This window comes from Elgaria multicarinata, chromosome 11 (assembly GCF_023053635.1).
Source record: "Elgaria multicarinata webbii isolate HBS135686 ecotype San Diego chromosome 11, rElgMul1.1.pri, whole genome shotgun sequence".
Lineage (NCBI taxonomy): Eukaryota > Metazoa > Chordata > Lepidosauria > Squamata > Anguidae > Elgaria > Elgaria multicarinata.
The window spans coordinates 21,607,071-21,679,159 of NC_086181.1; the positions used below are offsets into that span (position 1 = coordinate 21,607,071).

The following is a 72,089-nucleotide window of genomic DNA, read 5'->3' on the forward strand; positions in this document are numbered from 1 at the left end:
TTTGTATTTGAACTTTGCATTGAAATGCCACTTGACCTTTTATAACACTTGCAAATATATTGCCTTTTAGCCACAATATCTACACCCCTCCCCTTTGAACCCGTGTGTGTGGGTGTTACTGCTGACTAAGAATAATACTGAGTTCCCTCTCATCCCAAGGTCTTTTGGTAGATTATCATTCCCTATTATCCCCTTAAACTGAATTTTATTACATTCATTTAACCTTCATCAGATATCTATAGTTATTGGTGGAGGTTTCTTTCCATCCCAATCATTGCATCAGTTCTTTTGTGAGGACAGTCTGTCCCTCCCTTTGGCAACTTATTTCTCTGGACAACCTTTTTCTTTAACACCTCACTCCATGGTTCATTTCCATAAATGCAATGGCACATTAATAACTAAAATACGTTCATGATCCAGATAAAGCTAACGTCTTTTAAATCTGAGAAAGTTAAGCAAACTCTTAAACTGGCTTCAGTCAATATTGCCAGCATGCCCTGCACATCTAAAGTTCCCATTATGCATCTTGAGTAAATGATCTGCCTAATTTGTCAAAGCCATATTTCCTGGAACTATTCATATTAAAAATAATACAAGGCATCTTCATATGAATCTGATTCATATAATGCCTTTCGCACCAGGGTGGACCTCTTTTGTCTATTTATACAACTTAAATTGAAAGAATTTTTCAGAAATATAACCCCTGCTTCTTCTTCATTCCATCCTCATTCATTATTTACTCCCACTACCGCTAACCCAAATATTAGGGTGTTTGAATATTTGTTTGAAAAGGATTTAGTTAAGCTAGAACTCTTGGCATCAAAGACATGGCATAATTTACCTAAAATTGACCAGAATATTGCCCATAAATTATCCAAGGATAGATCTATAGTGATCAAGGAGGCTGATAAAGGGGGAGCCATTGTGCTGTTGAATAAGGTTGATTACCTTCAGGAGGTCCATAGACAACTCAATAACCTTTCCTGTTATAAACCTATCCCCTCAGACCCCACAAAACACATTTCATCTATAATCAGAAGAACCACTTTAGTTGAAGCTATGTTACTGGAACGAATTGATGAATCAACATCTAACTTTTTACAGAATTCTTTTCGTTGAGTACCTATTTTCTACATACTTCTGAAGATACATAAACCTGGTTTCCCACCACCGGGTTGCCCGATGATTTCTGGGTCCAATTCCATACTGGAACGTCTGCCCCAGTATGTGGACCATTTCTTATGACCCTTCATTCACCAGATTCCTTCATATCTTAAGGATACTAAAGACTTCATCAATAAAGTGGAGGGCTTGTCAATTCTATCTCAATCTACCTTGGTCACCATGGACGTAAATTCATTATATACCAACAACCCTCATGAGGAAGTGTGCACAGTTATGGAATTATTTCTTGATAAGAGGGAGGATCCTCACCCTCTGACTTTCTTTCTTCTGAGTCTGATGGAGATTATTTTAGAAAAAAAAATACTTCAGGTTCTCCGACCAATTTTACTTTCAAACCAAAGGAGTGGCTATGGGCAGTGCTTTTGCCCCGAGTGTGGCAAATTTATTTATGGCCCATTTGAAAGAAACTATTATTTGTAATCATGCGAACAATCCCTTTTATGAGGATTTTTTTTCTTTTACAAGCATTTCGTAGATGACATCTTTTTAATTTTCTCTGACGAAATTAGGATTCATGAGTTTTTCAGCTTTCATTAACACTATCCACGACAATATTAAATTTTCCTTTCATACGGACAAAATTCAGATTCCATTTTTGGACACCATGATATATCGTGAGCAAGATAGACTATTCATTAAATCGTATACCAAGCCTACGGATGGGAATTCACTGTTACATTTTTCATCTCACCATTCACCGCAGCTACGAACAAATCTACCCTATGGGCAGTATCTTCGCCTCAAAAGAAATTCTTCTCAGCCAGAGGAACATACCACAACAAAATTGACTATGAGGCAGAAACTCAGTGAGAAGGAATATCCAAGTGCCATCATCAATCAGGCAGAGATTGGTGTCACAGTCGACATTGCTACAGAATCAGGAGTCCATGCCTGATAGTACGATTACATGCGCTCTTACTTGCACCCATCTGGCCCACAACATCAGGAAAATTATAAAGAAACACTGGCACATTGTGGAGGTTTTACCAGGGTGCAGCACTATACCCCAAATTGGCTTTAAAAGCACTAGTAACTTGTGAGACTTGCTGGTGTATTTGGATATTGATCCACCCACTGTCACAGCCAGCATGGTTCATGGGCATTTTAGATGTGGAGGATGCTCCATGTGTGCACTAGCCCTGCAAACTAAGACATTTGAACACCCTAGAGACCATAGCCTCTTCCAATTGCATCATTTTTCAAATTGCGCTACCAAGTGGGTGATCTACATAATTATTTGCCATTGAAGACTTCTTTCAATTGGCAAGACTTCATGGAGTATAATTTTCTATACTATTATTTGGTCAGAACTGGGAAGAGTTGTTGACCATTGCTTCCTAATAATGTTGTTAACTGTTTAAGTGACGGTCCACTCTAGTGTTCACCTGAAACTGAAATTCAAAGAAGAAAAAAATTAGCACTTCTTTTGAGGCCCCCCCTCAGGTGGAATAAGAGGAATTTTGAGAGAAGCCAAAAGAAACCTTGTGCTCTAACAGCAATGTTTTCAATCCGAGGCCCCATTCTTGTTGATCTGCCCAATAGAAATAAAAGTACAGCTGCCATAGCAGAGCAAAACAACAGTGAGAAAAGGCTTTCTTTTTGTCATGATGGCCATGATGTCAAAATTGTTGGAAGAAACTTCTATGGATGTGGATCATTGGGTTCCAGCTTTCCAAAGAGTCTATTACCAACACACACACACACACACACACACACACACACACTTCTACAAATGCATATCTTGAGCATAGGCATGTGCACATTTACCTAAATGTAAGTGTAATAAATAATTTCCCAGAGCCACCTCCACTTTCCCACACACCCCGCTGCTTGAAATTGGGCCTTTTAAAGAGGACAGGGAACTGTGCCCACCATTAGCATCTCCGAGGGAACTATGCACTTTCCGGAGGCCTCAGAAAGCATGCTTTCTTGCCCACACTGCTCCAACTGGGGCCTGTGGGGGTGAGAAAGCATGTTTTCCCCTTCTCTGTTCCAATCATGACCTTTGAGGTACACACCCTAATGAAATGACCTGTGCATGCCTATGATCTTGAGAATTTGTGTGAGTTCATACATGTATCTGGAGAAGCACATTAACAGTTCAGATAGAGATTCTCTAGAAGTAGAAATTACACAGGAATAAATTAACTACACAGCAAGACATTAATGTAGCAGTAATACAAGAGCTGGCAAGGAAGAAATCTCCATCTTGGTTTTGGTAGAATTCATTTATTTATTGTTTTCCGTACATACATAGTCTACATACTTGGAGTTTTAGAAAGTAATGTGAGCAGAAATGGTAGGTATCTTATGACATATCCCAGTTGGGGATTCCCAATATACACATCATTATACATATTTTGGGATTGGAGTACTGCATTGCAATATTCGAAGAAGTGTGAATTTTGAATGATAACTGGCTTTTGGGCCACATATTCATTAGAAAGTGTGTGTGGGGTGGGTGGGTGGGGGTAAATATGCATGAAACAGTGAACCAAGCAAATTTCACCCTCATCCCTAATATGAATCAGGGAACATAACTGGAATCTTTAAATTTTAGGCGCCATATGACTATATGAATTTTTGGGAAACACTTGAGCCTTTTGGGCATCAGCAGAATAGCTAGAATCCCTAGGCCCATAAACACAATGGGCCCACTCTGAAGACACCTGAAACCATGGCAGGCCGTGTTCAGAAAACACCTTAAACCACAGCTTTAATCATGATGAATAAGGCTTTTTGCTTTATTTACCATAGTTAAAGCCATGGCATAAGGTGCCTTCTGAACACTGCCTGGCTTTCTGGTTTAATCACCATGGTTAAAGTGATAGTTTAAGGTGTCTTCTGAATGGGGCCACTGTTTTGAATCACAGAACCCATTCTTTGCAATATTAAAGAGTAAAATCAAGGATTTCCTATCATGTATGTTTGCTGCCTTTTTCAGGATGACAATTTCTTCACCATGAACTTTTGCAGGGCCTTCTTCACATCCTTGTTTCTGAGGGTGTAGATCAGTGGGTTTAACATAGGGCAGAGGATGTTGTTAAGTACAGCAGTCATCCTGTCCTTGTTGAGTGAGTAGCTGGAGATGGGGCGGACATAAGTAAAAATCGAGCTGCCAAAGAAGAGCAAGACAACACTGAGGTGAGAGGCACAGGTAGAAAAGGCTTTCTTCATCCCAGCTGAGGATTTCATTTTCAGAACGCTCCAGATGATGTGAATGTAGGAAATTATGATGCACAGGGCAGGTCCAAAGCCCATTATAGGGCTCGTGGCTAATATTGCCTGAATACTGCCAGATATGTCCCCACAGGAGTTAGCGAGAAGAGGAGGGATATCACAATAGAAGTAGTTGATCTCATTGACACCACAAAAGGACAACTGGAATGTGAAAAATGTGTGCAAAGAGGCATTAGATGCACTTGTCAACCAAGAGGCAGACACCAGCTGGGCACATTTTTTTTTATTCATCACCACATGATACCGGAGTGGGTTGCAGATGGCAACATAGCGATCATAAGCCATGACAGCCAACAGAATTGTTTCAGTGCCAAGGGAAAAAACAAAGAAAAAGAGTTGTATCTTGCATCTTGCATCAGAAATGGTGTTTCTTCCTGAGATCAGGTAGGCTATGATCTGAGGAATGGTAGTTGTAGTCTGGCAGATATCCAGGAGGGAAAGATTCCCCAGGAAGAAGTACATGGGGGTTTGAAGGTTTGGTTCCAGGAAGATAAGGAAGATGATGAGAAGATTCCCCATCAGAATGAATAGATAGGTGAAGAGCATAAATCCAACAAGAAGGAAGCACCATTTTCTAAGATCTGAAAATGCCAGAAAGATGAATTCTGATGGAGCAGTTTCATTGCTGATGTCCATGTTATTAGCTCCACAGATTTATTTTTCTCTGTAGACCAAAGTGCATTATTAGTAAATAATTTGCAACAAAATAAATGAGAAATGAATGAAAACAAATTAATGAAAAGAAAAATAATAGGAGAAACTAATGAACACTGGAAAAGAGTTAAAATCACATGCTTGTAATGTAGTATCTAGTTACTTTTTTATTTTTCAAACATATGTATAATAAAGTTGCCTTCATTTCTCATACACATGTTATACAAAATTGCCCCAAGTGAATTTCTAGGCAAAGAACAACTAATTTTACAGCAGTAATGCCTCAAAGGCCTTACCTAGACCTACATTGAAATCCATGCCTGATGAGGGGAGAGCCTGCGATGCAAGTATCGCGGAATCTTGCCCTTGTCTACACGCAAGGTGTGACAGGCTAAAGGAAAGGCCCATTGCATCGACCATTTTTTTTAAAAAAATTAAAGGGTCTGTATGCGCACAAACGCTCGTGCGCTCGGGTAAGTATTCTTTTAAAAAAATCATTCTCCCCACTTCCCCCACCCTGCCCTCAATCCCCCCCTGCCCCCAATCCCCCCACCTTGTCCCCAATGGGCACAGTGCTCCTGGGGAGCTCTGCACCCCATGCCAGGCTTGTCCCGGCTACGCGTGAGTAATCGCGTATAGCCGGGGAAAGCGGTGGAACGGGCTACACGCTCACGGTCTCGGGCTCAGCCCGAGACTGCAAGAAAAACTGGGCCAAAAGTGATGCCCATTATCCTGGGGCAAGGGAGGGTTGATCACTTCCTGAGCCCGGGATCCCCTGTGCATCATCTGGATGCACAGGGGTGATCCCAGGTATCAGCCCGGGATAACCCCTCGTCTAGCTACGGCCAAAGTGCAATTGTCTTACATGTTCCTTCTGCATTCACTTACTCCAAAATGTGGTAAGGCAGATTTGATGTATCTGGGGACCGTGCTTCTCGCTCTGCTGAGGGTGTAGGGAGGGGGTTCTGACCTAAAATGCTGACTTGATAGCTGGGCTGGATTTGGGGCAGGGGAAGAGTCATTTGTTGTTACTATACCTAATATAAGGGGAGACAGAAATCATCCAGAAATCTGCCAGTAAATCCAGGTACACCTTCTGGGCCAGCTAACTCTGATTTGGACATGACTTTGTTTCTGTGAAATACTGGGCATGTCTAGATGGGGTGATATCCCGGGGATCATCCCAGGATCGTCCCTGTGCATCCACATGATGCACAGGGGATCCTGGGAGCAGGCATGGAAGATCCCTGCATTTCCCCAGAATATTGCCCTACACTTTTGTCCCAGTTTTCCCCATGTTCCTGGGATGATCCTGAGACTGCAGGATGTGTGGGCAGCTGTCCCGGTTTATCCCGGCTCCTTGTGAGCGGGGTCGGAGTGGGGTGAGGGAAGTGGGAGGTTTTGTTTGTTTGTTTTAAAAAGGACCTTTATCGTTGGAGTGCTCCTGTGCTCATTTTCGATAAACAAAAAACAAAATGGCGGGTGCAATGTCCTCTTCCTCCTGGGTCGTCGCATGCCACGTGTAGACAGAGGGGGAGGATCTCGCGATCAGCATATCGTGGGATCCTCCCCCTCCACTTCCCTGGTCTAGACATGCCCATTGTGTCAGCACATTGTTTAATGAAAAGATGTGGAGCATTGGATCTCTACCCTAGGAAAGGACAAATCTGTTTTAGGTTCATGTAATGTTTGCATGCATTTAGTCAAAGATCCTTTTCATTCCTTATCTGACTCCGGACTGTAGAGGAACAACTCTGATCTTCACTCACTCTTCACATTATGAAGTCATTTACTAAGGTCCAAATGACCCATCAGATTCAGCATGGATTATAGGTGTGCATAGCACTGGCTACTTTCTCTTTTCAGAAAAAAGTAGTCATGCAAGCCTCCAAAGCAAATCAGAACCATCGAAAGTGAATAGTTCAAGTTTAATCCTTCTGTCTCTTTGCCTAATAATAAGTGCTCTGACTAAAAATTCTCTCTCGAAAATTTTGACCATTCTCATTCAATATGATAGAAAATAAATTGCTTTTGAAAAGAAATACAAAGGAGAAGAAATTTCAGGGAAATTCTCATGGGTTTGTTTTAATAACAATAACAATAACAACAACAATAATTATTTATTTGTTACCTGCCTCTCCCTCTGGATTGAGGCAGGGTACAGCACAAATAAAAACACCATATAATACATACAACTAATTCAAACCTTTAAAACCAGTGCATCATTAAAAGCAGCACACCATTTAAAAAGGCATCTTAAAATTCAACTGCGTAGGCTTGCCGGAAGAGATCAGTCTTTATGGGTTTCTTAAATTCTGGAAGACTGTTAAGTTGATGAATCTCTCCCGGCAAGCCATTCCACAAACTGGGAGTGGCAGAAGAAAAGGTCCTCTGGGTAAGAGTTGTCAGCCATGTCTTTGTTAGCTGGAGTAAATTCTTCCCAGAGGACCTGAGTGTGCGGGGCGGATTGTATGGGAGAAGGCGATCCCGCAGGTAGCCTGGACCCAAACCATGTAGGGGTTTAAAGGTGATAACCAAGGCCACAGCTAGACCTAAGGTTTATCCCTGGATTGTCCAGGGGTTAATCCTGTTCATCTAGGTGACACACAGGGGATCCAGTGCTCAGGCAAGGATGAACCCTGGATGATCCCAGGATAAACCTTAGGTCTAGCTGTGGCCCTACACTTTATACTTCATCTGGAAACTAATTGGCAGCCAGTGAAGAGATTTTAAGACTGGTGTAATGTGGTCACCCCTAGGTGTACCGGTTAAGGATTCTTGTGCTTACCATACCTATGAGATGGCGAGAAGTGTGTGTGAGTGTCCTGCCTTTCATTATACTGTCATCTCTCTGAAAGCCTGTAGCCTTTTTTTGGCTTCCTGCACTTCCTGCCCAGGGAAAGACAACATTTATTTTATTTCTCCCATTGGGCCCTTTCAGATCAAGAAGTGCATGCAGCCTGAGAGAGTGTAGAGCAGCGGTTCTCAACCTGTGGGTCGGGACCCCTTTGGGGGTCGAACGACCCTTTCACAGGGGTCGCCTAAGACCATCGGAAAACACATATTTCCGATGGTCTTAGGAAACTGTATTGACTGAACTATGTCCTGTATCATCTTTTGTATTATTAAAGCTATTGTTATGTATTATTTTCATTAGCAAACCATCCCATGACAATGGATCATGTAGAGAAGAACGAAAATAATTTTATTGTTGAGGGTCACCACAACACGAGGAACTGTATTAAAGGGTCGCGGCATTAGGAAGGTTGAGAACCACTGGTGTAGAGCAATGGCAAGACGTGTAATATAAAGAAAAATATAAACAGTACCTTCAGTCACCTCACAGTGATTAGTTAAGGTAAAAACACAGCACACATTCAAAATAACTTATAAAATGCCCTTAGAATGAAGCAGAAAAATGGAAGCCCCTTCTGTGGGGAACTAAATCGTTCATTTTTCTTTTCAGATACTTTTCAGAATTTCCTCCATATTTTCTTCGCCATTATCTTTTTGTGATGGCTGCATTCCCTCCTTTTAATGGCCCAGAGTGTTTTTAGGTATATGAGGAATTGTGGAGGATGCAAAATGGGGGGGGGGGCAGGCTGCCAACACAGTTGATGCTGTAGCACCTTGCAGTGGCAGTTCAAAAAAAAACCCCAAACCTTTAGGAAAAAAGAAAGAAAGAAAGAAAGAAAGAAGCTGTTCTACAACCCTTGCCAATGGTGAAGCCTACCTGTGAAAAATTGTTGGGACAATTTCTCCTCTCCCTAGAGAAATTCAGTGAAATCCCCCCTCCAATTTCTCTATTATTATTATTATTATTATTATTATTATTATTATTATTATTATTATTTATATAGCACCATCAATGTACATGGTGCTGTACAGAGTAAAACAGTAAATAGCAAGACCCTGCCACATAGGCTTACAATCTAATACACACAAATAGGGTGGAGAATTTTGAGAGGCCACTTGTGCACAGCTCTACTAATAATCGCTGCTACTGCCATTTGCCCTGGCTGTTTTCTGTATGGGTAGGAGGACCAGGGATGCTCAAACTCACTGAAATTCTCTGAAATTTATTTCAGAGCTTGGCTCAGCTTGTTCCCATCCTCAGTTGCAGCCTCTGTTGTTATTTTCCCCAGTTCATTCAATCAGGAAAAAAACATTCACCTTTAAAAACATACACAACTATAAAATGCACAACTTAAATTGTGGTGTGTTTTTTTTAAAAAAAAGAGTGTGCTTTTTTTTTTTAAAAAAATGAACATTTTACAAATTAAAATGTATGTTTGGGAATTTGCAAAGATGTTGGGGTGGGAGAATGCACTCCAGTTTGCATTCACATTGTGAATCGAGCATTTTCTAGTGTTTTGTGAACCCAAACACAATTCTCATACATCCCTTGTTTGCTACGAATCGAACATTTAGGGATATATGACTGTGAGAACAATAAAGGTGTTTTTTTTTTTTCATAATGAGGAAATGGGTTGAGCTCTTTGCCCTGTGCATCATGGCCTTGATCCAAATCCGGTGCCCATACACCTGCTTTTTAAAATATATATATATATGCAGCAGTAGGTGCTAAGCATGCTGTTTAAAAGCTGCACTTAACGTAAAGTATAGCTCAAACTTAAGAAGACATGTTTTTAATAAGAGCAGTGCCTCTTAACGTGAACATTATGCTTCTGATTTTATTGACCCCAACAGAGCTTGCCCTACCATTAAGTAGGTAGTAAGGCAATCACTTCAGATAGCAGATACCAGGGGGCCAGAAGTGATAGTGAATGTTGGAAAACATAGCAGTGTGTGTGCCACACCCTGTAACCCTTAAGGGCTCATCTACACCAAGCAGGATATTCCACTATGAAAGTGGTATGACAGAGCCACACTACTGCTTTATAGTGGTAGTGAAGTGCACTGAGAACTTTGTGGGGGCATGATACATACCATACGCCACTTTCATACCACTTTCATAGTGTTATATCCTCCTTGGTGTAGATGTGTCATGGGCCCCAACAGTTGTCAGTGCACTTCAATAACACTATAAAGCAGTCATGTAGAACCTGCAGTGCACTTCAGTACTGCTACAAAGCAGTAGTGTGGCCCCTGCCTCTTATATACTGCTTTCATAGTTCTTTCATTAGTGGAATATCTTACTTGGTGTAGATGAGCCCCAAGTTAGCTTGCTGCTTTCAGAAAGAGTGGATGGCACTCCCATTTTCCAGTGTTGAAGGAACTTCTAGTCTGGCTGGCTACTGTGTATGGAAGTTCAGGTGGAAGACAGAAAAATATCTTGCATTGTCCTGGTTCCTATCAAAATGATAAATAAATAAAAAATCTAGAAGTTGTTACCCTCTCTCTTTGTTTCTGATTATTTCAGGCTTTGAGGCAAATTCATTAAGTTTTGACTCAGCCAAACTTTGAGACAGCAGCATTTTTATGAACACGAGTAGCGTGTAATTTGTCCATTCAGTTCAAGTGTAATTAATGTTTACACTCGGTGGAATTTATCTAAGACTTTAAGGCACTGAAACTAAAATCCTTAAAAAAAAACAACTGAGTTTAAATCTATGGAACCCAAGTATGGAGAGTGAGAGTACTCACCTAAAATGTTCTGTTGGAGACAGTTCATTGTCGTAAACCAAAGGATGAGATGTGCTTTATCTTCTTTCAAGCTGATACATACTTCATGGTGCTTTTATATATTTGTGAGAATGTTAGCTAGGCATCCCTAGTGTATTGGTATGTACTTCTGTGTTTGCTGTTTGTGCACATGCATGCAGCTAGGGAGAAAAAGAGAGTCATAAATCCTATTAGTAATAAATGTAATTGATGACATGTGTTTATTACTTGCCATTGAAAGGAAACCTGCTTACGGGCTCATCTACACCAAGCAGGCTATTCCACCAAGCAGGCTATTCCGCAATGAAAGAGGTATGAAAGCAGTATATAAAAGGCAGGAGTGTTATATCCTGCTTGGTGTAGATGTGTCATGGGCCCCAACAGTTGTCAGTGCACTTCAACACCACTATAAAGCAGTAGTGTGGTTCCTGCCTAAGAAATATTGTAAAGGCGCTCAAAAACCTGAAGGAATAAATTATCAAATATAGTTTTAAACATCATTTTCAGGCTAAGCTAAGTTTTTCACTTCTGTAAGTTGCCTTGGGAATGCTTTCCCCCCTAAAGAAAACAGCCAAAAATGTTTTAAATAAATATATAAGTAAATCAATAAATGATTTTGTTTTGTCATACTAGATGTTAGTTGTGATCCTAAACTACATTATAACCCACAACAAACTCTAGATAGAAGGGGTCAGGGTCAGAGCTCAATAGTTGACTTCAACCTTTCTAAATCCTAGTTTTCCCTATTGTGAACCTAGCTGATCTGTGTGGGATGGAGGGCTTGTACTGGCTGGCTGAGTGAAGATGTTAACACTGCCAAATTACTAAGCATAGTAAGGCAACTGGGAGAACACAGGGGGCCTGCATGCCACATTCTGAGCAGTGGGTATTCCTCATTTTTAAAGCTTAGTTTATGTTTTCTGAACCCTTGTTTTCACATTAGCCATACTTAGGGCATGTCTATACCAGTGTTTATCCTGTGGATTGGCCCGGGATCATCCCTGTGCATACACATGATGCATGGGGAATCTTGGAGGCAGGGAGGGATGATCCCTCTCTTTCCCCTGGATAACCGGGATGGCTTTAATCCTGACTTTTCCCATGGTCTTAGGATCACCCTGAGACTGTGGGATGTGTGGGCAGTCGTCCCAGCTTCGTCCCAGAACCTTGCAAGTAAACATGAGGAGCCAGAGGTGGGAGTGGGAGCATGGGATCTTTTTTTTAAAAAAAAATGAAAACCTTTTTGATGGAGCGCTTGTGCACTCAGCTTCAATAATAATAATAAAAAACCAAAACGGCAGGCGTGACATCCTCCTTCCTCTCGGGATATCGCACACTGCATGTGGACTGAGGGGGAGGATCTCACAAGCAGAATACTGGGAGATCCTCCCCCTCCCTCCCAGAACGCTGGAAGGTGTAGACATGCCCTTAGACCCAAATCATTGTGTGCAACCATGTTTAGAAGCACGCAGTTGTATGAACACTTGACCAATGAGTCAATCAATTTCTGCAATTATAGCTATAGTTCAGTCACTCTCTGCAAGGTATCTGTGAATATAAAGAGTTGCTGTATGTTCTCTCCTTCGAACTAATGCATGGAGACAAATACTACTTCAGAAATATTTTAATGTTATTTTAAAGTATTGTGTTTGGGTCAGAACTGGTAGGAGTTGTTGATCATTGCTTCCTATTTGTGTGGTTAGTTGTTTAAGTGATAGCCTAGCCTAGTGTTGCCACCAAAATGTTACCTATACTGCAATTCAAAGAATGACAGTTCCTCCTGAAGTGGGGGACGGACGGACGGACGGACACAACAGGAGTTTTGAGGGAAGCCAAGGATTTTTGTAAGGATTTCTCAGGCTAGGTTGCACTCATCCATTCTGTCACAAAATGTTTTGGTGATCCTTTCAGAGATCTGTGTTGCCCATCTTGAGGAGCGCTGCGCCCTGTGTGCAGCTCCTGGCTCCGTGTGAGGAATCAAGCAGAGCCAGGTCAAACCGTGGCAACAGGCCACATGTTCTGCGGTCTCAGGCTAAGCCCAAGACTGTAGAAAAAGTGGGCCCAAAGGGGAGGGCTATATCCCAGGGCAAGGGAGGGATGATCCCTACCTGATCCCGGGATCCCTGTGGATGCACAGGGATGATCCTGGGGTTCGCCCCAGGATAAAGCCCCACCTAGCTAAGGCCTCAGTTTAATAAAGCCTCACTGCACTGCACTAAAGTACACTATGAAGAAATTAAGAATTCAGGCCCTTCCTTGCATTGTGTATTTGGATGCCTCTCTTTTGCTGACCAATCATTTCTTTTGGAGGCACCAGGAAATTCCCCTCACATGACAGAATTTCCCTGAGTTCCCCTGTTCCCTGGAATCCCCAGCATTTCTTCTCTCCTTCTCCCATGCCTGACCTCCATATGGCTCCCTATTCATACAAATCAATTATAACCTGCTGTTAACTTTCTTATGGCATTACTTCCCCCACCCCGCTCCTTTAAAAAACAACAAAATGGCAGGTGTCATTTTGGCAGCCTAGCTTCTGCAGACAACTGCACTAATGTTATAAAGCCCTGAGGAAGAGCGCAACCACGTTTGAAACATGTAGGCACCTGGCACTTTAATAAACCTTTTACTAATGATAGTATTGTAGAAGATTCCTTGGTTCCACACTTGCCTTTGGCTTATTTTTTACTCCCCTATGGGGTTTTCCTTCTTTTCGCACAACTTCCTGTACGATGCCAGAATGAAATGAGAAGATATCAACAAGAAATTTGGAGGCTATTATTCTAAGTTGTATATCTCAAGCAACTCTAGAAGGGAATGAGCAGAGTAAATGCTTCATAATGTCTCAGTTTAAAAGAACCAGGACAGCAATTCTCTTGAAATAGAAGTTAAACAGGAATTAATAAATTACAGAGAAATAAATTAAAATAGTAATAGAAGATTTGGCAAAGACTAAGGGTTCATCTACACCAAGCAGGATATTCCACTATGGAAGTGATATGAAAGTGGTATATAAAAAGCAGGAGTCACACTACTGCTTTATAGCAGCATTGAAGTTCACTGCAGGGTCTACACTACTGCTTTATAGTGGTACTGAAGTGCACTGATAACTGCTGGGGCCCATGACACATCTACACCAAGCACGTGTTGGAAGTTAAACTCTCTTCCGAGATAAGCAGAGTTAGAAGCGTCTCTCAACAGGAATGCAGCAAAGACTCAAAATAAGGCTAAGAATACTTTGTTTAAGTTAAAACAAAGCCTTTACTGGCATAGGAGTTCAGTTAGTTAAATCAGTTACAGCTTCACAAGTATACTCACAACGATCATATCAGTTACACAGCAGCAGCATTACAGATAGGCTAAAGATGGAGTAAGTAAGCATACACAAAACACAGTCATATATATGGCAAAAACTGTACAGTCATCCCAGCCACAAATTGACTAATTGAAAAATCATCTCATGCCAATAATTCAATAATTGTCCAGCTGTGGCCTTGACATTTAGAAAGCATTTCTTCATATTTCTTCATGCCATTAGGCACTTCTAAAACAATGGAATAAAGTAAAACCAGATCCATTCCAGGATCCAACAGCACGATCTAACACTATGAAAGTGGTATGAAACTGGTATATGGTATGTGTCAATGGACCCCAACAATTGTCAGTGCACTTCAATACCACTATAAAGCAGTGGTGTGGCTCCTGCCTTTTATATACCACTTTCATACCACTTTCATAGTGGGATATCCTGCTTGGTGTAGATGAGCCCTGGGTGTCCTTCTTGGTTTTGATAGGTTACCATCTAAAATGCATTTCTTTATGTATTGCATTGTACCTATTTTTTGAGTTTTTGAAAGTACTGAGAGCAGAAAAGTTAGGTCTAATCATAAGTATCATAAACCAGGGATTATAGCTTGGGTGACACGACATAATGAAAATTTGGAATACCCCTCAGCTGTTTCAATATCAAACCAAAAACTTTTAGCCATAAATACAACATTTTGAATCACATGTGCTATTTTATTGCACTGTTATAGAATAAAATCAAAGGTCTCTTCACATCTATGTTTCCTGCCTTTTTCAGGATGTCAATTTCTTCATCATGACCTTTTGCAGGGCCTCTTTCACATCTTTGTTCCTGAGGGTGTAGATCAGTGGGTTTAACATAGGGGAGAGAATGTTGTTAAATAGGGCAATCATTACATCATTGTTGAGTGAGTGGCTGGAGATGGGCCTGATGATATAAATAAAAATGCAGCTACCAAAGAAGAGCAAGACAACAGTGAGATGAGAAGCACAAGTAGAAAAGGCTTTCTTCATCACAGCTGATGAGTTCATTTTCAGAACCCTCCAGATGATGTGAATGTAGGAAATTATGATGCATAAGACTGGTCCAAATCCCATGACAGGACTAACGGCCATGATTGCAATAATATTGCTGGAGGTGTCCCCACAGGAGATAGCTACAAGAGGAGGAATGTCACAGTAGAAGTAATTGATCACATTGATACCACAAAGGGGCAGTTTGAATGTCAAAAGAGTGTGCAAAGTAGCATTGAGTGAACTTGTGATCCAAGATGCTGAAACCAGCCGGGCACAGATTTTCTGATTCATGATCACATAGTAGCGGAGAGGGTTGCAGATGGCAACGTAGCGATCATAAGCCATGACAGCCAACAAGAGTGTCTCAGTGCCAAGGAATGAGAGGAAGAAAAAGAGTTGCATCTTGCATCTTTTATACGAGATGTTGTTTCTTCCTGAGATCAGGTATGCTATTATCTGAGGAATGGTTGTCGTAGTTTGACAGATGTCCAGGAGGGAAAGGTTGCTCAGGAAGAAGTACATAGGGGTATGAAGGCTTGGTTCCAAGGAGATAAGGAAGATGATCAGAAGATTCCCCATCAGTGTAAAGAGATAGGTGATAAGCATAAATGGAAGGAGCAGGAAATGCCATTCATTAAGGTTTGAAATTGCCAGAAAGATGAATTCTGATGGAGCAGTTTCATTGCTGACATCCATCTTATTAGCTTCACAGATTTATTTTTTCTCCGCTAACTAAAATATGTAACCAGTGAAAAATATATGGACAAAGGAAAAACAGTGGCACAAGCCAATGATCATTGAAAAATCATTAAAGGTATACTCTTTCTAAGTGGCTTCAAATTATTGTTTCCTGTTTCAACATTTACATAATAACACAGACTGTTCCTTCGTTATTTACACACATATAACCAAATTATGTAGTTGGACTGGATGGGTGTTGTGGTGGAGAAAAATAGTAATCATAAGCAGAGGGGTGGAAATCAAAGCATGAAAATATTAGGTAATGCTGAAAACAAAATTGACACCAGTTTTGGTCTTCTCAACGCCTGGGTAGACAGAAATCTTCTACATACCCCTGTTGCCCTGGGGCTAAGACTGATCCAAAGATTAATGTGGTCACCTGTTTTGTGCTGATTCAGTCCTCTAGCAGAAAAAAAGAAAAGTGTAGAAAGGGAATAATCATGTGCTGGCTCACAGTTTCGTAACAACAGTTTGTCCTTTGGAAAGGCTTGCAACAAATATCCCTCCATTTTGCTTCCTTAAGCAAAAACAACAACAACAACAACAACAACAACAACAACAACAACAACAACAACAACAACAACGTAACAATGACATATTTGATGGCAGTGGAAAATATCCTGTAACATCAAATTCAATTGTTATGCAAGATCTTGCATACTTCAGAAGATGTAAATGTGTGTTTTACTTGATTGTGATCCTGTGCAGCATGAAGCCAACACAGTGCTAGGTGAAAGAAACTGGAACATTAACCCCCCTCAACTAGAAATAGAGGAACCTGTCTTTTTAGAGTTTATGACATTTCTTCTTGTTCATCCATAAGCTCATTCTATCCTATTTCTCCATCAATCTGCAATAATGAAATTAAATGTTGGATGGAAATTTGCATTTTTATGTATAGTTGAATATTATATTTAAACATGTTTTTTCTCTCACATGTGCACTCCTAAATATATATTTCCCCTCAAAATATGTATTTCTGATACAACTTTGAAACTGAGAATGGTGCTGAAAGCATTTTGGGAAAATGCAAAAGCGAGTGACTGACTGGGTTTTGAACTGCTCGTTACTCTAAGAGGTGCAGCTTCATATCATTTCATAGGAGAATTCATGAAGATCAAATTCCTCAAGTGTCTATTCCCCTCTCTCTGTGAGCAGTAAGTCAGTCCCCACACTATGCAGGGCAGCCTTCCCCAACTTAGTGCCATCCAGATATTTGTTCAACTTCAACTCCCATCAGCCCCAGTCAGGATGTCCAATGGTCAGGATGTCCAATGGTTTGGACTTGTAGTCCAAAACATCTGGAGGGTATTATGTTGGGGAAAGCTGGTAGAGGGGACTAACTCCAAGCTCAAACTAGCTTTTCACATCATGGAGCTTTTAACATTGTGGATACAGAGAAAAGTTCACTAACCGCACAATCCTATACATTTCTGCTCAGAAGTACATCCTAATAAGCTCCATGAGAGTTACTCCCATTTAAGTGTGCATGGGATTTCAGCATAAGCACACACTTCTGAAACTTATTGTATAGATTAACCCTAAGGGAAGATGGTTTTAATAAGAGCAGCACCTCTTTATGTGACAGGCAATTTATCTGGTTTTAATGTCCCTATCAAAAGTATAAACTCAATAAGGTTGTTGTTGGCCTTAGCTAGACCTAAGGATTATCCCAGGCAAATGGAGGGGTCGTCCCTGCCTGCTCCCGGGATCCCCTGTGTGTCATTTGGATGCACAGGGATGATCCCGGGACAATCCCGGGATATAGGCCTGGTCTAGCCATGGCCACCCTCTCTGCTTGGTTCTAAGTATTTCACACTGTGAGGCAAACCCTTTAAAAAGCTTGCATGCCACAACAATTTTATAAGTGATAAAACTGCGTAGAATGTTTCTTTTCATGGCAGTTGAGTTCAAGGGCTGAACACTTTCTCCTTACAAAAAATAGTATATTTCTAACATTTTGGGGAATCGGCTTGGCATTAAAAATATTGTTTACAGTCAATGGAATTTCCCTAAAGCTTGGACAACTATAAGGGTTAAAAATTGCAATCCTATGAACGTAGTTTATATCTATAGTACCCAGGTGGGGAAGAGAGTTCTTACCTAAAGCTTCGGTTTGAGGTAGTTCTTTACAGCAAATTAAAGAAGGAAAAAGTGCTTTATTGTTCCCCCACAAGCAAATGGATTCCTCATGGTGCTTTTATGCATCTGTTTGCCTGTTGGCTGGGGCTCCCTAGGGTACTGGTGCATACATCTGTGTTTCTATGTGTAGGAGGGGCAGTGTGGCTACAAAAAAATAATGCAAGAAAGAGAAAGCCAGGAAACAAATCCCATTAGTATACATATAATGAATGACCCACATTAAAGTGGTTGGTCTCCAAATTGGTCTGATCCCAATTGGATTATTTCTCTAATTGCCAAATCAGGGTCAGAACCAAATCTTCAACACACATCCCCTAGAAGTATTCCTGATTTCCAAATAGACTGCAGTGTTCTCACCATCTGTATTGCAAATGTCAGGGCATGTTAAAATCTAATCTGTAGCTATGTTATGTTACTGTTTCTTGGAGGTAGTTATTGATCTACTAGCTAATATAACTAGGGTGACCATATTTGGGAAACCAAAAAAGAGGACACCTAGTGTGCGTGTGGGGAAGCAGCTTTCTGAGTCCTGCAGAAAGTACTTTATTCCCCCGCCACCTTAAAGAACCCGATAGGAGTGGAGGAGGGGAAAGGATTTCATTCTGCACCACCACCATCCACTCCAATTGGGGCCTTTTCTATAATGTCCACGAATGACCCACTTTCCCCTTTAAGACCTCAATTGGAGCTCGGGGTGGGGGAATGATGTGCCTCAAGAAAGCATGTCATTCCCTCCTGCCATGCTAATGGCAGCCTTAAAGAGGAAGGTGTGTCATTCCAGGACATTACTGAAAATTATAGAAAACCCCCCCTGACACCATGGAAAGAACAAAAACCAGGACAAATCCGGGGAAATCCTGACAGTTGGTCACCCTAATATAACTGGCGTTCTGCGGGTCCTTGAATAATGTTATCACATCTATTTGGTAAATAAGAAATGTCTTTGTGACTTTTTCATCTTTAAAGTGAAGATGGGCTGGGGGGAAAGAGCCCCAGAGTACCCCTCTGTGGTATCCCAGTATCTGAGCCACCACTCACTGTGGTGCCTGGACCCCTCAAAAGCTGCTGCTACAATGGCAGCTGCTCAGCCTCCCAGCTATCCCCCATTCTCCACCATGGGCTCCCTCAGACTGGCAATTATGTCATTGGCATGCAGCCAGAAGCACAGACCCTGGTGCCCATTGCCTTGGCAACAGAGGGACGGGCACCACAGGTGACCATTTTCAAATGAAGGGCTACCACAGCGGACAGGGTCTTTCAGGGTATGCATAGACTGCCTCCCCTCCCTCTTAAGGGCCAGGGGCACAGGTGCTCTTCCCCCTTGGGTTTGGAAGCAGATTCTGAGAAAACAGAGATATCAAGACTGGGTGCATTTGATGTGGAATTGAGTTGATTGCTGCAGACTGACCTCCGGAGACTGGCTTTTGGAAGGCACACAGTGCCCACCTGACTGTGCACTCGCAATGGCCACCAGAACTTAATAAGTCTGCCCTCCCACCCAAGGCATGCTAGGAGTTCAAAGCATAAGCTTATGTTTCTAATTAAATTCCTAAAAAGCAAAAACAAAAAACACTTAAAACACAAAAAGTCAGGTTTTAAGATTTTTGTGGTACATTGAACGTGAAGACCTATCAGTGTGCCAAGTTTCAAGCTTCTACCTCATGTGGAAGTGGGTACACATTTCCAGACATACAAATCCACACAATATTTTCAGTAGGCATGTGCTCCGCTCCGAATAGAATTAGAGAATCAGAAGCAAATTGGCCTGCTCCGCCTTGCCCAGAGGCAGAGTAGAAGCGGACCATGGACCCTTAGAAGCACGGTGAAGAGAAGCACCCATAGGCGGAGCACTTCTCTTTTCGCGGCATGATCCGATCGCCATTTTGGAAAATTTCGCCCATAGGATTGCATTGCGGAAAAGAATACAGGATAACTATGTTGATTTTAAGCTATCTTTCTGAAACTTCTTGTGCTTAGAGAGTCATGGCTGGGGGTCATTTTGAGCCTACCCTCAGTTCTCTGCGTGGTGCGGTTCGCTTGCTATAATTTTTTAAAAAATCAAGTAAAAAAACTGGGAGAGGTACCTTTTTGAAGTGCTGAGAGGCAGAGTCATGATCACATGATCCCAATGTTGGAGGAGGGGATAGGCAAAATGGGATACTTGGGATACTGGGAAACTTCTCTTTCTACTCTGAACGGACTTTTCCCAGTGTTTTTTTAAAACAGTAGCCCCACCAAATGCACAAACACAACCTGATATCATATACTAAGCAAATAAATAACAGATAGGAAACACAGCACTGCTATCCACCCTAACCTTGGTGAACAACTGAATAGATGTGGTGCAAGGGATGAGGTCCCCTAGGGCATGTGGACATGCCCAGTGCACACTCCTGCCCTTGGTGTGTATCGATACCAGTTTAGGACAAATTGTTCTATATAGATATAAGGATTTTTTGATTTTCTAGGTTGTGTATGTGTTGGGAATCACCAGTGCTTGGGAAGTCTATTTCCAAAGAAAAACCTCACAATGCAAACATAGGGGGAAAACATGCACACCTAAATACAAGATTCTCAAGGTTTTCTTTCATCTATCAGGACTTTGTCTCAACCACCTTGCAAACCAAGCCTTTGGCTGAACTGCTGTGTTGTTGTCACAGAGTTCAAAGCAGGACTGTGAAGGCAGAAAGGCTGGTTTTTATGTTTTCCAATTAACATTTTAATTTATTGTTTGCTGCCCTCTTCTGGCTGTTTAGTTTATCCTATGCATTTTTCAAACAACAACAACTTAAGAATAAAAAATAAAATGTGTTACATATTCATTTAGTGGATTTATGGCATTTCTTATATTCTGCAGAAATAAAGGAACTCCTCTTTAAACCTTGATGGAATATATATATATATATATATATATATATATATATATATATATAATTAGAAATATTTATTGGACCAAATAAGTAAATAAAAACATAGCCAAAGTGACTCAAATTTTAAAATCCAACTTCAGTTTGAAACAATGATCAAAGCATTATGTCACAAGACGGGGAGTGGTGGGTGGGAACCAGTAGCAGGTCCTAACAGAGAATCCCTTCAAGCCCACAGGACCCCAAAACTTCTCTGGAAAACATAGGCAACTGTTTTTCATCTGAATGCCAACAAGTGGGGACCGGTGGTTCCAATTTTGATGGGCTGTGGAACCATTTTAGATTTCAGTAAGAACCAGGCAGAAGGAGCTAGCCAACATGCTGAACCTATTTTAGGGTTCAGCACTTTGGATAGTGCCTTTATCATTCTTTACTAGGGCTGTGCATGGACCCCCCCAATCCGCTCCGGATTCTAATCTGCAACTTTCAGATCGGGTCCGCTCCACTTTCGGCTGATCTGCCTACAGTCTGCTCCGCTCCACAGTGGTGCTACAGATCCAGCCACCACGACAGCTTCTAAATATATCCAGATTCATGCCCATTTTGAAGGAAATCCAAGCATGCCCTGAATTTTGGGGAATATTTAAAAATCCCCCATTTTCAGAAATGCAGTTATCTCTGTCAATTTTCCAGATACAGACCTCTAATTAGGCACCATCACAGCTTCTACCTAGATCCTTATGCCTGCCCATTTTGGAGGAAATCTGAGCATGCCCTGATTTTTGGTAGATTTTTTAAATTTTAACCCTCAACCCTAACCCCAATTAACAAAAGTGCATACACCGCCGTCACTTTTCAAGTTAGAAACATTAAAATGGCCACTATGACAACTTCTAAATGTATCCAGATTCATGCCCATTTTGAAGGAAATCTGAGCATGCCCTGAATTTTGGGGAATATTTAAAAATACCCCCATTTTCAGAAATGCAGTTAACTCCATCATTTTTCCAGATACAGACCTCTAACTGGGTACCGTCACAGCTTCCACCTAGATCCTTATTAATGCCCATTTTGGAGGAAATCTGAGCGTGCCCAGATTTTTGGTGGATTTTTAAAATTTTAACACTCAATCCTAAACCCATTTAACAAAAGTGCATACATCTCCATCACTTTTCAGGTTAGGAACATCAAAATGGCCACCATGACAGCTTCTAAATCATAGAATTATAGAATAGTAGAGTTGGAAGGGGCCTATAAGGCCATGAAGTCCAACCTCCTGCTCAATGCAGGAATCTACCCTAAAGCATACCTGACAGATGGTTGTCTAGCTGGCTCTTGAATGTATCCAGATGCATGCCCATTTTGGAGGAAATCCAAGCATGCCCTGATTTTTGGGAAATATTTAAAAGATTCCCCCTGCATTTTCAGAAATGCAGTGATCTCCATCATTTAGATACAGACCTCTAATTGGCTACCATGAAAGCTTCTAAATATATCTAGATATATGCCCATTTTGAAGGAAATCCAAGCATGCCCTGATTTTGGGGAATATTTAAAGTTAAACCTAAATCAGAATTTTCCTCTCAGGTAACCACGTCAAAAATGAACAGAGGGAATTTCAAGATAAACAGGGTGAGCGTACAGACCTTGCGTTGCCATGTTTGGGTTGCAATACTTCTAAAAACTTAATTTCTTTCATACCATGCACTCATTTCAAAGTGCTATTATGTGTTGGTTTTTCAAGATGCACCCCACACAGAGACACACCTCTGTCACAGTTCACAAACTCCAGGGTATGCCCAGCCAATAACTGTAATATAACAATAAAAATACTAATAATCACAACAACAAGAAGAATTAGAACAAAAACTCTGCCTTTATTACCAGTAAAGGGAAAGTGGACATGCCCAGTGGGACAGTGGACTGTGCCACCAGTCATTTGGCCGGTCCTGACTAGGTACCTGCCTTTGAGAAGCCACATCACACATCAACTCGTGCAAATCACTGGCTTCCTTCCACTGGTTCCCCTTTGGAGGGTTCTGATAACCCTCAAGGGCAGTGGGCAGTGGGCACATCCACATGCCATACAGCACGTTATCTACTTGCACCACATCTATTCAGTTGTTCACCAAGGCTATGGTGGGTACCTTGCAGTGCTTTGTTGCCTATCTGTTATTTTACTTTGTATATTATTTAAGGTTGTGTGTGTGGGTTTGCTGGGGCTACTGCTTCACCAATGCACTCAAAAAGTGACAAAAGTCCTACAAAAGACAAAGAAAGAGAAGTTACTAAGTATACCATTTTGCTTGTTCCCCCCCTCCAACATTGGGATTAGAGGATGCTTCACATAGGCTGATCACTTATCACGATTGGGAGATGAACCTGTCAATCAACGTTAAAAAAGTAGGTTTCCCCCTTCCACTTTACCAATTCTATAAAGATTAATAGCAAGCAAACTGCATGACAAAAAGTTCTGAACATCGACACAAATGACCCCAATCATCACTCTCTAAGCACAGTATGTTTCAGAGATGTAGCTTTAAAAACAAAGAAGTTATAGGCATTCTTTTGCCCAATGCAATCCTATGTGAAAAAAGTTCCAAAATGTTGAGCGGAGCCTCGAGACTAAGCGGATCGCTCCACAAAGGAGTGACTTGCTTCGCGATGCTTCGCTTCACACCTGACCCAATCTGTATCTACCTTTGGCAGAGGCGAATCAGGCTGATCCAATGTCGCTTCTACGAAGTGAAGTGAAGTGAAGTGGAGCACAGCCCTATTCTTTACAAAAATCAGAGCCACCAGACTTAACTGATGCCAACACACTGAGTTTCAGAAATTTGGTGAGCCTGTCAATACAGCCCACTCTCAAGTAGCCTTCCACCATGAGCTCCATCAGACAAACATTTTATTGCACACTAGTTAATGGGCACTCACGGATTTTCACGGGTCCCTTGCATGACGTCATCTGCCTCCTACATGCCTCCCGCTTCTTCTAGCCTTCTTCGCATGACAAAAAGCAACACCCCAGTAAGTCTGACTTACTAAGATGGAAGTTGCCGCTATCCCCTGCTGTGTGCAGGAGAAGCAGTGGGATGAAAATGGCCCACTGAATGTGCCAATTGCACGTTGTTTACTTCCTCTTTCAAAAGAAGATGCAAAGGGAAGCAAACATGATCCACCCCCGTATGATGATGCTCCGTATTGCAGATGGTAATGGGCCCCAAACATTTAGGGAAGACCTGCAGGTACAAGTAACAGCAGTTCTCAACAAATGGAAGCATCAGTTCTTAAAGTATCCTGGGTTCAGGCTTTTAGGGATTTAAAGGTGAGTACCAGTACTTTCCATTGGCCATGATCACAAGCCAAGAGCCATAGAAACTGTTTTAAAATTTGCTTCATAAACAAAAGAGCAAGCTCTCTAACTTGATAGAACAATAAGGATCAATGGATGCCTTCTACCAGGGTAAACTACCCATACAAAACCAAAATGTGGATAAGGAGACATGTTTCTCCATCTCTCATAATACTAGAATGTGAGGTCATCCCATGAAGTGGATTGTTTGGAGATTCAGGACACATTAAAAGAAGTACTTCTTTACACAGTGCATTGTTATACTATGGAATTCACTACCACACGACACAGTGATGTCCACCAATTTGGATGGCTTCAAAAGGGGATTAGACATATTCAAGGAGAAGGCTATTCACGGCTGCTAGTACTGATGGCTATATGCTATCTCTAGTATAAGGGGCAGTGTTCCTGTAGACTTCAGTTGTTGGGTGCAGGTGCTGTTGCACATGTTTTGCTTGTGGGTTTCCCAAAGGCAGTTGATTGCCCATGCGTGAACAGAATACTGTATTAGATGGACACTTGGTCTGATCCAGCATGGCCCTTTGTGATGTTTTTGATGTTCTTAAACACTTTGTCCGTCATTTGCAACTCTCTTCTGGATTCCACTACCATCTGAAGTTAGATGGATATTGATTAAGGATGGGTGAGAGTTCTGTTTCAGTTCATTTTATATATATATATATATATATATATATATATATATATATAAGAACTCACCAAAATGTTACATCCTCATCACCTTTCACTCCCTTCTTCCATGTACTGGAGACTGTTTGACTTGTATTGCCTCCTCACGGAATCTAAGCGACCATTGCATGAGTTCTAAAACTTGTGCAGAGCCTGTACATACAGAGCAGGACCCACATTTTGGACTCCCCTCCAGTGGGAACACAACAGAGGAGGTGGGGCCAGTCAGCATGGTCCCACTTGCAGAACTGAAAATGCGTATAAGAGTAAAGATCCATGTAGAGTTTATGTAATTCTGGCACTCTAGGTGATGTTCGGACAGGAAGCCACCACATCAGCTTTCTCTCAGGAATAAATATAATCCACACCTCAAGGTAAATGTCACAGAAATCTGGACTATGTTGTAAGGGATAGCATGTCATTGATGTAGGAATTGAGGAGCAGTTGGTTCTTCGTTTTCCAAAACAAAAGGTACTGGCAAAATAATTTGTCTTGAGGCTTACACCTTCAACACATTTTGGTTGTTATTTTAATAATGTATTAGTTTTATATGTTTTAATCATTTCTATGTATTTTATAATATTTTTGTATCCTATGTTGTTCCCTACCTTTATCCAGAGCAAGAGGCAGGTAAGAAATTATTATTATTATTATTATTATTATTATTATTATTATTATTATTATTATTATCATCATCATCATCATCATCATCATCATCATCATCTCTGGTCACAAGATAGTGATAGCAATTCTAACTTGCACATTTTGCAACTTATAGCATGAATGTTTTGATTTGTGTTTTCTTGTTAGATGGTTTGGGAATGTCTTCTTCATTAAGGGACAGCAGCTGGGGTTCTCTCTCTCTCTCTCTCTCTCTCTCTCTCTCTCTCTCTCTCTCTCTCTCTCTGTGGGCACCTGGAGAATTCCTCATATGCTGTGGAGACAGTATCCCTGGAGTGGTATCCAAGGCTTTTAAGTCATTGCAACTTTGCTTTGTCTCAAGAAACACAAGATCCTCAGTAGCAGCAGTAAGCCAAACAAACTCCTCCTTGTTTTTTTCTGCAACTCTCAATTCTTAACCCAAAGGTACTGCTTTCAAATGGGGTGTAAATTCAACCCAATCTTTGAAATGTGATGAAACTGCTTTGACATTTAGCTTGTTGTTTTCCTTGCCTCTTTAGAAGAAAATGGGTATGGTTTCATTGCAGAGCTATTTGATACTAATACTTTAATCTATGGGCAAAACTACATGTTATGCTCACTGTGTTGTGTACATCTATTCCATTTTTCCTTAATCAGTTAGAAGTGCAGTGCAATTAAAACAACCACAACACCAATACAGTTTCCAGGTTTCGGGAATTAACCCATTGTTCAGCTCACATATGCATGATGTGTTGGGAATGCCTTGGCTTTCTGTCAGGCCCAAAAGGGGCCAGCTTTCCCCATGATGGACAACCCTATATGCAAAGTGGAAAATGAGGTTACTGCTCAGGTGAAACATCTAAGTAAGTTTGAGTGAAATAGGTTTAAAATAAGAATTTGGGTAGGATTAACAAAATGTCTATATCTGTATAATATTTATTTATTTATTTATTACGTTTTTATACCGCCCAATAACCGTAGTTCTCTGGGCGGTTCACAAAAAAACATATTTTTTTGTGAAACATTTAGTATTAAAATGTTCTCCTACACTGATTGATTGGTTTTCCAAGGTACCAATAGAAAATGTAACAATACTTTGTTTTAAGGAATGACCTGTCCATGATAACAACAGCCAAGAGGGTAGAGATTAGATGAGATTAAAACTATAGGTGGACATCTTTTGTATGGACCTACAGAACTTTAGAGAGCCTAATCTGGGATAGAGGACTGGATATTCCTCAACAAAAATATTCAGTTCATAGAAAGTCTTCACTATTAGGTATACTTCCTCAAACACCATCATTATTTAATGTTATGGTGGGGAGGCATTATTTGTGAAAACAGCAACGATATGGGGGAAATGTAATGCTACAACTTCATGCAAACAACAAATTTTGAGTGTGATCTTTGGCTTGCTACTTTTTGCTCATGTCACATGGATGTTACAATTCCACACAAATGTCTACATAAGAAAGTGAATCACTTCTCACTACCACTAAAAGAACTTAAGGATTGGGCCATTGCATTTTATGATCAGTGATTTTGTTATAGTTGATTTGAGTTATTTTGAATGGCATTAACTAATGATGTAGAACCATAGAATTACAGAATTGGAAAGGACCTTAGAGTTCATAGGGTGATTACACCCACCCACCCACTGATTCCCTTGCACCCTGCCAATTCATGTCCTCAAGTGGCAAGCACCACTTGTGCAATGAAGATCTACTCCTTCTGTGTGTGGGGGGGTGTCAACCAGAAATAAATGAAAACACCAGTTTCTGGAATGGGGCAGGTCAGTGGAGCTGTACACTGCTGGTACATGCTGAGCAGGCAGGTGCATGTGATCAACCTAGATACCTAGATTCTTTTCACATGGATTACTGCCATTAGATTAGGAACACATCTACACCAAGCAGGATATTGCACAATGAAAGTGGTATGAAAGCGGTATATAAAAGGCAGGAGCCACAGCAAGCAGTATATAGTGGTATGAAAGCGGTATGTGGTATCTGTCAATGGGCCCCAACAGTTGTCAGTGCATTTCAATACTGCTATAATGCAGTAGTGTGGCTCCTGCCTTTTATATACTGCTTTCATACCACTTTCATTGTGCAATAACAATAAGTGTAGATGAGGCCTTAGTGGCTTCAAGAAAGGATTAGATGAATGAATTGAACCAAGGTTCATCAAATGCAGCTATCCTCTATCGCTAAATGGAGGATCCAACCCTGAGGTATGATGTCCTTGAATAGCAGAAATTGGGGACAAGCAACATGGAAGGGCTGTTGCCTTGCCTGAGAGCTTTCTATGGACATCTGACTGGCCACAGTTGGAAATGGAATGCTGGAATAGATGGAGCCTTGATCGGATGTAACAGGGCTCATATTATTTCCATATGTAACAGGTCCCATCTTATTTCCATTCCTTTCTGTGCGTGTTTTTTGTTTTGTTTCTAAAAAGTGTTCTTGTATTTGTATTGGCATGGGATGGACATGAATTTTTGTATTTACTTCTACTGTCACTCATTATGTACTGTCTCTCACTCTAGTCAAGACATCAAGCAGCCTGAATTCTCATTCATGGTAGATTTTGGGACTTACTTATACCTGCAAGTGATCTCAAAATCAATGCAGCAAATGGCTAACCACAGCACCACATCTGAATTCCGTCTTCTGGGGTTCCAGAGCCTTCCAGAGTGGCAGACCCTACTCTTCATTATGTTCTTACTTATCTATATCCTAACCATAACTGGCAATGTGGTCATCATTGCAGTGGTCAAGCTGGAGCCATGTCTTCATTCTCCTATGTACTCTTTCCTGCAAAACCTCTCCTTCCTAGAAATCTGGTATACCACCACTATTGTGCCCAAAATGCTCAGCAGTCTCCTCATAGACAGCAAGACTATCTCCTTCAATGGGTGTATGACCCAGCTCTACTTCTTTGTCTTCTTTGGGGCAACAGAGTGTTTTCTGCTGTCAGTGATGGCATATGACCGGTACCTGGCAATCTGTGACCCGCTGCATTACGCAGTCGCCATGAATACTCTGTTTTGCACTCGTTTGTCAGTAGGATCTTGGGTGATTGGTGTCTTCACGGGGTTCTTGCCATCTTTGATGATCTCCAGACTAAGTTTCTGCAGATCCAATCAAGTCAATCACTTCTTTTGTGACATCCCACCTTTGCTGAAAATCTCCTGTTCTGATACTTCAGTCACTGAGATGTGCATCTTTGTTCTCTCTATATTGGTCCTTTTCACTTGCTTTTTGCTTACCTTGATATCTTATGCATTCATCATCTTGACTATCCTGAAAATCCCCTCTGCTTCTGGAAGGAAAAAGTCTTTCTCCACCTGCGGCTCACACTTGGCTGTGGTGGTGATATATTATGGCACCATGATTTCCATGTATGTTAGACCCAGTGCTAATGTTTCCTCAGAGCTGAATAAGGTAGTCTCCATCTTCTACACTGTGGTAACACCACTTCTCAACCCTGTCATATACAGTTTGAGGAACAAAGATTTCAAGGAGGCCTTGCAGAAACTGGTCAACAGGAAATGTGCCCTACACAGCTTATAAGTCAGAAAAGGGATATTTCTATTGATTCTAGCTGATGTTAAAGGTGAGCTCACGTACTTGGCTTTTGCACTGCATTGCATCCAGCACTTCAGTAAATTTACTTAACATTTACCAAGGATGGTAAAGCAAGAATATCACTGGCTTTCTGTGTAATTGCTAGCACATGGAGCATGTGTATTTCTTCTAGTTTTGCCACCAAAACTTAAAATGTCAGTTTGTAAGTCAATCTGGTATGAATGAATTATGGAATGCTGAGCCCCAACTTCAATCCATCAAAGCTAAATAATTTCTTAATTCAAGTGATTCTGTGCCCGCCTGGTGTAGTCCACATGATTCAGATGAGAGGGTCTTGGTAATCACACAGTAATATGAGGTGGTCCAAAAGCTTTTTAATTATTTCATTTATTTTTAAAACATTCTTTAAAGATAAATGCATCTATTTTTTATTTCTACTGTGAATTTAACAAAACAGAACAAATAGTAAATCATGAAAAAGAAAAGAAACATTACATGCATAGGAATGTCATCATCCCCCCCATAAAATATACGATTCATTAAAAATGTGTGTGTGTGTGTGGGGGGGAAGTTCTGCATAGGTTTCAAGAAAAGCAGACCAAATATCCATGTACTTATCCACTCACAAGTGGTGTCTCTATAACATCTCTTCAAATATGGATAGCATTGTTAAGTCCTCAGTCTATTGCATTGTGGGAGGTGAGGATTTATCCTTCCAATGCAATAATATTCATCCTTTAGCTATAAGAAGGGTTCTAAAAAGCCATTTATGCTGACCATGTGTTAACTTCCAAGAAGCTGGTAGGTAGTTTAGGGGGACATGCACATCCTTTCATATTAAAGTTTGTTTCAGTACAAAGTTTATCCTTATTATAATTTATTTATTTATTTATTTATTTATTTATTTATTTATTACATTTTTATACTGCCCAATAGCTGAAGCTCTCTGGGTGGTTCACAAAAATTAAAACCATAAAAACCATAACCTCCTCCCTAAAGGGTGCAACTACTGGGCATTGCCAAAACATGTGAATTAAGGAAGGATTAGGTGCAATACATCATCAACAATTATGCAAGTTAGACAAATCTTTATTAAAAAGGTTTGTGGAATCCAATAAACCCAGATTTTTTTTATTTTTTTTATTTTTGCTGAATAAGGAATAGCATGAGATCTATAGAAGCTTCAGATACAGACACTAGGACAACAACCCATTGATTAGGCAAAATAGGACACTCCAATTCTTCATTCCATTCCTGTCTTAGACCAAAGTAAAACATCTTTTTATCTCCTGACACACCTGAAGTTGGTATTGTTCCTGGAAATTTAACTTTGTTTCCAGGGGTTGTATGAGAGGGATACCTGCTCCATGGACCCAAGTATGTGACAACAGCCATACTTTCTAGCCTCTTGAAAAGTCTTTTAACTTTAAGGACATTAAACAAAATAAAGAATAGCATGGATTTGAAAACCCTCAGGTAACCTTGAATTATCTGGCATCTAAATTTAAGATACCTAAGAATCTCATAATAATGAAGAAGTTTCATCTGATTTTATAATGATGGGTTTATAACTCAAATTATGAATAATGATGGGTCAGTTTGCCCACTGCTAATTTCTTGATGCATTTGCTTATTCATGTACGTAAGCACAGATTTGTGAATTTTGCAATTCAAGAGAGCCACATAAAAAGCTGTTTGTTCTGCAACATTGGCATATAAAAGATAAATGTATTAAATGCTCATGAGAACTGTCTCGTCTTATTCTAAATGCTATGGATTTAGACATTTCACCTTAGACGTTTCACCTTAAAAAGAAACCTCCACCATTGCTCTGAATTTTACTTACTATGAATTCCTGTAGAACCACACATAGTTGTAGGTATTTTCTTAGGCTGTTGGTTTCCCTTGAAATCCTTTAAATGTTTTGTCTTGGGGGAAGGTTTAAATATTGCATTTATTGATTTATTTTTAAAATGAAATTAAGTGACATTTCTAATACATGGGACATATGAACGTTCCCTGTTATTATTTGGTGTAAGAAAACCAAAGTTGACGAGTTTAACAATGAAGGGGGTATGAGGGTATGGGTGGCAGACAGAATGTTTCTCCAATGTTACATACAGTGGATTGGATTCAGACTTAATCATGCTTAAAGTAGACACGCTGAAATCAGAGGAACATATGTTAGTCCTGATGGATTCAGCCCATTGACTAAAGCATTATTAAGTTTGGATCTAGCCCAGTGGGTTGGATTCAGAAATACAGCACAATCCTATGCCAATTTATTCAGATGTAAATTTCACTGTGTTTAGTGGGGCTTACTACATGCTTAGCATGCAGTCTAAGTTAGTTGCACTTACGTCCTATTGAAATCAGTGAGTTAAGCCCCACTCATTTCAGCTGAAACTAGAGCAGGATCTGCACATTGGCCCTTTCTATACGTAAGGATTATCCCAGGAAAATGGAATAATCATCCCTGCCTTCTCCCGGGATCACTTGTGTGTCATTTGCATGCACAGGGATGATCCCAGGATAAATGGCTCATGTAGACATGCCCATTGTGTCAAATCATTATGAATGTGGAATAAATAGCAGGAAATAATACTATGGAAGCAGTATATGGAATGTGGATTGTGCCCCAACATTTATCAGTGCATTTCAATACCACTATACAGCAGAAACGTAGATCTAGCCGAAGAGCAGGTAGATTAGTCTGGAACAATCAAATGGATTGTTGCTGCTTTTTGTCTGACTCAGTGCAAGGCATTTTTCATATCTCCACATGGCCTGAGTACTAATTAGACTATAATGTTCTCACTTACATATTTGCTTGTCTAATTGGGTTACTTACAAACAAGCAACATCCCACACAAAATGTAAGGTAGTATCATCAAGTGAAAAGACTCTGCAGGGATTAGGCATACTTGTATTTTATTAGGTTATTAAGTGTTACAGATTGAATCCAGGTTTAGTCATACTTACAGTTGACCCATTCAAACCAATGAGACATCAATCAGTTATGACTTATTTCCATGGTTCTAGAAATATGAATGATATGAATACAACTGTATATGTTTTATTTCTTTTGGCTATTACTTGAATGTTGCTATCCAGAAGAAAATATGGAACACAAACTACGGCCATAGCTAGACCTAAGGTTAATCCCAGGATTGTCCTGGGGTCAAACCTGTTCATCTAAGTGCCACACAGGGCATCCAACGCTCAGGCAGGGATGAACCCAGGATGATCCTGGGATAAACCTTAGGTCTAGCTATGGCCTGGATTTCAGCATGTCCCTGAGTTTGATGTGAGATATATTCCTGCTTTCCTTTGGTCCTACAGTCTCCAGTTCTTAGTTATCCTACACTGAACTTACAGCTCCCACAGAGGAGCTATTCTGATTTTCCTCATCCCACAAATAATTTTCCACACATTAATTAGCATTTTGTTATGAGCAAACTATGGACTTCAGTTTAGAGTATGATGGCTAGGAGCTGGGTGGCTGGCAACTTACAAATAAAACAAAATTTCTGGATTTATGGTTGAAGAAAGCATGGCATTTTAGGAAGAGACACAAAAATACACACACTATTGCTTTTTATTGCATTATACAATGGTTTTATTGTATTTAGGCATGTGCTACTGGGCTAGTGGAAGTGGACTCCCTGACTCCTCATCCTTCCATCCACCTCTCCACCCCTCTGGAAATGCTACACAGAGGTTCAAAAGACACTGCTGAATGTGGGAGCTACAGTGCAGGGGAGAAAAAAAATCCCTCAAAATTAGGTGGAAGGGAGTCCTCCTACCACTGAAGGGAGATCTTGGATTCAAGCACTTGAGTTTGGAGGCTAATAGGAAACTCTCATCTTTGCTATTATGTTTTTGAGTGCCTCATGGACCTTGGCATTCCTCATGATATAGATGCAAGAGTTCAGAAATGGTGTCACCACACAGTAGAAGATAGAGACTACTTCATCTGAATCACTGATATCCATCACTAAAGGCCTCGCATATATATAGATGATTGAGCTATAATATATTAATACAACACTAAGATAGGCTGTGCAAGTGGAGAATATTTTAAATCTCCCTCCAGTGGATGGCATCTTCAGTATACTTACAATGATGTTGATATAGGACACTATAATCAAGGGAAAGCAACCAAGAATCACGGAAGAAGTGCACATGAAGAAAGAGAATCCAATGGATTTTTTTTTCGCCACATGGAAGACTCAACACTGGGGCTAGATCACAGAAGAAATGGTTGATGATATTGGTCCCACAGAAATTCAGCCTAGAAAGAACAATGGTCTGGAGCAAGTACAATCAACCCTCCGACTCAACACCCAAGTTTGAAGGATCTACAAACTGTATATTTCATTATAATGGCATAGTTTAATGGGTTACATATGGCTAGGTGGTGGTCAAAAGTCATGAGCACAAAGAGGTAGTTCCCAGGAAGAGCATGAAGCAACCCACAGTGCTGTAACCTTTTTCTCTTTTAAGAAGTCAGCCAACATTTTGGGAATAGTGTTCATTGTGTGTCCTTTTTCCAAAAAGGACTAGTTGCTGAGGAAAATACATGGGAGTTTGGAGTTGCTGATGGAGCTGGACAATGGTGATGTTCCCATTTATAGTCAAAATGTAGATGAGCAACTTGAATGTGTGCATACTTCTCCTATCCAGTGCAGATATTTGAATGTGAATTTAATTTCTGTTAAGGATAGAAAGTACCTGCACATGCAAGACAAAATAAAAGCTGATCCCCACTCCAACATTAGTTGTATAACACTTAAAAATATAAAATAAATACAACTATTCCCAATCTGAAGAAAAATGGCTGAAGTAAAAGTTGTCTATAGTTAGATAAACCACCAGTATTGCACAATGACCATCTTGGACAATTCTAAAACAACCCAGAGAGCTTTGGCTGTGGGGCAGTCTATAAATGTAAATAATAATAATAATAATAATAATAATAATAATAATAATAATAATAATAATTTCTATCTGCACCCAAATGCAATAGTCAAAATACATTCTTGATAGTGTTTGCCCAGCTAAATCTATGATGTGTTTTCAGTAGATTTTTTTTTCAATGTTTTAGATTTCCATAGAGATTCACCTTTGACTCATGGGATCCAATTTACAAGACAGCCATGGAAAATATATGCAATATATATTTTTGCTCGGTACTGTTGTTGAAAGGGGTGGGGTAAAGAAACTATTACTTTGGGAATCTTTTATTTCTCTGGGCCTCTGAGTTCACATGACCTACATCACAACAAAATACATACTTATGGTGGCAGAGCAAATAAATCCCATAATGAATCTGATTCATCATCTAGAGACCAAAAATATCCAGAGGAATGATTCTGTCACCACTTCAAGCAACACATTTCTGGTTCTAGTCAAATCAGTTTGCAGAAGAATATAATTGAATCTAGGTCCCTGTTTGTTCCCAGAATTCACAGCTTTCTAAATAGTTCAATTTGATTCTAAGCCAGGAGTAGAGAAGTTTTTTCAACCTGAGAGAAGAAATGGGCCTAGGCCTGGACACCAGAGGATCCATTCTAGGAAAGAGAACCAAGCTGCCAGTTTGACTGTCCCAATGGAGTTAGCTTTGCTCCACTCTTGCCTTTCCCAATCACAACCAGGCTCAAGGCTGTAACTCAGTTGGGATATGCTCTCCCACACTAAGTCCCTTCTCTGAGGGGGAGAGTCTACAGTACACCTTTTCAGGCTGGATGGGGTGGCCTGGTGGGCTGAATTTAGTCAATGGGTCAGAGGTTCATTTTTGGTCTGTGTGCATTTATGCACAGGCTCTCGCTATACAATTGGAGTTGTGATCTTAAAGTTGCATAAATTCTTGCACCCAGTTCAGATGTGGACACCCACATGTACACTGATGCAAAACTATTACAGATGTTGTGACATTTATTTACTGTTTATCCCATCAGTTTTGGTTAATGGTGCAATAATTGAGGAGGAAGTCCAGCATTGTCAGAGCAGGATTGTATGTTGTAATCTGTCCCAGCCACATGCAAATTTTGTAACAGACCTACCAATGCAAACCCAATGGCTTTCCACCTCAAAATAGGATTACGTCAGAGTTGTTGTTTTTTTAAAAATCATTTATTACATTTATATCCCTCCTTTTTTTCCCTCCAAGGAACGCAAGGTGGCGTACATAATCCTCCTCCTCGTCATGTTATCCTCACAACAACCCTGTGTGGCAGGTTGGGATGAGAGTATGTTACTGGCCCAAAGTCACCCAGTGGATTTCCATGGCCAAGTGGGGACTAGAACCCGGATCTTCCAACTCCCAGTCCAACACCTTAGCCACTACACCACACTGAAGTTGGAGTTGCTCAGAAATAGATACACTAACCTCACCACTAACAGTGCCAATGAATGCTCACCATTCCTATACTCGCCCACGATGCCCACCAATAAACTAGGGTGACCATATTTGGGAAACCAAAAAAGAGGACACCTAGCGTGTGTGTGGGGAAGCAGCTTTCTGAGTCCTGCAGAAAGTACGTTATTCCCCCGCCACCTTAAAGAACCCGATTGGAGTGGAGGAGGGGAAAGGATTTCATTCTGCACCACCACCATCCACTCCAATGGGGGCCTTTTCTATAATGTCCACGAATGACCCACTTTCCCCTTTAAGACCTCAATTGGCGCTCGGGGTGGGGGAATGATGCGCCTGAAGAAAGCATGTCATTCCCTCCTGCCATGCTAATGGCAGCCTTAAAGGGGAAGGTGTGTCATTCCAGGACATTATTGAAAATGATAGAAAATCCCCCCTGACACCATGGAAAGAACAAAAACCAGGACAAATCCGGGGAAATCCTGACAGCTGGTCACCCTAAATAAACACCACAAGGAAGGACAAGCAGAGCTTAGTCCATCCTACCCCACTTAAGCCTAATGGCCTCCAACAACCCCTTGTGCAGCTCTTGCAGAAATAAATCATTACTGCAGTCTGATAAGTGGACTCCATGACACCTGTAGAGCTCCCTCCGGGATCTAGATATCGTAGGATATTGAATGCTAAATCCCCCATCAGAAACCAACTGTTTGAAAACGTCCGTATTAACTCTACGCCGGGCATGCTCCATTGCCCTATAATCGCTGTTAACGTGCCAGGTAATCCTGGGCAACTTGCAGGACCAAACAATCAACACTTTGTGCCAGTGTTGCCGGATAGTTTGGAAATCTACTAATGCTTGTAATATAAGGGCTTTCCCCTTAGTAACGCCTATGTCATTGCCCCCCAAATGGATAAGTAAAACTTGAGGGGGGGCGCAAACCAACGCCGCTGAAACAATGTGGGCAGGAGTCGCTCCCAATGCATGCCCCACCTGGCAACCCACTGAATGCAGGCAAGGTGATCCAATCCGAGGTGCAATGTGATACCCGATCTGGATGCCCTCCATCCTGCCCAGTAGATCAAACTGTCACCACAGTTGATCACTCGCAATGGGGAGCGACCCCCCCACCATGTAAAAAACATAACAACAACATATTAATGCAGAAATGTATGATCCTATTTCAGGAAATGCCTGATGTAGGAGTGGAAGGCCTTCTGGGCTGAAGAAAAGCCGATAGCTGTGGCTGTGGAAGCCACACCTATCCTAATGGAGTGAGTACCAAAGTTGTGTATGTCCAGGCCTAAGGCCAACAGCGCACGCTTTGTGATAGTCCGAAATTGGAACTTAGTTAATGTGCTTCCATCTTGGTGACGGAATAAGATTCCCATATTCTGACCTCTATGTGAAAGAAATTCACTTAACGCCTGCACTGGACATAGTTCTGCTATTGGAGCCGCTAATAATGATACCGGAGTGCCCTTGCTGCCTTGATCCATTTTAGAACGCCTCAAGAGTATTTTTATGGCATGTGGGATCAACTGCACGTCTGAAAATTGTAACGCCCAGCCCGAGGTATCCATCTTGGAAGCTACCAGGAGTTCTGAAATTCTGAAAGCTCCAAAAAACGCTATGAAGGCTACAGCATGAAAAAGTGAAACCTCATATGGAGAATGGCAGAGAGTGGTTATATAAATACTGCATTAGAAATTGGTATATGTGTCGAGTGGGATATGAGCTGAAAACCAAGGATTCATAATATCCAAATCCCTGCCTGGATCACATTAGCTGGGGAGAAGGGAGGAAGGAGTTGTGATCCATCTTCTTTTTCATCCTTTTTGGGACCTCCCCACCCACCCACTTTTTTGTGTTCTCTCTCTGCTTCCAATGGGGTGTGTGTTAAACTGCACCTAATCTGGCATAGATTTTCTGACAGATTAGGGCATGCTGATCCAAGTCTTCCCCCAATGCTCCTGCATTTCACTCACAGGATATCCCATTTTGCTTCTATTGACACATCAGTGAGGCAAGGAACACAGTTTCTGGGAGGGTTTTTTTGTTTTGTTTTTAATTATTGTTTAGTCACACTGAAAACTAGAGATACAGCCTAGGATTCCATGAAAAATGTTGTCACAATTGTGGAGTGCTCCTATATAACAGTAAATTCATATTGGGGGAAAAAAACAATCCTTCTTCTGAATTTTCATTGTTTGATCTATCTATATATTTGCCTTGCTTCAGAATCCACAAATCGTTCCTTCCCTGTTACTGTTAGCAAAGAAGAATGAAAGCAAAGAAGTTAAGAAAACAGATAAAAATGCAATTTAATATACTAAAATATAATGTTAAAAATAACATACGCAGAGCATTTCACAAGTACAATAATACAACAAGACAATCAGAATGCTAGACAGAAAATGCTCAGTAAACTTGATCCATTTGGCTAGACCGTTTTGACCTTGGTCTTCCTCAATGGCCAGTTGCCAAGCTGATTAGTACCATGGGCTATTTTCTCCCAGGGCTGACTTAAAAGTTCCAAAATTTAAATGAAATCAGATGTCACTACCCCCAATATATGGTATGAGTCCAAATATTCAAAGGAAGCCCATGGAAGGTATTCCAAACAGCCACTGCTCGCAAACATGATAATGCTGGTAGTGTGTCCATGCATACATTTGGGGGGGGGTTTGTGTGTGTGTGTGCGCGCCTGTGTGTGTGTCCCCATGTGTGTGTGTGTGTGTGCATATGTATGTTCACATGTAATCATTGAACTCCAAGCCAGCATCACATGCAGCCCTTGTGGCCAAAAGTGTTATGAACCTATTATAAATCCTCTTCTGATGAGCTTTTCTTCATCCTATGTTCCAGATACCCTTTTGTTGATAATTAATTGGTGTCTCCTTAAAGGTCAGCTAATAAACCAAGAAACATGGGATTGAATCCAAAGGTTCCAAAGGTGCTTCCATTCATGGTAGGAGAGTTCCACTTATGAAAGGACACCTTCTGCTAGTGTCTCTTCGCTGAATGAAAGTTCTTCCTATTCACAGAATGGAACTGTTGAATCCAAGTCCTATGGCTTCAACAATTCCTTCTAATGAATTAGGGACAACTTTGCTAAAAAATTACAAGTTAACAAGTCTCAATGTTTTAGTTTGAATTATGAATCACCAAGGCCACAGCTAGACCTTAGGTTTATCCCGGGATCATCCAGGGGTCAAACCTGTTCATCTAGGTGACACACAGGGGATCCAGTGCTCAGGCAGGGGCGATCCCTGGGTGATCCCAGGATAAACCTTAGGTCTAGCTGTGGCCCTAGTTACAACTGCTCAGATGCAATACTATTGCTATTGGGGATTTTGAATTTTAATAAAAACAAATGTAAACTTGAAAAAGGAGCTTCAGCTGAAACAATTGAATAGGCCTCAAACCATTATTGGGGTTATTACTAAAGTATCTAGCATAGGGTGACCATATGAAAAAGAGGACAGGAATCCTGTATCTTTAACAGTTGCATAGAAAAGGGAATTTCAGCAGGAGTCATTTGTATATATGGAGAACCTGGTGAAGTTAAAGATGCAGGAGTTATACTAGAGTGACCAGATTTAAAAGAGGGCAGGGCACCTGCAGCTTTAACTGGTGTAATGAAGAGGAAATTTCACCAGGTTCTCCATATATACAAATGATACCTGCATAAATTCCCTTTTCAATACAACTGTTAAAGATACAGGAGCCCTGTCCTCCTTTTCATATGGTCACCCTAATCTAGCAAGGAAAAAGACATTTTGCTTTACATTCATTCCTGCCCTTTTTTCCATTCTCTTGCTTTCTTTTTGAAAACCCATGTCCCAACTTTGGGTTACTTTTTAAGTAGCCTGCCCAACTAATGAAAGCTGCTTTTACAGCATCTTTAACCTGCTTATTTCTCAAACTGAAAATGAATGGGCTCAGCACAGGTGTCAGCACTGTATTGATCAAAGAAACCATCTTATTTATTGAGGGGTTGCTGCCTGAAGGCCGTACATACATGAAGATACAACTGCCATAGCCAAGAATGACAATGATCAAGTGGGAGGAGCAGGTAGAGAATGCCTTGTGTTTCCCAGAGGCAGATTGAATTTTGAGAATGGTTGTGATTATGTAAGTGTAAGACACTACTGTGAAAATTAAAGAGCTCAGAATAGTGGCTGAGGATGAGAAGAAACTCACCAATTCCACCAGGCTTGTGTCAGAGCAAGCCAGTTTCATCAAGGCCAGGCTATCACAGAAAAAGTGATCAATTTCATTGCCATGACAAAAGGGAAGACCTGCAACCAGGATGGTTGGGAGAATGGTAGCCAAAAAGCCAGCAGCACAAGATGCCACAACGAGCCACAGGCAGAGTTTAGTACTCATAATGGATGCGTAGCATAGCGGATTGCAAATGGCCACATAACGGTCATACGACATGACTGCTAAAAGGACAAACTCGCTGCTTCCCAAAAAGAAGAAGAAATAGCACTGGGAAAGGCAAGCTGGGTATGAAATGGATCTGAAACCTAGTAACAGGCTTGCCAGCACCTTCGGCACTACGGAGGTTGTAATTAGGATCTCTAAGCAGGAAAGGTTCCATAAGAAGAAATACATGGGGGTGTGTAGTTGATGGTTGTGAGTGATGATGAAAATGATTGTGATGTTCCCAGCTAAGGTGAGCAGGTAAGATGCAAGGAGGAAGACACCCATGGAATACTCCAGCTGATGCAGTTCTGGAAAATCAAGCAGGATGAAGTCTGTAATGATAGTTAGATTCTCCATTACAGTTTCAGGGTTTCCTGGGAGAAATAAATGAAGAGATTGTGAACATAATTAGTAAAGCAGCAGGGAGCAGAAAGGAAAGACAAACAGAAGTGAGTCTGATGACAGATCACACTCAATAAACCAGAAGATTCCTCAAATTTCCACTCAACTCATCAATACATTCATTTCGTTGTTGCTGTTGTTAACCGTTTAAAAAAAATAACGACAACACAGAATGCCTTCATTTCCCACCCCGGTTTATAAATTAATATAAGTACATTCATTAAGTCCTCTTGTTTTCAGAGGAAAAGTGGAGAAGGGTAACATGTGGAGAAGGAACAAGTAAACAGAGATAACGGGTAAAATCATTTAAAAAATGAGAAATTGAAGATGAGTTGATATAATGGGGGAGAATAAAGAAAGGGTGGGAAATGGATAAAGAGATGACGGACATGAAAATTATATGTATGGAGAAAGAAGAGAGAAAGATGCTGTGGGTCTATATCCAGGTAATATAAACTGTGCTTCAATTCCATTGAAATAAATGGGTGTTAAGTTGGTTGCAATGCACTTTTTTCACCCTCCACTCCCTCAATATGATTCTCTTAAGACTTATTTCTCTTCGCGGGGCCCAATGGTTTGGAGAGGTGAAAGAGAAGAGTACTAATGACTCAAGGCAGTTTGCTAACTGAAGCGGAGGGTCACCTCCCACTAAAGCCAACACTTTGAAAAGTCTTGCTGCACCATTCAGACAACAACTTCTGCTTTCATCTGCCTAAACAAACAAAACATCCCTAAACAAACTTCATGGTACCACCTGAAACTCATCACTTCACTATGTTGCATGGCAGGGCTAGCCCTAAAAGGGAGGTTATAGAAATCTCTGTTCTATAATGTAAATTCAACATCTAAGCCAACATATACTGCTAAAACAAACAAATAAATAAAATACTAGCATTTTTCTTCTTTGAAGCTGACATGACACTAATATTTTGAATGATCAAATTAAGTAGGGTGACCATATGAAAAGAAGGACAGGGCTCCTGTACCTTTAACAGTTGCATAGAAAAGGGAATTTCAGCAGGTGTCATTTGTATATATGGAGAACCTGGTGAATTTTCCTCTTCATCACAACAGTTAAAGCTGCAAGAGCTATACTACAGTGACCAGATTTAAAAGAGGGCAGGGCACCTGCAGTTTTAACTGTTGTGAAGAAGATGCAATTTCACAAGGTTCTCCATATATACAAATGACACCTGCTGAAATTCCCTTTTCAATACAACTGTTAAAGATACAGGAGCCCTGTCCTCCTTTCCATATGGTCAGCCTAAATTAAGAAAACAGCTGAACTTGTTTTGTAATAGAAAAGGCAAGATGTGACTCACATGAATCATGTGTTGTATGTTGCTGGGGGTCCTTTTACCATGACATCTTCAACTGAAGTCTCAGCTGCATTTCCAGTCCTCAGCTCCTAAAGCAACGTAGATGCCGATGCAATGGGTGGAAATTTCAGGAACCTGTATTGTCCAAACATAGATTGTTGTTGCAAGTTTGGAGTTGATGTTTTTGTGATCTCAGGCACTTCAGAGGAACCACAAGTGAAATAATTTTTATAGCATGCTTGGTGCATTCAGAACAGCTCACTGAGATGCTAGCCTTGGTCAACATATGACAATTGACCTGCATCGTACTTATCAGCTTCATATTCCTTCCATAGGTCGTTTCATGTGAGATTAATCATTCTCCTTCTCTCAGTCTGTTCCCTATACCCCAAACAAACATTTAAATAAATACCTCCTTGCAGATGATTAAGTAACATGTGTTCATAAGGCTACTCTCATGAGACTCTCACAATCCTTTCAGAGACTAAATAAACTACGTACAACACAGAACAGTATGATATAATACTGTTCTGTTAAAATCCAAAAGATGGTAAGTGTGTGACTGGACTACTGCTAATTACATCAATGTATTGTTTTCTATTACAACTACTTTTTATTTTATTTTAACCATTCAGAAATAAATTATGTCCACCTTTCGATAAATAGGAATCGAGACATCTAGCAAGAAATGACACATCATGAATATAAATATGCAAAATAGAAATAGCAGCCCAAATAATAAATGTTGAATAAAAAAGCAGAGCAACGTTCAGCATATGGATGTTGCAAGAGTCCACCTGGGTCTGTGAGGCACGCCCCTGTATCTGGCCCTCATGGGCCCAGGGGCATGCAGCCGGTGCTAGGGAAGACCCACATCTGAGTGCTTTTGTGCCCCTGAGAGCACTCAGGCATGGGTGCTGACTTCTGACTTCTGGATGGCACACTTTCCCCCCACTGCATTAATGGTTGGCGACATTAAAACAGTGGGGGGAAATATGCAATTTCCCCATCCTTGGGGAAATCATGCATTTCTACCCCTTCCCCCACTGATGGTGGCCTTAAAGGCCCTATTGATAAGACCTTTAAGCCCCCTATCAGTGTTGTGTGGGGGGAGAAACACACAATTTCCCCAAGGCTGAGGAAATTGCATATTCCCCCCCCCCACGGTAATGGAAGCCACCATTAGTGTGGAGGAGGGAAATATGTGTTTTCCCCACCCTTGGGGAAATTGCTCATTTCTCTCCCCCTCCCTACCACCAATAGGGGGCCTTAAAGGCCCTATTAAGACTTGCATTAATAGGGCCATGGGGGGATACTTACAATTTTTCCAAGATGGGGAAACCTCATTCTTTCCCCCTCCACAGTAATGGTGGCTGCCTTTATGGCCTCCATTGGCAGAGGGAAGGGGAGAAACACACACTTTCCCCAAGACTGGGGAAATTGCATATTTCTCCCACTGCATTAATGGCAGCCACCATTAACACAATGGGGAAAGGGCCAAAACCACGGTGGGTAGCTGCTGAGCTCTCACAAATCTCAGGAGCACTTGGCAGGGGCTCTCAGGGATCAGGTCAAGGGGGGTGGGCTGAGGCCATGCACTGTGTGAGTGACAAGTGAGTGCACCCCAGGTTCACCAACCCCTAATTCAACATTGTCCCACTGAAGCCAAAGTGCACCCCCACATTAAACTAACTGGTAAACAACACAAAAGGAAACAACCAAAACCCATTGCAATAGGACAGACTTTGTGTGGTGCCTAAAAGATAAAAAGGAAGGCACTGGGTGACTCTTCCTGTGGAGGACACAGGAGGGAGGGATGAGAAATCTGCTCCTTCAAGGGTGTTTGTTTGTTTAATATTGGGGTTTTTTTTGCCCAATATCCACATCTCTAGACTTTCAGTGAGCTTTTTGTTTTGCAAAAGCTGGATTTTTGTGAGCTTTCTAATGGATATATATTAGGACAAAAAGGTACAAATTTCTGTACAGATTGTGGGTGGGCGGGGGACATCACAAGCTTGTGCAGAAATGGGATAGAACAAGCCTGACCAAAAAAGGAAAAAAAAGGGGGGAAAGCAATCTGTGAAACCAAGATTGACAAGATTGACAAGATTGGCCGGCGAGATCACATTACGCCAGTCCTTTTACAACTTCATTGGCTGCCAGTCCAGGTCCGGGCCCAATTCAAAGTGCTGGTATTAACATTTAAAGCCCTAAACGGTTTGGGGCCAGGTTATCTGAAGGAACGCCTCTTCCCATATGTACCTACCCGGACCTTAAGATCATCTACAGGGGGCCTTCTCCGTGAGCCCCTGCCAAAGGAAGTGAGGCAGGTGGCTACTAGGAGGAGGGCTTTCTCCGCTGTGGCACCCCGGTTGTGGAATGAGCTCCCCAGAGAGGTCCGCTTGGCGCCTACACTGTACTGCTTTCGTCGCCAGCTGAAGACCTTTTTATTCACTCAGTATTTTAACACTTAATTTTAACTTAAATTTAAATTTTACTGTTTTAACTCTGTATTTTAATCCTATATCAACTTTGCTGTGTGGTTTTATCCTGGTTGCGCTTTTTATACTGTATTTCGTAATTGTGTTTTAAACTGTTGGGTGTTTTACTGTGGTTTTAATTTTTGTGAACCGCCCAGAGAGCTTCGGCTATTGGGCGGTATAAAAATGTAATAAATAAATAAATAAAATAAATAAATAAATAAATAAATAATTGTGGCTGTACTGTCAACCCTAGGGAATAATAATAATAATAATAATAATAATAATAACAACAACAACAACAACAACAACAACAACAACAACCTTCTTTCTTTGATACCTACCTGCCTAAACTTTGCAGATAGGGGCAACTAGAGATGAGCCTCCAATGAAAACCTCAAGTGTCAAGCATGTTTGTAAGGTAGCAAAGGAGTAATACAAAGTATGAACGGAAACAAAATCTTCTACAGCCAGGATCTAGGCTTGCAGCTAGGGTACTATTTAGAATGATAATTTCTGGATCTGTCCTGAAACTGACTATATTCTAGGATGTCAACACACAATGTCTTTCATGCCTAGAGGTTTCTAGATAATGATATGCCTTGTCTCACTCCATTATAGATTCTGCTATTGGGTGGTATAGAAATGCAGTAAATAAATAAACAAAAAAACATGCTGAAGGCCACCTTGTTGCATATGTAGACTGGCCTAGCAGAACATCACAAGGCATCACCTCTGTGCATCCCAGAGGTGCCTGGTTGTTGGCTAAAGTGGAAGAAACCCACTCTAGTTTCTGCTAAAACTATCTAGAACAGAACCAAATGGCCCTTCTCATCAACGTAGGGGCAGCAAAATTAAGCAGGATCATTAATGGTTTTATAATATGTGAAATGGTTTTGAATCATTTTAACAGCCATATCACACACACACACACACACAGAGAGAGAGAGAGAGAGAGAGAGAGAGAGAATGTTTGGAATAGACAAGTTTAGCTTTCCATATTACAGGGCAGAGGACTATAATACTTTTTATTTGCATTATATTCCGACATAAATTGGATATGGTAGAGATAATTTTTTCAATACTGATTTTTTTCTTGTTTATTATTTGATCATCAGAGATATGAGAGAAATGGCCCTACTAAGGCAATAGGAATCCTAGTCCTCCTCCACCTACTCCTCTTCCATCATCATCACTGCCAAGTCCCCTCTGGAAAAATTGCAATTGGAATTATTAAATAATACATAGGATCTGTTCTGTAATTAAGTGGAGAACCATTTCTACAGATATGTGTGGTTAGTGCCCTCCCTATAAAGTGAAGCTCACTGGGTGGAGGGTTCAGGAATTGAGGACCCTTGACTTAATTCCTTCCTTCCTTTCATTGCACGAATTTGCTTCTGGTCTTGTTGACATCCACAGGCAATTGATGCAAGTGCCTAACTTTGTACTTCCAGTATTGAGGTACTAAAACAATATTTGCCTCCATACTCTGAACATATTGTTATTGGGTTGTTCCTCGTTGTTTCTGTTTCATGTCCCCAGGTTTTGTTCACTGCCCACCATGGGTTTAAGATTACAGAACTCCATCCTAGAGTTCTCAAAGAACTCCAAAATGAAACTGCTGATCTTCTTACCAAAATATGCAACATGTCCTTAAGATCAGCCTCTTTTCCATCATTATTTATTTATTTATTTATAAAGCACCATCAATTTTCATGGTGCTGTACAGAATAAAACAAAACAAGACAATCTGCCATATGGCTTACAATCTAAAATCACTGTAACAGACAGGGGAGGGAGGGGGAAAACAATAGGAGTAGGGGACATTAAAACTAACTATAGATTAGTATGACCACTATCCAAATCATGAAAGGAATCTTCATCTATGTGTCTCTCTCATCACCCTTAAAATCATGCAACTAAGTTGGTTGGTTTATTTATTTAATTATAACACAATAAAACAACAACAGGACAAAATATAACCAGCAGAAAGAGGTAAAAGCACATAATAAAACCAAAGTAAAACCAGCATGAAAAATAAAAGAGTTCAACTATAAGAAGTGTCACTCTTTTTGACATATTTCATATGTACATCTCTCACGCAGTATAATTGGTTGCATCCAGTCTTTGTCAACCTTAGAGTGAACCTATTGAATGTCCCATTGAGTTCAGTGGGTCTACTCTAAGCAAGACTCAGGGTTAAATTCAATGTTGCGTTAGGGCAATGGAAATTCCTCCCTGCTACAGTCCTCTGTGCTATCTGAGAATCTGCTCCGGAGTGTATCCCAGCCATTTGGATCAGATTTTGAGGGGTTGGGGTTTGGGAGGTAGGAGTAACTCCTCCCTCCTTATTCCACCGATGGACTGCTTCTATCAGGAGAATGATGCAGTTGGATACAAAACTATATGTCTGATTCCATTTCAATGGCTAATCGCCACACTAACTTGAATAGTTTCGTACCATAATCAACATTTCAGTCTGTGCTGGAAGACATAATATCTCGTTGGAAGACAAGTAAATGATATCATAGAATCATAGAATTGGAAGGGGCCTATAAGGCTATCAAGTCCAACCCCCCTGCTCAATGCAGGAATCCACCCTAAAGCATACCTGACAGATGGTTGTCCAGCTACCTCTTGAATGCCTCTAATGTGGGAGAGCCCACAACCTCCCTAGGTAACTGGTTCCATTGTTGTACTGCTCTAAGAGTTAGGATATATATGTGAATGAGTTCAATCTGTTCTACACACTATAAAGCAATAAATCTGGCATCCCATGGAATATACACTCAACAGAGAGCTTCAATCAACCCTGGCTCCCTAATCATGCGATATGCTTATATTTTTTTACAAATATATTATTGCATTGTTTTTCTAGATCATGGATGGGCAACTTGTGGCCCTTCAGATCTCTTGGGCTACAGCTTCCATCACCCCTAGCCAGCCCTAGCCAGTTATGGCTCATGGAGATTGTAGACCAAAACATCTATAAGGCAACAAGTTGCCCAACCCTGGATTAGATGTATGCTTAAGGTTCTTACAATAATAATGGGTAAAACACACCTGGAGGCATAAAATGGTCCCATTAGGAGCACATTATTCACTTTCTTCTAATGAAATAAATAGGACATACATTTCCCAACTTGGGCTAAGTTGTGCTTTTGGTAATTAATTGTAAAATGTTCATTTGCACCCCAATGTTAAGAATTTTTACACTAAACTAAGGCCATTGCTAGACTAGGGTTTAGCATGGGCTGATACCCGGGCTCACCCCTGTGCATCCAAATGATGCACAGGTGATCCCGGGGTCAGCCTGGACTAAACCCTCCCTTGACCCAGGATAATCGGATCCGCTTGTGGCCCGGTATTTCCGCAGCCCCGGGCTGAGGCTGGGGCTGCAGAAGGTCTAGCTGGTTCCATGGCTTTTCCTGGCTATGTGGCTTACACGTGAGTACCCTGGAGAAGCCACACACTGGGCACAGCGCTTCATAGTTCCATAGGAGTGCTGTGCCCATTGGGCTGGGGGGGTAGAGATGGGGGCTGGGGGGGAGAGCGGACTCAGCAGGAGAGATGGGGGGAAGAGCAGAGCCAGGGTGGGGAGATCGTAGACATGGGGGCAGAGAGGGCATCAGACATGGTGAGCAGGGGGGTGGATGGGTGAGTGAGCAAGTGAGCGGGGGGATGGGGGGTGAGTGGGGGGGTGGATAGGCGAGTGGACGGGGGCAGACAGGGGGCAGACAGGTGAGCGAGCGGGCAGGGGGGCATCAGACATTGGGGGAAAATCAGGGGCAGGGAGAGCGGGGAACCCTTTTTTTTAAAAAAAGACTTACCTTATCGTTGGTGTGCTCCTGCGCACATGGCTCCTTTAAGTTTTTTAAAAAATGGCCAATGCGACGGGGCTTTCCCTTACCCCATTCCATGTCACGTGTAGGCTGGGGCGATGGCTCGCACTAGCTGCAGCGCGGCCTCGCCCCCTACTCCCTACCGGATTAACATGTAGGTCTAGCAAGGCCGCAATTGTCACTGACGTGATTGGGATATATGCATAAACAAGATTAGAACTGGAATATCCATCTAATTTGGAGTTGAGTTAACATTCCATCTTTCTCTCTTGTTTTTTCTTGATACAGATGCACTGTTCTTGTTGTTGTTTTAATCATATAGTAAAACTGTTTTCCCATATATTGTGTATATCCATTGGAAATAAAATAAAATGTAAAATACAAAAATAGTTAAGAAAGTTAGCCAAGGAAGGAAGGATTTGTTTTTGTTTTGTTATGAATGTTTATCTACTTTTAATATTGGTTTTAAATTAAATAGATTACATGTTTTAGAAATTATTGGATATCTTCAATTTATTGTGTTGCTCCATAGATACAATGTTTACAGAAATTTTAAAAATAGGAAAGAGAGAATGGGGATATAGAAATGGAATATCTTTAGTGATTCTGGAATACTTTTAGTGTTAAGTAGTGCATAGGATACCCACTGTATGGCTTAGGGCAATTATTATTTCTCAGCCGAGCCAATTCTACAAGGTACTGTAAGGATAAAATAGGAAAGCATGTTTTTCATCATTGGCAACTTGGAGGAAAGGTAGGTGAGAACTAATATAAACAAATACACATGAGCTCATTTCAACCTGTTTATTTTTTTATCCCTATGTACTTCTTAACTGAGTCCCTGAAAACCTCTTGGACTATCTGATTTCTAAAGGTAAATATGATGGGATTGAGCATGGGTGTCACTGCAGTGGTGACCAGAGAGGCAATTTTGTTGAGATTCATAGACTGAGCTTGGGAAGGCCTCACATAGATGAAGACAGAGGTGCCATAGCCAATGGTAACCACTGTGAAATGGGAAGCACAAGTGGAGAAAGCCTTTTGTCTTCCCGTGGCAGAAGGGATCCGAAGAATGGTGCTTATAATGTAAAAGTAAGAGATCACGGTCAGGAAAAGAGAACCCAGAAGAATGGGAAGGGAGACTATGAAGTCAATAAACTCAACCAGACGGATGTCTGCACAAGCTAAGTGGAGTAAAGGGGCACTGTCACAGAAAAAGTGATTGATCACATTCGGGCCACAGTAGGGCAAGCCCAGCTTCATCACAGTGGGGACAAGTATGGAGAAGAACCCACTCAACCAAGAGCCAACAACCATATTAATACATACTTTCCCAGTCATGATGGTGCTGTAACGAAGTGGATAGCATATGGCTGCGTACCGATCATATGACATCATAGCCAGTAGAACATATTCAGAGGTGCCAAACAAGAAATAGAAGTACGACTGGGTAAGACAACCATAGAAGGAGATGTTCTTCCTTTCCAATAAGAAATTCTGCATCATTTTGGGCACTACTGTCAGAGTCATAAGGATTTCGATGATAGACAAGTTGCAGAGGAAAAAATACATTGGAGATCGTAGGCGGTAATCAATAGATATTAGAGTTATGATGATGGTGTTCCCAATCATTGTTGCCACTAGAATGATGAAGAACAACAGAAAGAGGATGATCTCTACCTCCCAAGAGTTGGGGAATCCAATTAAGATGATTTCAGTTATATGTGTTGCATTCTCTCTTCTCATATTTCTTGAGGTTTACCCCAATAACTAGATAAAGAGAAACCATCTTGTTATAAATTAGAAATTGCAGTGCTATAGCTCAGGAAAAAAAGTATTATTGATACAGCCATGGCAACTCCCTTGCAATCCATATGTATACATGTCAGAAAGTTATCCTGTTTATATTAATTTGATCCCTCTGATCCTAAATCTCTTTTAAGTCTGATATAAATCCCTACACTGCACTGGTTATAGTTAGTTCTTACATTCAGCTAGTCATCTAGTCCTGTTATAAACATGTATTTGCATAGCTAAATTTGATTGCTCTGACTAGTAGCTGAATGTGTCAGTTGAAAAGCAATGCATTGGAGGTGATGGCAATGAAAACATATGACAAATTTGTCTTTGCTATTATCACTGTGCTGGAACATTCACACATGATATGCAGAGCTCATTTTAGTGCTGTAGACATTAAGTGATGAGCATGTGTGTGTCAAGTTCATCTAGCCCCAAGTATATAGCTATCAAGTGTGCATAAAATCAAGGTCCATCTGTGAATCATTCATCAATTCCTACCTATTGTGATTACTATCATTTTCCTATTTCTTGTTGTACATATATTTATTATTTCAGAGGTACTGAAAATAATTCATCCCCTCCAGTTAAAAAATGGGATAATGTGGATTTAATCAGCTTTTTAAATAATAATAATAATAATAATAATAATAATAATAATAATAATAATAATAATAATCACCCCATGCCTGCAATCTTATAATACTTAAGTGGAAATAAGTCCCATTGAACTCAATGAGATCTACTTCTGAGTAGATGTCTATGTAGGCTTACAGTAGGGTTTTGCTGTAAACATTGGATTAATAATGCAATCCTATACATGTGTTCTCAAAAGTATGTTCATTGAGTTCAATGGGAGTTACTCCAAAGTAAGTGTGTATAATATTACAGCTTCAGACACAGGTTTCACACAGTGCAGAGGCTTATACACATTTTGAACCCTTCGAAAATGAATGGCTTGCTCAAGTTTCCAGCTCTTTGCTCGAGGGATGGAAACCTCTTGATTTAGAGGTATCCCTGACCTTTCAAATCGAGGAGGAAGATTCAAAGACAAACAAACAAACAAAAACTTTGAGAAAGATAGGACAGCTAGAGTTTCTTCCAACTTACTCTCTCCATCATTGACATCTACAGATATATACATGTATAGGCACTACGGACACTCCAGAGCACCAGTGCCACCTCCTATTATTACTTGGATGGAAAAAACCCATTGATTTCCAACTACATGTCCATAAGATTGTACATTCAACATATGCTTACAAAGTACCAAATATGGAAGCTATGGAGGATTTCTCAGTGCTTGAAATGTGAACAAAGATTAACATACAAATTAAACTTATACTGAGCTAGTTCATTAGATCATCTAGCCAAATGCAGTCTACTTGGGCTAGCAGTAACTCTCCATGCTTAGAGGCAGAACTAATTCATATCATCTAGTAGTTAGATGATGCTTTTCACTGGAGATGCCATAGTTTTGTTCTCAGACCTTTGCATGTGACCACTCAGCTGTATCTCCTCATATGTTATTATGAACATCAAACCAACTGACAGATTGATAAACAGATAGGCAGGAAAATGGATGGATAGTTACATGATAAGAGAGAGAGAGAGAGAGAGAGAGAGAGAGAGAGAGAGAGAGAGAGAGAGAGAGAGAGAGATCATTTTAGCATTACTTACTTTATTGTAGACTGATTCATTCATTTTCTGTATTTCCAACCTTCCATCAGCTTTGTTGTTTCTATGAGAGGAACCATTCATTAAATATTGTTTAATGTTTGTGAGTTCTCTTAACTAATTTAGATGGAAGAAGCAATTATGAGGTGGGAAATAATATCAAATTCATTTATCCTAGACCATTCTTGACCAAACTTTTAAGCAAAACCAGAACATAAGTACATAATTTGCAACTATATATGACAAAAGCTACAGGACCCAGTTATAATATTCAGTTGAACAACTTAAACTCAGATAAAGGAAGACAATAAAACTAATGCAACACACCTTGAATTTAGTGTGTCAGCTTTGTTTGTTGGAACATGGTCAGCTGGTCAGGTGGAAAGAGGCACTAAATGAATTTGGATTTGCTATCAATTTTAGCAACAGCTAGCAATAAACACTGAAGGAGTCAAGTGCTGAATATGGCTAAGGGCAAAATCTCCTCTGGCATCTAAATACCACTGAAGCAGCATAGCAAACAGAGTGGTTTCAACAAGAAGATGATCACAACCTTAAAAACAACAATGCATTTCAATTTTAGAATTAGCTTCTGTAGCAGCAAATGATTCCAATCCTAAATAAAAAAAAATACCTAGTGCAATCTTCTTAGCTTTCTACATATATTATTAGCTGACTACCCCTCCCTACTTCATATAGTCCTCTGAGACACACTTAGTATGAAAGTATGGATATTCCACTTGGGATAAGTTTGATACTTTCTTCAAGCTATTCAAAGATTATGCAATCAAGATCACAGCAAGATCATCAATACTACCTAAAGTCCCAATTTTATGGTAGACTGTACGGCTCAGTGTAGGGAGTATGGGGAAGGAAATAGTCTTATGGGGAAATAACCATAAGCATTCAGAAGGTCTTATCTAAGCCACAGAGCTCTTGAAGGAGCTTTATGAGTTTGAGCTCTGTTGAGGGACCTTTGAGATCAAAAAGGAGGATCAAGAGCTAGGAGAGCTAGGAATTACACAGAAACTTATTTGAACTACATGGAATGGGTGACCTTTTGTGCTAAGATGTGTGGAGTAGAGTGTAATGCTGGTGATTTCAGAATATATAGGATATTTGCGTGAACCAATTTCCCTGGAGATATTGCAAGGGCCTAAGGGTCAATGGAACACATGAAATAAAGCAGACTCACCTTTTGAGGCTGCTTTATTTCATGTGAAAGCTTTGATAGGGTTCTTCAGGGGCCAAAGAATTGGGGAATTATTATTATTATTATTTATTTATTTATTTATTTAGCACCATCAATGTACATGGTGCTGTACAGAGTAAAACAGTAAATAGCAAGACCCTGCTGCATAGGCTTACATTCCAATAAAATCATAATAAAACAATAAGGAGGGGAAGAGAATGCAAACAGGCACAGGGTAGGGTAAACAGGCACTGGGTAGGGTAAAACTAACAGTATAAAGTCAGAACAAAATCAAGTTTTAAAAGCTTTAGGAAAAAGAAAAGTTTTTAGCTGAGCTTTAAAAGCTGCGGTTGAACTTGTAGTTCTCAAATGTTCTGGAAGAGCGTTCCAGGCATAAGGGGCAGCAGAAGAAAATGGACGAAGCCGAGCAAGGGAAGTAGAGACCCTTGGGCAGGCGAGAAACATGGCGAAGAGCACGAGCGGGGCAATAGTGTGAGATGAGAGAGGAGAGATAGGAAGGAGCTAGACAGTGAAAAGCTTTGTAGGTCAACAGGAGAAGTTTATATTGGATTCTGAAGTGAATTGGAAGCCAATGAAGAGATTTCAGAAGTGGAGTTACATGGTCAGAGCGGCGAGCCAAGAAGATGATCTTAGCAGCAGAGTGGTGAACAGAAACCAACGGACTGATTTGACTTATTGGTCAAATCAAGGGGTGACACATCACACAGAAGCTTGTGGAGATTGTGGGAGGTGACAGTTGAATTTGGAACACTTCCACCTATCCTTTTGGGATCTAAAAAAATATCAGAGGGGAAGGAACCGCCCAGAGAGCTTTGGCTGTGTGGCGGTATATAAACGTAATAAATAAAATAAATGAAATAAAATAAGGAGCATATTAATCAAGGTGACCTCTGTAATTGGAGATATTTATCCAGTTAGGGCAGGGAATCTTTTTTTCAGGAAGAATTGGGGTTGCTTTTAAATAAGTTTTAGTTTTGTTTAATTCTGTGCTACCGTTTTTAACTAAAACTAACATGACATTACAAACATTTCCTAGAGAAACAAAATATACATTCCCCAATTAATGTTGATTGAGTTTGTTTCTATTGAATCAATCAGACAGAAACATATGCTGCTGACATGCCTTGATTATTTGACTGAGCCTTTCACTGACCTGTTATTGGTAAGATGAAAACTCGCCAGCTGAACTTAGGAAAAATGTAAAATATGTTTAAGATAAGGAGGTTGGGAAAAGGAAGAATAACTGTTAAACAATGTGCATGTGTAGATTATGAGGGAAACAACTGACATGAAATATAGTAGAAAGGAGACAAAACCTGTGAAGAAAAGCAGGTGGTGTTTTGTTCTGAAAATATGTAGCATAGAGAAATTTCTGTTTGTGAGTAACATATGTCAGCAATTGATAAGAAAAGATTTCAATATGAGATGCAAAATATAGGAACTGCAGGACACGCCACCTGTCCTCGCAGAACCCAACATCAGTTCTCAGAGGATGCTCCATCAGTCTTCATAAGGACACTAACACTTATCCTCATTGATTAATCTACTCCATTTTGCTACCAGCTCAGAAATGTCATTTGATAATTTACTTCAGTCCTTAAAGGCAATGCTTCTAAATTACTCTGAAATATCTTAAGTTGTGTTGTGTTTGAAAATATTTTATATTCTTATTTATTTAAGTGAGCAGTCCTATGGCCTCTAGACAGCAATGGGGGTGGCCACAGGATATTCAGAACCCTGGATCAGAGGTCAAAGATGGTGCTCTGACCTCAAAGCAGGGAACCTATGGTCTCTGACCCCTCCCACCCACTGTTGGTGCCGGTGCCATGCCAGATGCCTCTCCAAGATCACATAATCAACCTTGGAGAGTAGGTAAAAGAGGTGTTCAGGTGTTAAAATTTTTGTATATTGTTTTTAAATGTTTTTAATCTTATGTGGGCTGTCCAGAGAGCTTTGGCTATGGGGTGGTATACAACTGTAATTGTGGTGTGAGGTGCGAAATAAGGAGACGAGACAAAAGTATATGGTATCAAATTTGGGGCACATTTTATTAAATTATCTGCAAAAGGAGACTGGGTGGGCCCTATGCTACACCAGCAACTAGCTAGGCATTATAATGGGAGAAGCATTCCATGTCTGGGGGTGGCATCAAGGATTGCCACTCCCAGGCCATACCCCTTTTGGGGAAGGTAGACCTTCCCATGCCCTTCAACCCCCAGGCCTCAAAACACTGGTTGGAGAGACATGGGTCGGCTTAATCGGTAATCCTTATCCCCCCACTGGGGCCACAGACTCTCAGTGGAAGGCCTCAGGAATCACCAGTCACCGTGAACAGTGCCACTGAATGATCGCCATCCCTTTCCTCTAAGCATGCCCAGCCTACTTGCCTAAAAGAAAATGTGATCAAATTCACCTACTTAAAGTGATTTACCTAAGACAATCTCTTCCTGACTTACAGTGTGGAGTCGGCAAAAAGACCCATAGCCCCATCCAATTTGACTATGGGGAAAAAAATCCTACTCGGCTACCAACAGGATTACGAGCAAAGCCCATACTGCATACAGGGAGGGAGGGAGGGAGGGAGCCACAAAATGTGAAGAGGCCCGGAGGTAGCCATGGGTGCCTAATATAGGCTGCACCACACCACCCTGATCGGTGGTGCCACCCTACACCAACCTACAGTAAGGAGGCACGTCTCCCTTCGCCCCCACCTGCAACAACCTCCCCACAGCCATGCAAGCAGGATGTGGGGGAATGGCATTAAATAAATAAATAAATAAATATTTTCCCAACACAACATGCTTCTGGAGAGGCCCTCAATAATAGAAACATCACAAAAAACAGCTGCATTGCATATGTTTGGTCCCATGAAAAACAAACCTTTCCAACAACTTCTGTGAAGTGATTAGCCACCAAATAATTAGATTTCTTTATTTGTCATCTCACACATAAGCAGCCATGGCTTTATTATTCCCCAAATGAATTTCTACCTTATTTTAGATTGATACAAGACAAAGAAATGTTTTTCCATAATGCATCCCATTGTTTGAAACAAAACATTTTCTTTCAAAATCCAAAAGGTTAGCACAACACATCCCCTGACTCACTAAGTCCCCAAAGAAAACACACCAATCGGTTCTCGTGAATAGTGTGAATCGTATTAATTACTCTCTTGATCATAAAGTTCTACTAAAATACCCATCTTCATTACTAGTTTGATACTCACTGTTAAGAGGTGACTCTCTTGTGAGTGGGGTGGGTGGGGAACCTCATTTGGAACGAATGTCATGTTGATAAACCAAAGTTGGGCATCATTACTTTCCACCATTTTCATTATCCTATTGAGTACTTAACTTATTCTTTTGGGGAAAGCTCCCGCCATGAAATTCTGTAATATCTGATAAATGCATATTGAAATGTTCATGCTTTGTTACTAGGGGCTCAGGAGTTAAGGAGAATCACACACACACTTACACACACACACACACAAACACAAAGGGTTATGCCTTTATATTGCTTAGACAAAGGAGGCCTTTTAAGCTAATAATTTCAAATTTCACATTCAAGTTCATTTATTGGATGAGGTTCTGACATATTAATCCTTGTTTTCTTCAATCTGCAGGAAAGCATATGATGCATTTCTTTCAAATTTTGATGAAAATTACTGATCTACCTTGTTCAGACTTGTTGAAGGTGCATAATTCAACACCCTGGGCTATACTTTATAGGCTTACATAAAGTTAACATGTTGGCTCAAGCTGGCATATGGATTTTATGGATTTATTAATTACATTTCTATAGCAAAAACCAACCTCTCTGCACAGTTCATACCAATTAGTACCATAAAATACAACACAATCAAATACAATGCAAGTGTGTTCTTCAACACTCCACTTATGCTCTATGCTACCCCGCTCCCCAACATTCCAGGAGTGTAGTTCTCCCCCCCTTCTTTTTTCGGTAAACAAAATTGGGTCAGAGAAATTGTTCAGAGAAATTGTAAGGAGTAACTCTGTTTTTATTATTATTATTAACAATCTATATTTGCTATCATTCTGTGAAATCTACTGCTGGAAAATTATTGTGTTACTCAACAGTTATTCAGTAGATATGGAAGTGAAGATAAATTTATGAAGTATATCCAGTTCTGCAATAATAAAACCTCACACTGATGAAGATTAGATGCATTATTCCAGAAGCTGTTCATTTGAAGATGAAGTGCTAATGAACAAAGAAAACCAGGTGTGCATCAATCAGGTAAAACAATAATCATACAACCCTAAACTTTGCTAACAGTCAAAATATGTATGTGTATCATCAATTTAAGAAATGTAGTACTATAGACATTCTAAATTGGATTAGGATTTTCTAGAATATTTATTTAACAATAGGTGCATACATTTGGGGTCCACTTGTATCATACTTCATTCTATATACTTTCTAGTGATAGCTTTTGAGTTACAACTAATAGAAGATGATTGCTATTATTACTTCTTTTCAAACATGTTTTAGCTTATAATGACCCCAGAGAAAGATTATTTATTTATTTATTTATTTATTTATTTATTTATTTATTTATATAGCACCAACAATGTACTTATGCTTATCAGTTATGCTTATCATTTTACACGAAGACCACATGGACACTTAATCAAATCTAGAGAGCATATCTAAATTTGAGCTCTTAACCTGAACATGTCACCCAAGTCTTTAGTTCACAGCCTCTCCACTGAATGATATTGGGTTTCCGTCAATAACACACAACAAAAGAAACCAAACTTAGGTGCTGGATTGTGCAAACCATTTAATATAGCATGATAAGTTTCAGAATCCAGCATTCCTTCCTCAGGAGATTGAAAGAGGTAGAAATTCCTGCACCTATTTAGGTATAGCAGCCTAAAAAGGCAAAAGAGAATCATTTTCTTTCTTTTTCCATTGATGAACAACCTTTGTGAATATCTATCCCTCTAGGATTGCACTGTGTATAAAGTCCTGCAGTGGAATGTGCAGAAAGCAATGGGATGTATGGTCTAGGGATGGAGGGGGGGATTTGTTTGTATTTTAAGGTGAACTTTCATACTTTCAAACAAATATGTGAACTGAAACTCAGGCTTGGAAATTAACAGTTCTCTAGAGCGTGCGATAGAATCTTTCTAATCAAACAATGCACACAAACATCCACAGATATAAGGAAGTTACAAACAAACTTTAGTGAGAATCACATCCAAAAATGTATATTTTATGGAAATTTGCTTGTTGAAATTTGTATATAAGACAAAAAGTGTACCAAAAGTGCAAGCCAATTTCCATACAAACATTTTAAGGGGGAGGGGTTTAAAGTTAAGGATGAATTGATTATTCATTGGATATTCATTCCAATATTCATTGGAAAAATTCTCTAAGTTCAGGATGAAAAAGATTTACGAGTAGAAAAATGAGAAAATAAGAGACACCCAACATTGACCAACTCATCCATCTACCCTAGTGCAACATTCAAGGAGGCTCACCTGATGTTTAAACTGATATATTTAGGTGACTGTCAAAGACCTTTCTTTTCTCTCAGGCATTTTTTAAAATATATTTTACACTATTCCTTTGTACAGTTGGTCAGTTCTGTACTGTTTATTATCTATACTGCATTTCCTTGTTCTAGCTTAATGTAATCTGCCCAGAGAACTTTTATTATTGAGTGAATTAATAAAAAGAAAAAGAAATGTTTACTCAAAAGAAAATCTCAGTGAATAGTCAGAAAGCTTGAAACCCCAAATGCATTCTCTGGTGAGTAAGCCACCTTACATCTGAGTGAACAGGGACAGGATCAAGCTCCATATTTCTAGTAAATGTGTTTAGGATTCCAGTATTAATAAGAACTAGTTTATTACTTTGTCTGCCACCTTGAAAAAATATTGTGTTTTGAAAGGTGGCTTATGAAACTCACAAACTGATCTATCCATCCACCAATCATAAAATGGAATTTTTGAAGGCAGGAAATGACTAAACTGGGCATAATCCAGCAAATGTTACCCAGGGCTAAAAATGTATTGCACTTTTCCCCCCCATGCGCAGCCCAATCCTATGCATTTTTACCTGGAGCTAAGCACCACTGGGTTCAATGAAAAATATGCATAGGGAAACATGCAAAAGATTGCAACCACAGTCCAGGATTTCAGCCTTATTACCCTTGTAGTCCACTTCCACTCATTGTACTTTTTGTAAGTTTTTTTTTAGCTTGTTAAAATTCTTAACACATGAAATATGAAATTAGGGGATGACAACAATTGTTTATTGATACTTCCTTTCTGGTTCTCAGGTAACAAAAAGGGCAAAAGAATGTTTCATCCAATTCCTCCTCTTTCCTCTCCCTTACCATTATCCATTTATTGAAAGGAACAGGAAAAGTACAAGTTCCTTTTAAAGCAGCATGAATTAAAATGAAACCCACAACTACTATTAGCTTGCCATATTTGAGCTTGTTTACTTAATCTGTATGTAATGTAGATTAAATTGGGTGAATCTGTTTGGGTGAAGAAGTCCTTCATCCTAGCCATTCATTTGGAAGAAGAGCTGAGTTTAGCATAGTTTAGCATAGAGTTTCAACTACATTCTGTTGTTTTCTTCCATCATTCCAGATGTTACAACATGGAAACAGAAAATGGGACAACAGTCACTGAATTCCTTTTACTTGGATTTGTGTATGAACGAGACTTGGAGATTACTCTCTTCATAGTTTTCTTCCTTATTTACCTAGTGACGGTGCTGGGGAATTTGCTCATCATTGTACTCATTGGCATTGATCACCGACTCCACTCCCCTATGTATTTCTTTCTCAGCAACTTATCCTTCATTGAGATATTCATGACAACCTGTGTAGTGCCTAAAATGTTGGCCAATCTCCTGGCTGAAAGGAAAACCATTTCATTTGCTGGCTGCTTTGCTCAGTTATATTTTTATTTCTTCATGGGATCCACAGAGTTCATCCTTTTCGCCGCTATGTCTTTTGACCGCTACATGGCCATCTGCTATCCACTTAGGTATCCTACCCTCATGACTGGGACAGTTTGTGTCAAGATGGTGATTGGATCTTGGATTGGTGGGTTCCTGTCTGTCTTCTTGTCAATAGTCCTGAAACTGAGATTGCCTTACTGTGGACCTAATGTCATTAATCACTTCTTCTGTGACAGTGCCCCTATGCTGCACCTTGCATGCAAGGATATCAGTCTTATTGAGTTGGTTGACTTCATTAGTTCATTGATTCTACTGCTTGGTTCCCTCTCATTTACAGCTACTTCTTACATCTACATAATTAGAACCATTCTCAAGATCCCTTCTGCCGAGGGCAGAAAAAAGGCATTTGCTACCTGTGCCTCCCACTTCACCGTTGTCTCCATGGGCTATGGAATCTCCATTTTTGTTTATGTCAGGCCATCTCAGAGTAGCACCATGAGCATGAACAAAGCTTTAGCTATTTTCTCTGGCATCTTGACACCCTTACTAAACCCTTTCATCTTCAGTCTAAGAAATGAACAAATGAAAGAAGTGTTCAGAGATGTCATAAAGAGCATAATCTCAAAGATAAAAGATGGCTGATGTAGTATGTAACCTTTTCAAATACTTTGTCACTCTGAAACTCAGATAATAGTTTTAAGGACACAGATTGTATAAAACAAATTGGCATGATGAAATGCTTTCTCCCACACAAACATGTGTATTCCCTGAGATCATGTCAATGAGGTCCTTTTTCTGGTTCACCACTTTCTGAGATTGCTTTGGTGGTGATGAGAGAAATGGCCTTACTGGTTGTAGCATCCAGCTTTTGGAATGTGCTCCCCATAGGAGCTCAGCTGACACCCACTTACACCTTTTCAATGTCCGGCAGCATCCCTTTATTTTATTTTATTTTTTTTAATTTTATTTTAAGCTTTTAAAATACCATTTGAATAGGATTCATTCAGCTGCTGCAATGTTTATATTTTTAGACGTTCGCTTGGGCTAAGAAGGTCATGTGTGTTTGTGTGTATGTACGCTCGCATGTATGTATGTATGTATGTATGTGCATACATATTTCATTTTTATTTTAGTTGTTCAATAGCAGTTTTTAGAAGTAACTGCTTTATGAGAAACATATGTCAGCAATTGATAAGGAATCATTTAAATATGAGATGCAAAATATAGGAACTGGAGGACATGCCACCTGTCCTCACAGAACCCAATGTCAGTTTTCATCAGATGCTCCAGCAGTCTTCATACGGACACTGACACTGTTCCTCATTGGTTAATCTTCTCCATTTTGCTACCAGCTCAGAAATGACATTTGATAACTTACTTCAGTCCTTAAACGCAATGTTCCTGAATGATTCTGAAAAACCTTAAATTGTGTTTTGTTTGAAAACACTTTATATTCTTATTTGTTTAGGGGGGCAATCCTATAGCTTCTAGGCAGCAATTGTGGGGAGATATGATCTTCAGATTCCTGGGTCAGAGGCAGTGGTCTGTCCTCGAAGCTGGGAACCTGTGCTCCCTTTCCCCTCCCACCCACTGCTGGTCCTAGTGCCATGCCAGCTGCCTCTCTGAGAACACAGAATTAACCTCCGAGAGGAGGTAAAGGAGGTGTTCAGTGGGTGAGGAGGGGAGGGGACAGGAGAGACTAGGCTATGAGTTATCCAGATGCCTCTTCAGTCTCTTTCCCTCCTCCTCCAAAGTGTCCCAGCTAGAAGGGCAAAGAGCCCATCTAGCGAACGTAAGTGGGAGGATGGGGAGGCAGCCTCTGCGACACCTCCCACTCTGCATTTGGATGCTCATAAGCTTCCTGTTTTAGAGGCTTACAATCATCAAGTGCAGAAGTGATTCGTTTGTGCTCTAATCCTCTTATATCATGACATGTAAAGATCACTTGAAATTCTAAAGTAAAAAATGAAAAGAAATGCTTGATCTCCTTGCTTTTGTACAAGGAATATTTTAAATGTACAGTTCCTAAGTTACGGTTTTGTACCTGGAAAATGCACAGGAGGGATATCAGTAGGTGGCAGATGGAATCCACCTTTCAGATGCAGGGAATGATATTTTCCTGCAGGATCTGTGTGTGGCCCTGTTGGAATTCTTCCCGAACAGGTGGGGTGTAGGGAGCCGAATCCGAGGCTTAGCTCCCTTCTATGGTGGTTTGTGAGGGAATTTTGGGAATTGAGAATAGGGATGGTGAGCACTCTGGCACCTTTATGTTGATGGGCAATCCAAAGGCCCTGCTCCCCAGGGGCTCTGCAGCTTTCGTGTCAGGATATGGTTTACCTTTGAGGACCTTCTTCTCTCATCTACCTAGAGCTTTGCAGCCCTGAGTGGGGATGACACAGGTCAGTGTCACCAAAGTGGCCGGGTCACCCGAACCCTATGTTCAACTGAGTGGATCACCCTGATTGGCAGGCTAGTTGCCTGGAGACAACCCGCACGTTCACACACAGATCCATGGAAGGGTGAATTTCCTTGTTTAAATAAAGAGGCCCCAGTTTATGCCGAAGCTCTGGTGTCTGTGTTTTAATTCTATGGCTTCCTTCTCTACACACAAGTAAAGATCACTTGAAATTATGAAGTAAAAGAAGAAAACGCATGCTTGATTTCCTTGTTTTTGTACCAGGAATATTTTAAATGTACATTTCCTAAGTGACAGCTCTGTACCTGGAAAATGCATAGGATGAATGTTGAATATTAGGGGTGTGCACGGACCCCCCGCTCCGCTTCACTTGCAGATCCGCCATTTTCCGGATCGGGCCGCTCCGCCCCGCCCCCGCTCCGCCCACTTCCGCTCCGCTCCGCTCGGAGCTCCGGATCCGGATCCGGAGCTCCGTTTCCCCCCCCATAGGCTTGCATTGAAAGCTAAAAAATTATACAACTTTTTTTCTGTTCAAGTTAGAAACCTCATGTTTGGCACCATGACACCTCATGGGGATATACACATGCACGCCAAGTTTGAAAGCAATCCCATCATCCCCTGATTTTTGGTGAATTTTTGAAAATCGGGCACCCCACACACAACATCCCTGCGAGGTGGGCAGGGGAGGAGGGAGGGAAGGCAGGCAGGCATGCAGCTGGCATTTCTGGGGGCATAAGGAAGTGAGCCAAGGATAAGCCAGTAATGCATATAAAATGGAATAAATCAATCAATAAACAAAGGAGGGGTGGAATTAAAAGAAGCAGTGTTGCTCAATAAACAGCAAGAAGAATTTTTTTAAAAAGGCTATATCTGTCTTTTACCAGCAATAGGGGGACGTGCCCGGGGGAGGGGGAAGTAGCTGCCAGTTCAAGACAGCCACCAACAGCTCTGAGAAGAAGTAAAACGCTCACTTCAACTCATAACAGGCATTGCTCCACCACTGAAAAGTGACCATTCACTTCAACTCATGATAGGCATTGCTCCACCGTTTTACTCTCTTTGGAAGGCTCTAATGGCCTTCCAGTGCAGGAGAGAGTGGGGGCACGTCCACGATGAGATGCCCTAGGGGAGCTCATCCCCTTGCACCACATCTATTCAGTTGTTCACCAAGGTTAGGGTGGGGAGCAGTGCTGTGTTTCTATCTCTTATTTTTGGCTTAGTATATGATTTCAGGTTGTGTTTGTGCATTTGGTGGGGCTACTGTGTTAAAAAACACGGGGAAAAGCCCGTTCAGATGAAGAAAGAGAAGTTTCCCAGAATCCCAAGTTACCTGTTTTGCCTATGCCCTCCTCCAACTTTGGGATCATCATGACCGGGAGCTGACTCTGCCCCTCAGCCCTTTGAAAAAGGTATTTTTCCCGCCGATTTTTTAAAAACGTCTAGCCCGCGACCCGTACGACGCAGAAAGTTGAGAGTAGTCTCAAAATGACCCCCATCCATGACTCTCTGTGCACAAGAATTTTCAGAACGATAGCTTAACCCCCCCCCAGTTATCCCCGATTCTTTCCCTCAATGCAATCCTATGGGCGAAAAGCCGAAAACGCCGTTTGAGCCGCGCGGTTGACCCGATTTTCAAAAAAATATAGCACGCGACCCAGACAACGCAGAGAGGTGAGAGTGGTCTCAAAATGACCCCCATCCACGACTCTCTGAGCACAAGAATTTCTAGAACGATAGCTTCAAAAACAACGTAGTTATGCGCGATTATTTGCCGCAATGCAATCCTATGGCGAAATGTTTTCAAGATGGCGACCGGAGCGCTCTGCCTGAACTAGGAGCTCCGAAAAATGGGCGCTTCTCTTCGCCTTGCTTCTAGGGGGTCCGAGGTCCGCTCCTACTCCGCCTCTGGGTAAGGCGGAGCAGGCCAATCCGCTACTGCTTCTACGCTCCTAATCGGAGCGGATCACACCTCTATTGAATATCACTACATATCCAAAATGCTATAGCATGATATGCCAAGATAAAGACACATCTGTCAAGGTGGGAAATTCATAGGCATGATGAACCTGAACAAAGTAGATTTAGAAATGTATTGTCCTGATGTGGAAATTATTATTGAACAATCTGTCCAGATTGGAGATCCATTTAGAAAATTGCATAATCTTCCAAGTGCATTTGTGTAGATGCATGCATGAACCGATTCATGAGAGATATTAGATTCTTGTCTTCGGCTGATGAGAAATGTAGCCCAGAAGAATTGTCAGATGCAATCCTTATTATTATTATTATTATTATTATTATTATTATTATTATTTATTTATATAGCACCATCAATGTACATGGTGCTGTACAGAGTAAAACAGTAAATGGCAAGACTCTGCCGCATAGGCTTACAATCTAATAAAATCATAGTAAAACAATAAGGAGGGGAAGAGAATGCAAACAGGCACAGGGTAGGGTAAGCAGGCACAGGGTAGGGTAAAACTAACAGTATAAAGTCTGCACAACATCAAGTTTTAAAAGCTTTAGGAAAAAGAAAAGTTTTTAGTTGAGCTTATCTTTTCTCATGTATATGTCTCCAACACAAAATGCTTCGGGAGAGGCCCTCAGTAATAGAATCATCACAAAAACTGGCCACATTGCATATATTTGGTCCGATTAAGAAATAAACTTTCCCAACAACTTCTGTGAACTGATTAATTGCAAATAATTCGAATTCTTTATTTGTCATCTCACACATAAGCGGCCATGGCTTCTTTATTCCTCAAATGAATTTCTACCTCGTTTTAAATTGAAACAAGACAAAGAAATATCTTTCCATAATGCATCCCATTGTTTAAAACAAAACATTTTCTTACAAACCCCAAAAGGTCAGCGCAACACATCCCCTGGCTCACTTGGTCTCCAAAGAAAACATACCAATCGGTTCTCATTAATAGTGTGAATCATATTAATTACTCTCTTGATCAGTTCTGCTAAAACACAAATCTTCACTCCTAGCTTGATACTCACTGGTAAGAGAAGAGGTGACTCTCTTGTGGGGTGGGGAACCTCGTTTGGAATGAATGCCATGTTGATAAATCAAAGTTGGGCATCATTACTTTCCACCATCTGCATTATCCTATTGAGTACTTAACTTATCCTTTCGAGGAAAGCTCCTGCGATGAAATGTTGTAATATCTTATAAATGCATATTGAAATGTTCATGCTTTGTTACTAGGGGCTCAGGAGATACGGAGAATCATACAAAAAAGAAAAATGGTTTTGTCATCATATTGCTTAGACGAATTAGGCCTTTAAAGCTAATAATTTGAAACTGGCCATTTAAGATCTATCTGATGGGGGCTACAATTATAAAAAGGTTCAAACTGATCCAATAGAAATTGCCGCAACAGGTACAGTAAGTTAAAATGTGCTAAAAATTGACACAATAACCACCTTTAGGCCTGCATGGCAGTTGAAGCCACCGCACAGACCGTGGCAGACAACGGACCCAGGTAAGCTCCCTTCTCCCCTCCCCCATCCCCACTTACCTGGCTCTGCCACTGTCACTGGACGGACCATGGTGGCGGTGGATGGGGAAGCCAGGTAAGCTCCCCTCCCCACTTACCTGGCTCCGAAGCTTCAGAACGGTCCGAATCATTTCAGACCATCCCAAACCACTTCGGGCTGATCCAGACTTCCCCGGATCTGCTCCAGAACTGGGCTTTGGAGGTCCAGATCATCCCGATCCACTTCGAATCCTGGGATCCATAAAGGAGTGGAGCACACCCCTAATATCATACACTTCTTTCAAATTTTGATGAAAACTAGTGATCTATTTTGTTCAGGCTTGTTGAAGATGCACAATTCAATGCGTTGAGCTATACTTTAGAAGCTTACATAAAGTTGACATGTTGGCTCAAGCTGGCATATGAATTTTATGTATTTATGTATAACATTTCTATACCAAAAGCTAAGCTCTCTGCATGGTTCATACCAATTAGAACCATAAAATACAACACAATAAAATAAAATGAAAGTGTGTTCTTCAAAGCTCCACTTATGCTCTCTCCCCCTCCCTTCCCAGAGTATAGTTCTTTTCTTTTCTTTTCTTTTCTTTTGGTAACCAGAGTTCCCTAGAGGAAAGGAGAACATTTTATAATGTAAGTAACAAGAGAATTTATCAGTACATATACTAGATTGGGATAGAGAAATTGTTCCAACTGTAAAGAAGTAGTAATTTTGTTTTTATTATTATTAACAATCTATATTTGCCATCATTCTGTGAAGTCTACTGCTGGAAAACTTTAGTGTTATTCAACAGATATTCAATAGATCTGGAAGTGGAGATAAATTTGGGAAGCACATCCAGTTCTGCAATAATAAAACCTCACACTGATGAAGATTAGATGCATTATTCCAGAAGCCGTTCATTTGAAAATGAAGTGATATTGAACAAAGAAGACCAGGTGTGCATCAGTCGGGTAAAACAATTATCATACAACCCTAAACTTTGCTAAAAATTATAATTTGTACATGCATCATAAATTTAAGAAATGTAATACTATAGACATTCTAAACTGGATTAGGATTTTCTAGAACATTTATTTAACAATAGGTACATACATTTGTGGTACACCTGTATCATATTTCATTCTATATTCTTTCTCACAATAGCTTTTGAGTTATACCTAATAGAAGATGATTGCTATTATTACTTCCTTTTAAATATCCAATGTGCTTTCATGTCTTATCTTGTAATAACCCCAGAGAAAGATAATTAAGTCTATCATTGCACACAAACACAACAGGTGCAGTGCTTTACACAAAACTAGACAACATATCCAAATTTGCACTCTCAAGCTGAGCATGTCATCCAAGTCTTTAGTTCACAGCCTCTCTACTGAATGATATTGGGTTTCCTTCAGCGAGACCCCACAAAACAGATCAAACTCAGGTGCTGGATTGTGTTAACAGTTTAATATAGCATGATAGGTTTCAGAGTCCAGCATTCCTTCCTCAGGAGCTTGAAAGGTGTCAAAATTAAGAACATAAGAAGAGCCCTGATGCTGGATCAGACCAAGGGTCCATCTAGTCCAGCACTCTGTTCACACAGTGGCCAACCAGCCATTGGCCAGGGATCAACAAAGCAGGACATGGTGCAACAGCACCCTCCCACTCATGTTCCCCAGCAACTGCTGCACACAGGTTTACTGCTTCGAATACTGGAGATAGCACACAACCATCAGGGCTAGTAGCCATTGATAGCCTTCACCTCCAGGAATTTATCCAACCCACTTTTAAAGCCATCCAAATTGGTGGCCATCACTGCATCATGTGGTAGTGAATCCATAATTTAACTATGTGCTGTGTGAAGAAGTAGTTCCTTCTATTTGTCCTGAATCTCTCACCCATCAGCTTCAAGGGATGACCCCGGGTTCTAGTATTTTGAGGGAGGGAGAAAAATGTCTCCCTATCCATGCTCTCCAAACAATGCATAATTTTGTATACCTCCCATTAGCCTCCATTTTTCCAAGCTAAACAATCCCAGTTGTTGTAACCTTCCCTAATAAGGGAGATGCTCCAGCCCCTTAATCATTTTAGTTGCCCTTTCCTGCACTTTTTCCAGCTCTGTAATATCTTTTTTTAGGTGTGGTGACCAGAACTGTACAAAGTATTCTAAGTGTGGTCGCACCATAGATTTGCATATAGGCAGTATTCCTGCATCTCTTTAGATACAGCAGCCTAAAAAGTCAAAAGACAATCATGTTTTTCTTTGTCCTCAGTTACAAAAAACATTTGTGAATATCTAAAAGAGTATCTCTCCCTCTAGGTTTGCACTGTGTCTAAAGCCATGCAATGGAATGTGCAGAAAGCAATGGGATACATGGACTAGGGATGGAGAGGGGGGGATTTGTTTGTATTTTAAGGTGATCTTTCATACTTTCAAACAAATATGTGAACCAAATCTCAGGCTTGAGAATTCACAGTTCTCTAGATCATTCAATGTAATCCTTCAAATCAAACAATGCACACAAACACCCACAGATATAAGGAACATGCAAACAAATGTTAGTGAGAATCACATCCATTTTTTATTTTTATATTTTAGGAAATTTGCTTGTTGAAATTTGAATATAAGCCAAAATGTGTACCAAAAATGCATACCAATTCCATGCAAACATTTTTGTGTGTGGGGTGGGGGTGGGGAAGGGTTCTTAAAGTTCAGAAAGAATAGAATATAAGATTGGAAAAATTACCTAAATTCAGGATGGAAAAGACTTAAGATTAGAAAAATGAGAAACTGAGAGACACCCAAAATTGAAAGACTCATCCATCCATCTATCCTAATGCAAACTTCAATGAGGCTCACCTGATATTTCAACTGTTATATTTAGGTGAAAGCGAAAGACCTTTATTTTCTCCCAGGCATTTTTTAAAACATATTTTATACAGTGCCCTTCTACAGTTTGTCAGTTTTGTATTGTTTATTATGTGTACTGCATTTTATTATTTTAGCTTTATGTATTAATAATAAAAAAGAAATGTTTACTCAAAAGAAAATCTGATTGACTACAGTCAGAAAGCTTGAAACCCCATATGCATTGTCTTGTCAGTAAGCCACCTTACATCTGAGTGAACCGGGATAGGATCAAGCTTCATAGTTCTAGAAAATGTGTTTAGGATTTCAGTATTAGTAACAAATAGTTTATTACTATGTACACCACCTTGAGAAAAAAATGAATTTTGAAAGGTGGCCTACGAAACTCACAAATAAATAAATAAATCATAAAACTGAATCTTTGAAGAGAGGAAATGACTAATCTGGGCATAATCCAGCAAATGTTACCCAGGACTATTGCCACTTTTTGTTCATGTGCAGCCCAATCCTATGCATGTTTACCTGGAGGTAAGCCCCACTGGGTTCAGTGGAGAATATGCATAAGGTAATGTGCAACCCGAATATGCATAAGGTAATGTGCATAAGGTAATGTGTAATCCTATTGGATTGCAACCCGAATCCTGGTTTTTAGCCTTATTACCCTTACAGTCCACTTCTAGTCACTCTATTTTAATTTATTTTAGCTAGTTCAAAACCTCTACACATATGAAGTACAAATTTAGGAGATGACCACAATTGTATATTGATACTTCCTTTCTAAATCTCAGACAAAGAGCAAAAAGAGCAAAAGTTTGTGTTTCATCTGTCTCCTCTCCTTTCCTCTCTGTTACTCTCATCCATTCATTCCAAGAAACAGGAAAAGTATAATTTCCCTTTAAAGCTGCATAAATTAAAATGAAAACCACAACTACTATTTGCTTACCATCTCTAAGCTTTTTTACATAATCAGCATGTAATTATAATGTAATTATCTGACTGGAAGTAGTTCTTCATCCTAGCTTTCCTATGGAAGAAGAACATCCTGATTTTTTGTTTAGCATAGAGTTTCAAATGCATTCCATTGTTTTCTTCCTTCATTCCAGATGTTACAGCATGGAAACAGAAAATGAGACAACAGTCACTGAATTCCTTTTACTTGGATTTGTGTATGAACGAGACTTGGAGATTACTCTCTTCATAGTTTTCTTCCTTATTTACCTAGTGACGGTGCTGGGGAATTTGCTCATCATTGTACTCATTGGCATTGATCATCGCCTCCACTCCCCTATGTATTTCTTTCTCAGCAACTTATCCTTCATCGAGATATTCATGACAACCTGTGTAGTGCCTAAAATGTTGGCCAATCTCCTGGCTGAAAGGAAAACCATTTCCTTTGCTGGCTGCCGTACTCAGTCATACTTCTATTTTTTCATGGGTTCCACAGAGTTCATCCTTTTTGCTGCTATGTCTTTTGACCGCTACATGGCCATCTGCTATCCACTTAGGTATCCTACCCTCATGACTGGGACAGTTTGCGTCAAGATGGTGATTGGATCTTGGATTGGTGGGTTCCTGTCTGTCTTCTTGTCAACAGTGCTGAAAGCAAGGTTGCCTTACTGTGGACCTAATGTCATTAATCACTTCTTCTGTGACAGTGCCCCTTTGCTGCACCTTGCATGCAAGGATATCAGTCTTATTGAGTTTGTTGACTTCATTAGTTCATTGATTCTATTGCTTGGTTCCCTCTCATTTACAGCTACTTCTTACATCTACATAATTAGTACCATTCTCAAGATCCCTTCTGCCGAAGGCAGAAAAAAGACTTTTGCTACCTGTGCCTCCCACTTCACCGTTGTCTCCATGGGCTATGGAATCTCCATTTTTGTTTATGTCAGGCCATCTCAGAATGACATCATGAGCATGAGCAAAGCTTTAGCCATTTTCTCTGGCATCTTGACACCCTTACTGAACCCTTTCATCTTCAGTCTCAGAAATGAACAAATGAAAGAAGTGTTCAGAGATGTCTTAAAGAGCATAATCTCCAAGATAAAAGATGGCTGACGTAACCTTTCAAAACACCTTGTCACTCTGAAAGTCAGATAATAGTTTTAAGGACACAGATTGTATGACACAGATTGGCATGGTGAAATGCTTTCTCCCACACAAACATGCCTATTCACTGAGATCATGTCAATGAGGTCCTTTTTCTGGTTCACCACTTTCTGAGATTGCTTTGGTGGTGACCAGAGTAATGTCCTCACTGGTTGTAGCATCCAGCTTTTGGAATGTGCTCCCCGTAGGAGCTCAGCTGACACCCACTTACACCTTTTCAATGTCAGGCAGTGTCCCTTTATTTTATTTTAGTTTGTTCTAAGCTTTTAAAATATTATTTGAATTGGATTCATTCATCTGCTGCAATGTTTAAATTAGTTCTGCTGTTTTGATATGTTCATCTTTTTTGGTGTGTGTCTTTTTAATAACCACGAATATATGCTGGCTACATTACTGGTTATTTTTTATTTGTTTAGTAGTTTAATAGTACTTTTTAGAAGTTCACTTGGGATAAGAAGGTTGTGTCTGCCTCTGTGTTTGTGTGTGCACGCACGTGCACATGTTTGTATATCTGTGCATACATATTTCATTTTTATTTTCGCTGTTCAATAGAAGTTTTTAGAAGTAACTGGTTGATGCGAAACATATGTCAGCAATTTCTCCTTTCTTTTTTCTAATTTTTTTTTTAGAATTTGATTTTGCCCTTTTATATTGTTAGTTTTACTCTCCCCAGTGCCTGTCTTGTGCAGTCCCTTCCCCTCATAGTTTTATTATGGTTTTATTAGAATGTAAGCCTATGCAGCAGGGTCTTGCTATTTTATTGTTTTACTCTGTACAGCACCATGTACACTGATGATGCTAATAAATAAATAAATAAATAAATAATGATGATAAGGAATCATTCAAATATGAGATGCAAAATATAGGAACTGGAGGACATGCCACCTGTCTTCACAGAACCCAATGTCAGTTCTCATCTGATGCGCCATCAGTCTTCATAACAACAATGACACTGATCCTGATTGGTTATTCTACTCCATTTTGCTACCAGCTCAGAAATGTCATTTGGTAATTTACTTCAAACCTTAAAGGCAATGCTTCTGAATACTTCTGAAAAAATATTAAATTGTGTTTTGTTTGAAAATAAGTTATATTCCTATTTGTTATATTCCTACACCACAGAGCCAGTGTGGTGTAGTGGCTAAGGTGTTAGACTGGGAGTTGGGAGATCTGGGTTATAGTTCCCACTTGGCCATGGAAACTCACTGGGTGACTTCGGGCCAGTCACATACTCTCAGTCCAACCTACCTCACAGGGTTGTTGTTGTGAGGATAGCATGGAGAGGAGGAGGATTATGTATGCTGCCTTGGGTTCCTTGGAGGAAAAAAAGGCAGGATAAATAAATAAATTTAAGGGAGCAGTCCTATGGCCTCTAGACAGCAATGGGGGTGGCCATAGGATATTCAGATTCCTGGGTCAGAGGTCAAAGACAGTGTTATTACCTCAAAGCTGGGAAGCTGTGCTCCCTTTCCTCTCCCACCCACTGCTGGTCCTAGCGCTATGCCAGCTCCCTCTCAGAGATCACAGAATTAACCTCAGAGAGGAGGTAAAGGAGGTGTTCAGTGGGTGGGGAGGGGAGGGGACAGGAGAGACTGGGATATGCCACTTCAGTCTCTTTCCCTCACATCTAAAGAAAAAAAAGCCCATCTAGATAACATAAGTGGGA

At 40.5% G+C, this 72,089-nt stretch overlaps 7 protein-coding genes across 7 annotated transcripts; 3 read left to right on the top strand and 4 right to left on the bottom strand.

Annotated features, from left to right (window-relative positions):
• Positions 1 to 4,125: 4,125 nt before the first annotated feature.
• LOC134405384 (olfactory receptor 5V1-like) lies at positions 4,126 to 5,061 on the bottom strand. The gene has a single exon (XM_063136630.1). The coding sequence runs from the start codon at positions 5,059 to 5,061 to the stop codon at positions 4,126 to 4,128; it is 936 nt and encodes a 311-aa protein (XP_062992700.1).
• A 9,720-nt stretch (positions 5,062 to 14,781) lies between these two features.
• LOC134405386 (olfactory receptor 5V1-like) lies at positions 14,782 to 15,720 on the bottom strand. Its single transcript, XM_063136631.1, has one exon. It carries the CDS (start codon positions 15,718 to 15,720, stop codon positions 14,782 to 14,784), a length of 939 nt encoding a protein of 312 aa, XP_062992701.1.
• A 12,353-nt stretch (positions 15,721 to 28,073) lies between these two features.
• LOC134405387 (olfactory receptor 11L1-like) lies at positions 28,074 to 29,030 on the top strand. The gene has a single exon (XM_063136632.1). It carries the CDS (start codon positions 28,083 to 28,085, stop codon positions 29,028 to 29,030), a length of 948 nt encoding a protein of 315 aa, XP_062992702.1. The 5' UTR covers positions 28,074 to 28,082.
• Positions 29,031 to 39,184: 10,154 nt separating this feature from the next.
• Positions 39,185 to 40,213, bottom strand: LOC134405388 (olfactory receptor 6F1-like). The gene has a single exon (XM_063136633.1). The coding sequence runs from the start codon at positions 40,211 to 40,213 to the stop codon at positions 39,185 to 39,187; it is 1,029 nt and encodes a 342-aa protein (XP_062992703.1).
• An 8,490-nt stretch (positions 40,214 to 48,703) lies between these two features.
• LOC134405389 (olfactory receptor 6M1-like) lies at positions 48,704 to 49,645 on the bottom strand. The gene has a single exon (XM_063136635.1). It carries the CDS (start codon positions 49,643 to 49,645, stop codon positions 48,704 to 48,706), a length of 942 nt encoding a protein of 313 aa, XP_062992705.1.
• A 9,580-nt stretch (positions 49,646 to 59,225) lies between these two features.
• On the top strand, positions 59,226 to 60,173 carry LOC134405390 (olfactory receptor 6M1-like). Its single transcript, XM_063136636.1, has one exon. It carries the CDS (start codon positions 59,226 to 59,228, stop codon positions 60,171 to 60,173), a length of 948 nt encoding a protein of 315 aa, XP_062992706.1.
• A 9,251-nt stretch (positions 60,174 to 69,424) lies between these two features.
• LOC134405391 (olfactory receptor 6M1-like) lies at positions 69,425 to 70,372 on the top strand. Its single transcript, XM_063136637.1, has one exon. The coding sequence runs from the start codon at positions 69,425 to 69,427 to the stop codon at positions 70,370 to 70,372; it is 948 nt and encodes a 315-aa protein (XP_062992707.1).
• The last annotated feature ends 1,717 nt before the right edge of the window (positions 70,373 to 72,089 follow it).

Excerpts from the sequence above, each read along its gene's own strand:
- LOC134405384 (XM_063136630.1), bottom strand. The coding sequence starts at position 5,061 with ATGGACATCAGCAATGAAACTGCTCCATCAGAATTCATCTTTCTGGCA.
- LOC134405386 (XM_063136631.1), bottom strand. The coding sequence starts at position 15,720 with ATGGATGTCAGCAATGAAACTGCTCCATCAGAATTCATCTTTCTGGCA.
- LOC134405387 (XM_063136632.1), top strand. The coding sequence starts at position 28,083 with ATGCAGCAAATGGCTAACCACAGCACCACATCTGAATTCCGTCTTCTG.
- LOC134405388 (XM_063136633.1), bottom strand. The coding sequence starts at position 40,213 with ATGGAGAATCTAACTATCATTACAGACTTCATCCTGCTTGATTTTCCA.
- LOC134405389 (XM_063136635.1), bottom strand. The coding sequence starts at position 49,645 with ATGAGAAGAGAGAATGCAACACATATAACTGAAATCATCTTAATTGGA.
- LOC134405390 (XM_063136636.1), top strand. The coding sequence starts at position 59,226 with ATGGAAACAGAAAATGGGACAACAGTCACTGAATTCCTTTTACTTGGA.
- LOC134405391 (XM_063136637.1), top strand. The coding sequence starts at position 69,425 with ATGGAAACAGAAAATGAGACAACAGTCACTGAATTCCTTTTACTTGGA.